This window comes from Mytilus galloprovincialis, chromosome 3, assembly GCF_965363235.1.
Source record: "Mytilus galloprovincialis chromosome 3, xbMytGall1.hap1.1, whole genome shotgun sequence".
In the NCBI taxonomy this organism is placed as follows: Eukaryota; Metazoa; Mollusca; class Bivalvia; order Mytilida; family Mytilidae; genus Mytilus; species Mytilus galloprovincialis.
In genome coordinates, this window is record NC_134840.1 from 54,025,659 (window position 1) to 54,079,583 (window position 53,925).

General features: G+C 31.4%; 2 protein-coding genes across 2 annotated transcripts; both read right to left on the bottom strand.

Annotated features, from left to right (window-relative positions):
• Positions 1 to 5,430: 5,430 nt before the first annotated feature.
• On the bottom strand, positions 5,431 to 30,040 carry LOC143068319 (pecanex-like protein 4). The gene is made up of 11 exons (XM_076242264.1): positions 29,981 to 30,040; positions 22,775 to 23,579; positions 22,033 to 22,206; positions 21,092 to 21,633; positions 20,619 to 20,755; positions 19,455 to 19,935; positions 17,629 to 18,855; positions 16,842 to 16,962; positions 15,754 to 15,940; positions 9,086 to 11,376; positions 5,431 to 8,489 (listed from the first exon to the last, which is right to left on the bottom strand). The coding sequence occupies exons 2-10, from the start codon at positions 23,467 to 23,469 to the stop codon at positions 11,125 to 11,127; spliced, it is 3,816 nt and encodes a 1,271-aa protein (XP_076098379.1). The 5' UTR covers positions 23,470 to 23,579; positions 29,981 to 30,040; the 3' UTR covers positions 5,431 to 8,489; positions 9,086 to 11,124.
• A 6,086-nt stretch (positions 30,041 to 36,126) lies between these two features.
• On the bottom strand, positions 36,127 to 53,466 carry LOC143068320 (mediator of RNA polymerase II transcription subunit 17-like). The gene is made up of 14 exons (XM_076242265.1): positions 53,308 to 53,466; positions 51,785 to 51,961; positions 50,960 to 51,095; positions 48,028 to 48,202; positions 47,523 to 47,687; positions 46,788 to 46,918; positions 44,542 to 44,613; positions 43,992 to 44,057; positions 43,307 to 43,506; positions 40,542 to 40,598; positions 39,109 to 39,240; positions 38,430 to 38,550; positions 37,373 to 37,521; positions 36,127 to 36,389 (listed from the first exon to the last, which is right to left on the bottom strand). Exons 1-14 carry the CDS (start codon positions 53,409 to 53,411, stop codon positions 36,176 to 36,178), a joined length of 1,899 nt encoding a protein of 632 aa, XP_076098380.1. The 5' UTR covers positions 53,412 to 53,466; the 3' UTR covers positions 36,127 to 36,175.
• Positions 53,467 to 53,925: the final 459 nt, after the last annotated feature.

Below are 53,925 nucleotides of genomic sequence, written 5' to 3' on the forward strand. Positions count from 1 at the left end.
ATATTTTATAACACTTGGTGAACTAATCTACAGTTATCAGTAAACTTGATGACAACCATGTGATACCTTTTTTACCTACTTACATTGAAGGAAGTTATTTGAATTTTCTAACAGAGACCGGTTTACAACGACACAAATTTTTTATGTTTTTTTTTTGTTTTTAATTATATACATTCCATTAAGTTTCTTCCTTAGAAGGTCCAACTGCTTTTAAAAACCTTTAATAACCTTAGCTTTAAGCTGTTTTACTTATTTATTTTCTTTTATATGTGCGACTCATGCAATTCGTGCTTAATAAAAAATAAAACGCATTAAACTTATGATACCAAGAAGCCCAATTATATATATATCTCCAAAATTTAAAAATAAACAAAATTGTATACCCTCCTGTGATATATTTGTAAGAGTGAAAATTGTTTTGAAAAAATTATGTTCAATCTGGAAAAAAACCATGATGTTATTTTACAAATCAAAAGATAAACAAACATCCTTAGAGCAACTGATGGTAAATTATGGTGAATTTTGTGTATTAATTGATTTGGATGGGGGTGTCATATATGATGATACTTTGAATTGAAAAACTCTGAAACTTTATTTATCTCCTGTAATGATAATAATATTTTGAATTCCAAATTTTCAAATGGGTAAAGTCCTGTAGTTTTTATTAGGTTATTGTAATGTCAGTTTGTTTGAGTCCTTTATTAACATATCTCTGCCAATAAGGCAATTTTAAGTTTCTGTATTTCTGGGGAAATATTTTGCTATTTCTTCAATCATTTGACAATTGTTTGCGTAGTCTTTTATGTACATGTTATTGAATACAACCTTCAGTATTTGAAGGCTAATTAGAATTGCCTAAAGAATGTAAAATATGTTCATCATTATTTCTACTTTTAATTCATCAGAAATATTTTTCTAGAATTTTGATAGAAAAAAACAAGCTTGAATTGTCATTGTACTTAAATGTTATATACCCTATACTTAACTGTCTTTAATTTATTTAAGTTTGTAATGTATAAAAAATATGTGATTTAGTATTATTAGTTTCAACAGATTCAATGAATTATTTAAAACAGCATTAAAAAAATGGCTTTAATTCAATATGCATGCTTCTAACATTTAAAAGTTTCATAAGTTTATATTTATCGATTTTATGTTTAACTGTTTGGTATTCTTGCATATAATAATATTGGCATCACAACAATGTTTTTTATTTTTATTCTCTGCTGAATAACAATGATAAATTTGTTATAGATATTCACTGCTGAATTAACCCACTTTTGGGTGATTGTTGCTCCTATCTAGTTAACATGATCTCCTTCCAACCGTAGCCAAGTTCTTGTTCAAACAAGTCTGCTTTATAGTTTCATAGAATAACAAATCTGGAGCTGTGTCATAAACTAATATGTCTTCCAGTGTGAGACAATCTTTATTTCTTTTGTGTGTCATTCATTATTAAAAAAAACCATAGCATGCCTTAAAATGTTGACACAAAATTATATGTTTGCTCAAATTAGTGATAACCCACCTCATATTATTTTGTATCTTTTTTTCTAGCGTTTTGTCTTGTTTATATGTCAATTTTATTCATAGTATATGTTAAAAAAAAAATCAATTATGGAAATCAAATCTAGTCCTTTTTATACAGGATTTTCATCCATTATAGTTAATTTATCAAATTTGTGTTCTTGTAAATAATTAAAATATTACAATTTATTATAGAATTTATAGGGGATTAAGAAACTTTATAAATCATATGACTTTTGATTCTATGTTTTATAAGTCATATTAACAGGTCTGCACACCCAAAATAATGAATAGAACCTGTGTCCTGTGTTATTTTATTCCAAATTTTCTAGGATTTTGAAAGTTCTATGATACTGCTGTTTGTCAAAGCAGATGGTTTACTATAAATATATTTTTATTGAGAACATCTTTTTACCACACATAAGACATCGAAAAAACAAAGGTGTATTATTATATTTTTTTGATTGATGTGTATTACCTAGGATATTTTTCTTTGAGTATCAACAGGTGCTACCCCTTACTGCCAAAATCTTTTTTTAAAATAGAGTATAATTTTTAAACGTTAACTTTAAAATGTTTAAAACATAAATAAATGATATTTAATACATGTATCAGATTCATTCAGTTGGACACAAATAGATTTTAATCATCAATCATTGCATTGTTATACTCTGAGCTTTCTAGTTGTCTTCACATTTTCAATGGCGTCCATATAGAATGGCATTTATAAAGGGAAAAGATAGGTAAAGATGATACAATTAAAAAAAAACTTTAATTTGAAGTAAGTTTGTTAGACATACCATGTTTAGGATATATAATGCTAAAATTTAGATTCACAACATTTTCATAAATGAAGCATTCTTAAAAAGAAAAAATTTAGCTTGTAAAATTATAGAATTATATAGATCCTTCTGAGTGAAGTCTCTTTTATATAAAAATAGTTGAATACTTAGATTTTTTGCCATGAATATGTAATAGAAATAACAATAGTTTAAAAAGTTTTGCAACAACCTTTTTTGAAATGAATATTCTTTTAAATAAAAAATGTTGAGAATGAAGATGTTGCTGGGCAATTTACATTAAGATATGGCCAATGATAAAACTAGCAGGATAACATAATATATATAGGAAATGTGGAAAATTTGAAAAAGTTTTAAATTATTGTTATACAATAAGAAAAATCATCTGTGATTGTTAAGGGCCTCAGTATTTTTGCAGTACATTAATATACTGATCATATTTGTAAAAATGATTATCAGAAAAAAAAATTCAAATAATGATTAAAAAATTGATTTTAGTATTATATGAAATTAACATTTTATTAACATGATGTATTGATATGCACTTAAATTTACTGTTGAATTTGTTATATTAATAACTATATGAAATAGTGTTAATCTTATGGGGGTACATGTATTAAACCAGCTGCACAGATCTAAATAATATCTGATGACATTAATCATGGTATTGCCTGGTAATATTTGTCGATACACAGTAACGAAAGTGCAGAATAGGTTAAAGGTTTAGGTTGTATGTGTGTTATTATTGTCCATGACAAATCCACAAAAAGTAGAATAGATAAGATATATTATATATTTTTCGGAAAAACATAGAAAAATTCATTATTATAGGGTTGAGGGTGTTATTCATTTGTTCATCAATATCAGAGTTTTAATATTGTTCATATTTTATTGTTTATTGAATAAACTTGTTTATTTTAAGAGTTTTTTTGTTGTTTTACTTTTTATTTAACTTGCTATCAGTACAGACCTTTATTATATGGAGCTGAGTTCTATATATGGTGGGTCTTTTTGGCGCACCAAATGTAGATCGAGAGCATGAACCTCGTTTCAAAATCTCTTCTGGGTCTTTCTACTCTGGGATTCTAACCCATAACCTCTGTGTTTCAGGAATTGTGCTAAAGAAGTATTTCCCAAGTTCAAGCACTTACAACTGGCTGAGTATCCAACACTCCAGGGAAGCAATCCAAACATAATGTAATGTGTCTACGTGATAACAACTATAAGTTCTCATTTGATTGTTGGTTTAGTGTTGCTCAAATTTTAGTTTTTATGGAGGTTGGTGAATATCTGCCTGCATTCAAAATCTAAATTGGATTTATTGAGCACTTTTCAAAATAGGTTATAATAATGATTAAAAAATAAAAAGAAGTAGCTGTGAACATCTATAACAAGTCATGATTGCGCGATTGTTTTTGTTTAACCACGCTTTCAGGATACTTGACTAAAATCATGGTACCAGTTTTTATCGACAAGGAAGCCAAAACATCCAATTAATTCATTGATTTTTAAATTAAAAAATAATCAGTTTTGGTGGAGACAAGTGTACATATATTTTCTTTGGAAGTGAAAGGAATAATGGCACGTAGAAGGTTGGGTTGGTTTGGTATGCTTTCATTGCAATTCAAGTCGTGATTTTATGTAACTCCATCCCCTTCAAAGCTATCAGTTCTTTGATTTTAACTAGCACAGTAACTTCCATATTCATGAATTTGGAATGCTGGCATCTATGAAACTAGATAGATTTTTTTTACACTAAAGAATGGGGGTATTAAATTTTATGGTTGACTGTCTATACTGTGAACATTCCCAAATTGGTTTCCATCCTGTAACTTAAGTTTACCTCAGCCAAATGTTATGAAACTTATACATAATGCTGATAACCACAAAACATGGATCAAGTTTAATCTGTAGCATTACTTATACTGTTTTAGAGTTATGCCCTTATTGCAAATGGAATAAAATGCTTCGCTAAGTGCGGCATGATACGACCGCAGAGATTGAATCCTGAACATTTGGGGCAAATTTGAAACCCACTTGGAGCAATAACCCCAAAACTCAATCCTAGCCTTTTCTTTCTAGTATGGAACCTTGAGGTACAATGTCGGAGAGATCCATACACTTACACACAAGTTATTGTGTGGAAACTCAAAAAAAGCTTGTTTTTTGCCCCTTAATTCCTAAACTGTTGACCCCATAACCCACTAAGATGAATGAATCCCAAACTTCTACCTGTGGTATCAAACATTATGGTACAATTTCAGAGCGATCAAAATATTTATACACAATTTATTATCCTGAAACTAGAAAAATGCTTGTTTTGGGCCCCTAATTCCTAAACGGTTTGGACCATCATCCCCAAAATCAATCCCCACTTTCCTTTTGTGGTAATGAACCTTCTTTAGAAATTTCATAGAAATCCATTCACTTCAACTAAAGTTATTGTCCTGAAACCAATGTGTCTTCGGACAACGACTCGGACACAGACGACGACATGATACCATTATATGATCCCAAATTTTTTTTTGTGGTCTTATAAAAACAGATTAATTTTATGTTTCCGTTCTCTATCTTTAGTTTGCATCAACCAAATGATATGAAACTTATACGCAATGCTTATTATCACAAAACTCAGATCACAAAGGAATTTGAACCTCTTGAGTTATGACATTGTATGCAAGTGGGGGCATCATCTGTGTCCCATGAACACATTCCCCCTTTTTTTTTAAACTGTGCAGTGTGATGCAGGTCTAGGCATAATGTTGGTCATATAGTGTAATCAAATAATGCTGAGTTCACACATAATTCGAATTCGATTCTCATTAACTCATTCGAATAAGTTTAATTCGCATTCAAAACGTTTTACGTCCTAACGTCAATTCCAATTCAAATTACAATGCACGTCAAATTTACTGTCCAATTTCATTAACTTTTACTTTGTATTAACAAAAACGTATTTTTAATTCGAATTTGGTAATTCAAATTAACCAATTCAAATCAATTCGAATTAAAAAAGAACAGTGTGTGGATACGATTAGCGAATTCGATTCTCATTCAATTCGAATTAAATGTCTGTGTGAAATAGGCATAAGTTTATAAAAAGTTTTCACAAAACAATATTTATTACAAAATGTCACATAATTCAGATCTGTGTAGAATACCACCATCACAATATAACAACAAATAGAAAATAATTAATACATCTATAACAATAGTAAGCCTTAAAACACACAAGCTTAGGACGGCATATATATATTATTAAATAAAGCTTGTGGTCAAAATGTTTATAAAAATTAAACTGGTTTACTTATTGGCAAATAAATATTTTGATAACTTTATAAACTGGTTTTGACTTTTAATACCTCAACTGGTAAAAAAAGTTGTAAAATGAATTTGTACACTCAAAAAAGGTCAAAGTACCTTTTTTTATATTCATAATTGTCAAAGGTTTGTGTATCTAAGCTGTATTATTTGGTTCCACTTATATTTGCCTTTTTACTCACATAAATACTTGTAATTTATTTATGCCATTTTGCTTTACAGAATAAACAATAAATGCCCATACAGAATTATTATTTGCAAAAATGCTAAGTATCTAGGAATCTTGCAAGATGTAAGACCTAATGTCAAGTTATAAGATGAGGAGTAGCAAATTCATGGTCATGAACAATTTTCCTAGATTGATTTTTTTCAGAAATTGATATGATGATTTATTGACATCCAAAGTAATTTTTGAATCAACACTCAATTGGTATATTGGCTGAGAAAGATATCAATTTCACAATAAAATGTTTTAAAATAAATTTAAAGAATAAAAAATTCAAAAGGACATACACTGGTAACGCAAGTATCTTGAGCAAAAAAGGAATAAAAAATAAACTGTTAACAAAAACTTAAAGTACAAAGTTTTGAGTATATTTTTAGCCTAGGAGTGCAAAACAAGGTCAGTTAAAATATAAATCAAAGTTATCTGAACTCAATATTTGTTTTATCCAGCACTGATATCTATCTCCTTACATATCACAGATAAAATCAATCAATAAATAATAAAATTAAAAACGACTGAACCTAAGCAGATATTGGCTGGAGCAATAAAAAGACAAGTATTTGTTATTGAAAAATAAATAATAAACAATAATAATATTATAAAATATACCCAATCAACTAGCAAATACTAAAAAGTTAAAGTAAGTATAATTGCTAAGTAGAGAATTCTGATATGATTTGTTAAAACTATAATTGAAACTCTAAAAACAGTTTACTAGTATACATATTTGTTTAGGGGCCAGCTGAAAGACACCTCTGGGTGCGGGAGTTTCTTGCTACATTGAAGACCCATTGGTGGCCTTCGGCTGTTGTCTGCTCTATGGTCTGGTTGTTGTCACTCTGACACAATCCCCATTTCCATTCTCAATTTAATCTGCTCTATATATACTCCCTAACAAAGTTAAGGACCATTTATTAATATTTTCCAATTGAATAGTCTTTAATATCCTGTTTGAAAATTTTCTGTAGTAGCCATGGACTCAAAAATGGCAGTGAAAAACATTTTTCTAATGATTATTTACAACTAATATTAACTCATTAATCAAAGTGCTAGTTAGCACAGAGGGTAGAGTTAAAGAATTCTTATCTATCTTTGTTGTTTCTGAAAACAGTACTTTAGCTCAAAGCCCTTGGTAAAAAGTTCAAAATGAAAATGGCTCTTAACTTCTTTTGTCATGTATAAATTACAGGAATATTAATCTCAGTACTTTTGAAAATATTTCCTACTATGGCACAGGCTTATCAGTTTGAAAAAAGAATTTGGCTGCAAGAAACTTAAAAGTAAATGTGAATACACATGTAGTTATTAATATGAAAATAAGGAAATATGGTATGATTGCAAAGAAGATAACCACACACTAAAGTTCAAATGACATGGATACATGTATAATCAATTATAGGTCACAGTTCAACCATCAACAATTGAGAAAAACCCATACAACCGAAATATTCACAAACAAGAATGTGTCCCAAGTACACGGATGCACCACTCGCACTATCATTTTCTATGTTCAGTGGACCATGAAATTGGGGTAAAAAAGTAGAAAGATCATATCATACGGAACATGTGTACTAAGTTTCAAGTTGATTGGACTTCAACTTCATCAAAAACTACCTTGACTAAAAACTTTAACCTGAAGCAGGACGGACGACTCTAATTTGGCATTAAAATTAGAAAGATCATATCATAGGGAACATGTGTACTAAGTTTCAAGTTGATTGCACTTAACTTAATCAAAAACTACCTTGACTGAAAACTTTAACCTGAAGCGGGACGGACGACTCTAATTTGGCATTAAAATTAGAAAGATCATATCATAGGGAACATGTGTACTAAGTTTCAAGTTGATTGGACTTCAACTTCATCAAAAACTACCTTGACTAAAAACTTTAACCTGAAGCGGGATGGACGAACGAACAGACGGACAAACGAACGAACAGACCCACAGACCAGAAAACATAATGCCCCTCTACTATTGTAGTTGGGGCATAAAAATATCCTACATCATCTGTCAAACAAGTGCAGTCCACTCATTAAACACACCATAGAGACATGGTCTGCAATTGAACAAAATTTAAAGGAAAATCAGTTAATAGTAAAGTGATATCTAATTGTGTTCATAAATAAATAGCAATAAAAAAGGGAATAACATTTTAAATTTTAAAGACCAAGTTACCTAATTGCACTCCGATTATAAATGTAACACTGGTTATGGAATAGGGATCATGAATTGTCATTTTATATGTTCTGCAATAACTTTCTTGTTGCTTCAGAATTGTGATTCAGCTGTTAACGTGAGACAGACATGTTTGTCTATGAGATGTTGCATTGAAACAAGTCATTTCTTAAGTATTTAATGAAATGTTTGTCTCATGTACTCACAGTCTGTATTCATTTTCCACTGTGTAATGATATGTACTCAGTGGTAGAGAGGCTAATACGGAATTTCTTTCAATTTTGGAATAAATATTTTGTAAACAGAAACAGCATTAAATTGTCATTAGTATTTGGAAAATGGTAAAACTACTTTTGAATTGAAAAAAATATAGATTTAAATTGTAAATTTAATCATGTACATTTTCAAAGTAATCATTAACATTTAGGTACAAGTAATACTTAAGGTAGATCATAAGTAAATGTTTTTTGAGACAGAATTTTCTTATAATTTGACAAAATGAAGATTTTCCTATGCTCTTTTCAAAAATATAATAAAAAGTATGGGTCACCGTGCTATTTTTCAAGCTATGAGTCGACGAAAATTGCCTAAATTTGGTTAGTTTGTTCATGAAAAAACACATAACAGTGCATAAAAAAAATTCTATGAGATAGAATTTTGAAATAAATTGTGAGAAGATAGGTTTTATAAAATGCTTTAAGAAAATAAAAAGAAAACATGGTGTCACCGAACTTGTTTTCTTACCACAAGTAAAAATAAAAAATTTCCCTATTAGCCAAGTATAAATTTTGTGCTAAAAGAGTTATCTCCCCTTAAATGGCTCATTTGAAAAAAATGATTTTAAAAACCAAAAAGGTTGATATTTGTTAAAATATTTTGAATAATACAAGAAATTAGCAAGTTTTCTTTATATAAATAAACAGTGTAACCATTAAATTGCAAATCTGTTTCCAAATTTGCTGATTTTGGCAAATAACTAGACCGATTTTGTACTGTGATTGTACAATCCAAGATGGCGGTATACAATGAATCTACCTTAAGTAAAAAAACTATAATTTGGCATTAAAATTAGAAAGATCATATCATGGGGAACAAGTGTACTAAGTTTCAAGTTGATTGGACTTCAACTTCTTCAAAAACTACCTTGACCAAAAACTTTAACCTGAAGCGGACGGACGAACGGAGGCACAGACGGACGGACGGACGAACGGAGGCACAGACCAGAAAACATATTGCCCCTCTACTATCGTAGGTGGGGCATAAAAAGGTATATTGTGTTCTCAAAATTATTGCTACTAATCAACAACAAAAAAGGCACCTATTCCAAACCATTATTTGAAACAGAAATGGAAATGTATACCTGAAAGTAAGGGTGATTGTTAGGGCAAAAAATATAATAAACAAGAATGTGTCCACAGTACACGGATGCCCCACTCACACTATCATTTTCTATGTTTAAAGGACTGTGAAATTGGAATAAATTCTCTAATTTGGCATTAAAATTAGAATGATCTTATCAAAGGGAACATGTATACTAAGTTTCAAGTTGATTGGACTTCTACTTTATCAAAAACTACCTTGACCAAAAACTTTAACCTGAAATTTGCACTATCATTTTCTATGTTCAGTGAACCGTAAAATTGGGGTCAAAACTCTAATTTGGCATTTAAATTAGAAAGATCATATCATAGGGCACATGTATACTAAGTTTCAAGTTGATTGGACTTAAACTTCATCAAAAACTACCTTGACCAAAAACTTTAACCTGAAGCCAAAAACTTTAACCTGAAATTTGCACTATCATTTTCTATGTTCAGTGAACCGTAAAATTGGGGTCAAAACTCTAATTTGGCATTTAAATTAGAAAGATCATATCATAGGGCACATGTATACTAAGTTTCAAGTTGATTGGACTTCAACTTCATCAAAAACTACCTTGACCAAAAACTTTAACCTGAAGCCAAAAACTTTAACCTGAAATTTGCACTATCATTTTCTATGTTCAGTGAACCGTAAAATTGGGGTCAAAACTCTAATTTGGCATTTAAATTAGAAAGATCATATCATAGGGCACATGTATACTAAGTTTCAAGTTGATTGGACTTCAACTTCATCAAAAACTACCTTGACCAAAAACTTTAACCTGAAGCCAAAAACTTTAACCTGAAATTTGCACTATCATTTTCTATCAGTGAACCGTAAAATTGGGTTAAAATCTCTAATTTGGCATTAAAATTAGAAAGATCATATCATAGGGAACATGTGTACCAAGTTTGAAGTCGATTGGACTTCAACTTCATCAAAAACTACCTCGACCAAAAACTTTAACCTGAAGCGGGACAGACGGACGAACGGACGAACGAACGGACGAACGAACGGACGAACGGACGCACAGACCAGAAAACATAATGCCCCTCTACTATCGTAGGTGGGGCATAAAAACAGTAATTGTACAGGCAGTTCATAAAAAACATACTCTAATACTAATATGCTTGTGGTTTTTGCACTAAGATTTCTCTACTGTGGGAAAAACAATGTTGACAAATCAAGTACAGTATTAATACCAGTTATAATTTACTTTAAAATATTACTACAATTTGGAAATTAGTTCTTTAAAATTATGTGGCATGAACATTGACAATCATTGGTTTATTTATAGTGGTTTAGATATAAGGCCAAAAACATTTCTATTTTGCTTTTCAGTCACCAAATAAACATTGTCTTATTGCTAAATAAAACATACAAAATTGTAACAATTGTATATCATAATCTGATGTATTTATAAATAAAACTTCTAGGTCAAAGTTTACGCATCATATGGTTGTAAATCAAAATAATAATAAAATGGTTGGTGCAAAGGACAACTTCATCACATATTTTAAATCTGATCTGTCTATAAAACTTATATAGCATGAGCAATATCAACTTCTAAGGATCTATTCCAAATTGATAAAACTACAAGAATAAATTCTTCAGTAATATCAAATGTCATCAAAGTTGCATTATCTTTCTTCAGAAATGAATTGGGATCACATTGGGGTGTATAAATATAAAAACATAAATCTCATTTAAGATCACAGTGTTGGAATGCTTATAGGTTCCGATGAAAAAATAGGATATCCAAGTGGTGGGTCAGCAGACTGTACAGTCAGATTTCTGAGAATCGTGGGATGTGCTTGTATACTGTAACGCTCCTCGTCATCATTGGTCAGGTATAACAGTTCCAGACTTAGGTTGGCCCACTGTCCCTTGACAACTTCTGGATTCATCCTCCCGATATGTGCCATCACTGGCTGAAGGGAAAGAACTCGACTGTTATAGGTTCCCTATAAAAGAATGGAATACATTTAATCTGATTTGCTAAAATTCCATATCTTCTCTAATGACAAATATAGTGATAAAGATATGCAGTTTGCCACTATTTCCTTTTCTAGCTTTAAGATTCATGTAGGAACCTGAAAATGAAATGAATGCTCTGAGAATGTGCAGTGTATATAGTAAATAATGGATTAAAGTAATTACTTGAGATATCAAGAATGCATAAGCAAAAGCATACATTTGAGAAGCTGCTATCTTAGATCAACCTTTCAACATAAATTATTAACTTATTTCAAATTTAAGATATATTGAATTTGCATTTAAATCAGAACAATGTCAAATAACATCACAATTTATATATTGCAGAAATCATAAATTTTGATGTTTCAAATTGACTGACCAACTTACTTTATCGGACCACAAAAGAATTATCACGTTGTGATTGGTTAAACGCCGTCACGTGGTGACCCCCTATGAGACCATATGGGGTTAGTAAGTTTCATATGGGGTTCATGACGCCGTAATGGCTACGTCATCTTTTAATGTTGTTGTGTTTCATTGTTTATTTTTCAACAAAACGCCGCAGAAAAAGTCCAGCGTCCGATAAATTCGTTATACGGTTAACTACCAACCCCCTACGGATCCATAGAGGGTGAATAAAATTCATAGGGGACTCGGCCTCCGGCCTCACCCCCTATGGATTTTACTAACCCTCTATGGATCTGTATGGGGTCAGTAGCGAACCATATAACTTATAGTTTATTACTAATATTTGGATGGTAACTTAATATACTTATTTTTTATTATTATTATGTGATTAACATTTCATTTGTGATAGAGGGATTGTATTTAAAAGAAAATCATGTTCTGTCTTACATATGGATGTGACTGAGTTTCCAAGTGACAACTGGAGATTTGATTATTATCAGCTGCATTTTAGCAGAGACATATACTGTATTTATATGTCTCTGAAGTCTCTGATTTTAGGTATCATAACTGGAGATTTTGATGAACATTTACAGTGTTCATTATAATGATAAAACTACATATATTTCCCATTACTTTTAGCTAAAAGTATTAAATGCTATTTTTTCATTATCGTAGCCAGATAAATGTAGATCTCATTTTTGCCTTTGCTTTGTACTGTTTTTGAAATACTGACGAAAAAAAAAGTTTTCAAGCATGTTTTCCTAAATTAGTAATAAACATTTAATAAGTTAACAACAATATAATGTATGTGCACTAGACTGATTTATCTGTTGTGTCACTTTTATAATTAGCTTTACTATTTGTGTGTGTTAAGTTTACTTTACTGTTCTTATTTCTCTTCCTAAATACATTCCTTATAAAGCTATTAAATTTTTCTTATTTTTTCTCTAAACTTTTCTTTAAAAAATCTTTTATCTTTTTATAATTATCACTTAAAAAAATTATTTATCTTTAATTATTGAAAACAAAGTTCTCTTCTAGTTTCAATAACTACATGACTAATTTCTTTCATGTTCAATTATTGCAAACCAATTTCTCCTAGTTTCAATTACTACTTGATTAATTTCTTTCATCTTCAATTATTAATTAATTAATTCCTTTCATCTTTAATCATTTATTGATGAATCCCTTTCATCTATAGTAATTAATTAAGCACTTTGTGTTAATCTTTTAATGTTACCTTAGAAGAAGTAACAAAAGTGAGAAGAATTAATCACACAAGCCAAACCCAAGCTAACTTTAATTTTGAGTAAGTTGTAAAGATATATATACAGGACCATAATTTGGGAAAGTTATTCAAACTATTGAACAAGTCCTCCTAACCAACACACTACCAGTACAATAATGGAATTCTCTACTGTCCAAGCCTATGCTCAGCAGCTGAAGACCTTACTCACTGCACATGACCAAACAGTTACTCAAATCAATCTACTTGAGGGTAAAATCCAGCAACTAGACCACTACTTGTTTACAGCAAACATCAATGGAAGTCATGGCTACAGTAAACATCTTCTAACTCAAAAGTCAACTACACTTGGTATCCGTAAGATGTACAACCAGTACAGAGAGAAGAAATGGAACCAAGTACAAGAGTTATCTACCCTCATCATGAAGTCTGCCAACTCCACTCCTACATCTCCTGATAGCACACCAGAGGGTTCAACAAGACGTACACAACAAGACAACGACACTACTGTACAGTCAGTGTCGGAAGATTTCTGTGTATTCTCCAGAGACTGTTAATTTGTTTGTGATTTGTTATCACTGTATTGTAACTTAGTGCTTTCTAGTGTGAATTGTTAATCAATTGTTATCTAATATAAATAAATATATAAAAAATATTATCCTTGTTTTAAGTTTTCATTTTATCAGTACAATTTACATACATTAATACACCCATCTCTTGAATAGAGTGATAAATGATTAAAAAAAAATGTGTTTATTACAGAAATGTAATGACCTTAGTAAACTTTTGCTTTATTTAACAAGATTGCTGCATCATAAGCAAAATGTCCCCACCACTGTATAAATGATGTATCAAACAGCGTGTCACAATGTGTAGTTATGGTACAATGAACACAATATGGTATACATAGCAGAACTCCGATAGAAATGGTCAAAGCAAATAACAATACAATTTGGTCAACTTCACACTACCAGGTATGAGAATTCTAAAAAAACAGTCTGTCTCTAGCTTCAAAGACAACAATCATGACAATGTTGTGGTCATACAACAATAGATTTCTAGAGCCAACAATGAGGAACTATCAAACAATGAACAAGAGTGCACACACTGAAATGTCTCACTTCTGTACTAATCATTGATAATATGTTGATAGTCCTAAATATAAAACTTTATTAAAACTGTCACATAAACTTAACATTAACCAAGAAAACTAAACATTGACCAATGAACCATGAAAATAAGATCAAGGCCAGATGTACCATGCCAGGCAGGCATGTACAGCTAACAATTCTTTCGTACAACACATATAGTTGACCTATTGCCTATAGTTTAAGAAAAACAGACAAAAATACAACAAGAGTGCACACGCTGAAATGTCTCGCCTTCTTTACTAATCATTGATATTATGTTGATAGTCCTAAGTATAAAGCTTTATTAAAAACTGTCACATAAACTTAACATTAACCAAGATAACTAAACAAAGACCAATGAACCATGAAAATGAGGTCAAGGTCAGATGAACCATGCCAGGCAGACATGTACAGCTAACAATGCTTCCATACAACAAATATAGTTGACCTATTACTTATAGTTTAAGAAAAATAGACCAAAACACAAAAACTTAACACTGAGCAATGAACCGTGAAAATGAGGTCGAGGTCAAATAAAACCTGCGGGACTGACATATAGATCATAAAATATTTCCATACACCAAATATAGTTGACCTATGGCGTATAGTATTAGATAAAAAGACCAAAACTCAAAAACTTAACTTTGACCACTCAACCATGAAAATGAGGTCAAGGTCAGATGACATCTGCCCGCTAGACATGTACACCTTACAATCATTCCACACAACAAATATAGTAGATCTATTGCATAAAGTATGAGAAAAACAGACCAAAACACAAAAACTTAACTATAACCACTGAGCCATGAAAATGAGGTCAAGGTCAGATGAGACCTGCTAGTTGGACATGTACACCTTACAGTCCTTCCATACACCGAATATACTAGACCTATTGCTTATAGTATCTGAGATATGGACTTGACCACCAAAACTTAACCTTGTTCACTGATCCATGAAATGAGGTCGAGGTCAAGTGAAAACTGTCTGACGGGCATGAGGACCTTGCAAGGTACGCATATACCAAATATAATTATCCTATTACTTATGATAAGAGAGAATTCAACATTACAAAAAATCTGAACTTTTTTTTCAAGTGGTCACTGAACCATGAAAATGAGGTCAAGGACATTTGACATGTGACTGACGGAAACTTCGTAACATGAGGCATCTATATACAAAGTATGAAGCATCCAGGTCTTCCACCCTCTAAAATATAAAGCTTTTAAAAAGTTAGCTAACGCCGCCGCCGTAGCCGCCGCCACCGGATCACTATCCCTATGTCGAGCTTTCTGCAACAGAAGTTGCAGGCTCGACAAAAAATCACAAGTCAGTGGCGGATCCAGAAATTTTCGTAAGTGGGGGCCCACTGACTGACCTAAGAGGGCCCGCTCCAGTCACGCTTCAGTGATTCCCTATATAAGCAACCAAATTTTTTCCCAAAAAATTGGGGGGCCCGGGCCGCCTGCCCCCCCCATAAATCCGCCTCTGCAAGTTGAAAATATAAGTGACTAGCACCATGATTCCTTGTGTAAACATTTTGAAAGCTATAAAAGAACTAACTGCACACATGGAATCTTTACCTGAGCTTTATTGTGGCCCATTGAGAATAACTGTTTCCTTGACGACAATACAGCAGCTTTCCAATCATCATCCTTTTCTAGTCCAATGTACCAGTCTTTGTCATACTCCTCAAAGTATTCCTGTGTCTCCTCTGGGGTGTTAGCTTCACCTATCAGTATCTGGTCCAGCATTAACTTAAAACCATACCTGTGATATTACATGTATATACAAAATTAAGCACTAGTCAAAAGAAATGAATGCCATTGTCAAAACTGAAAGTTCATGTTTTAAATTCTTTGGCTAATTAACCCTTTCTGGACCCTTTTTTTAAAAAAAAAAAATATTTATCAACTTGTTGCTGTCATTGCCATTGATCTCAATAGTTAATTAACTTAGTTGAAAGATGAATACCTTTATCACCCTCTGGATGAATCTAATGTGCTAACAGGTGTTAGAGAAATTGACAACTTTTTAATTTTATGATGTAGAAAATTTATGGAAGAAATAATTGATGCAAGCTATACTTTATTGTAGTTTTAACATGGGTAAGCATTATATTCGTGAATATTTTTGCCTGAGCGATAGTGAGGGCTAAAATAATACTAATATAATGCCTACCCATGTTAAAACTACAATAAAGTATAGCTTGCATCAATTATTTCGATTCTAATTAGGACAATTAAGATAATTTCTATGTCAAATGTGTATAAGGGTAAAGCAATTGTGTAGGCTCTTCCATGAACCTCCCTTTTTTATTTGTAAACAAGCAAACGGCTGGCAATGTGATTTTTCAGAGGGGGGGTTTTGAACAGTCAGCTTGAACGGTTATCATATCTAGGTCAAATATATCAATTTCAGAATTCAACACATTACAGTCATAGTAAATGTATTAGTAACTACATGTGCATCATTTAAGAGTTTGGAAGTGTTTTAAGTTAATGAAATATTAAAATTCATGCTAATTTGATAAAATTCATTGTTCTGCAGTAGTCAATATACGCATGTGCAAAATAAATTATTGGATTTAGAGCACAAGTTTATTCATAAAGTGAAAGAAGCACGTCATATTAGAATACAGAATCATTAGAGAAGCAGATTTTTAAATTACCTGTATGCTCTGAGAACTAAGTTATGCAACTGCTTGTCTTCTGACAACCAATCTAACATAGCATTCCAAGGTAAATCACCATTATAATACTTGTATAGCTGACTAGCACTTTTTACACTCCCTGAAATGTACAAAAATAGATGAAGAATTTAATCTAAATCTGTTAACAGACTGTGGATAATTACTAAAGATAATCGTTTTTGTGCTGCAGTGTTTGTTCCTTTCAAACATCTGTCTCTATATTGGTGATTGATTATTTCTTGCTTTATGTGCAGTGACAGCTATCTTACATGTATACATATACAGGAGAGAAGTAATGGAACTTAAGCTTATATTTACTTCACTCCAAAAAATGATTTCTTAGACATGTACAATAATAATACATATATTGTACATGTTATCAATCACTATCTACAAGGACTGGTACAATTAATCTAATAATGATCTATGTTGAAAGATCTAGCTACACAACATCATCGATAATTCATTAACATGAGTTTCTTTAGTATAAATGACTAAAAAAAACCTTATCAGGATGATCACTGATTGGTCACTTGTAAATGTAGCTGCTTAAGTCTATTTTTTATCCATATGTAGATTATCAAAAAAATAAGCAGACTGATACATTTATTGGTGGAAAATGTAATTAATCTCAGGTAAAACTTGAAAACATTTCTTCGTAGTTTCTTCAAGGCAGTTTTACAGTACCTTATTTTCTTTGTTCCTATTGTTCAAAATTAAAAAAAATATGTATGCGTTGAAAAAAGCCAACTATTTATTAACATACCATTTGATTCAAAAATGGAATAACAAGCCATAATAAGCTGTGAGTAACAATTAAGTAGAGCCTCATCCCCGGTAACTTCTCCTAGTACTTGTTGTGTAGATAGTCCAGTGTTTGACCAGTCCAATGTACCCAATACATGTTTGTACCAGTCTCGTGGAAATTTACTTAAGTATCGAGACAGCTGTGAATATTCTAATGGCAGTTCTCTCCACCTAGATGGTAAACTTATCTGAGTGGAATGTGAACATTTAAAGTCAGGTGACCCTGCTAGATTAGTGACAGGTTTATAAATTGTGTTACCATAAGAAAACTGGTTCTTTTTTATTGGAGCCTTTGATGTATTGTTGACAGGTTTTGATCTTTGGTTAATATCCATAGCTGGTAACCCAAAGTCAAGGTCATCTAACATCTCATCAAGGACGTCAATATCGTCATCAGATTTCATTGGTTTATTTGATACTATTGGTTTTTTTATTTCTTTTTTGGGTGGTTTCTTATCATTGAATATACCATCTTCAGAAAATATACTGTCAGTAAAACTATTGAGTGAAGACCATGATGACTTCCTTTTTACAGACCTTGATGATGGTGGACGGACAGTTGTTCTGTTATCTTTATCTATCACAACTTCCACTGTTGTTTTATGAACTGGTGGAAAGTTACCTTTCCTTGTATTTTCTGTATTTGTAACATTATTGGAATGCCTTAAGTTACCATTGAGACCATTGGAAAAATTATTATTAGATTCCTTTTTGAATTCTGTCAATTCAACTTTTTCAACAGGTTTTTGTTTAGCCTTTGTCAGACTCTCATCTCCTTTCTTCTTCCCTTCCTTTAATTTGATCTGATTAACATGTCTTATAAGAACCCACACTAAAGCTTTGATGAAAGAGTCCATGACAATATCATAATTAGCTGGATAATCTATAATTCCCGTCAGAACATTTCTAGCATCAGAATATGCCTCTACATTAGCAGAATCCATTGGTGTCAATGTGTGCATTGGATACTCATTAATATAACCAATACAAGAAGCATCTTCCTTTTCAAATGCTGATTCAAATATTTCATCAATCCTTGCTGCTTCAGCAGTGTGACAAGATGTTTCCTGTAATTCCAATCCTTTGATATTTAAGGAACAGAATCCATAACCTCTCTCAAGAACCATAACCCAAACAAGTCTGTCTTGAAATCTGACAAGGTAATGGAAACCTGGTACTGGTTCACCTATAAAAAATTCAAATATGTAAACTATAACTAAAGTGTAAAATCAAAGAATATCTCATTATATTTCGTATGTAAAAATAACAGAAAATTAATCTCAATGTATGTATGTTTATGTGTTTCATTTAAATTTGGCGATTAATTGGTAGTACTTTTATAAACACCTCTTCTTTAGTTGGAATATGTACCTGTGGCGTACATACAAAATCGTATTCATGATTTTCTCTTTTTTTTTAAGGTAATCTGGCCATTTGGCAAAAATATGAATCTTTACAAACTCTTTTTATTCAGCAAAACTTGCTTGTATATTTTTTTTATTTTTCTTTTCCTTTTTTAACATTTTTTAAACACTGAAACACTTTTTTTCTTCAAAATGAATTTAAACAATTCATGTATATTGTATTTAAAAAGTATATATATGAAACCCAATTTTGATTGTGATATTGATATCATTATGTAGATTTGTTTGTACATGTACTAAAAAGCTTTTATATGAGTTATCTCCCAGTATCTAACCTATATAAGAGGAAAAAAATCACATAACTGTTTCAAACCTATTTTTTTTTAGTTTTTGTCAACCAAAACATTATAATGAAACCTACCAAGACTTCCATCTGCAAATGCTGCCCTTAAAGTTTGGGATAACTTTGGAGCCACTTGCATATAAAACATAGTATCTGGATTACTGTTAGCCGATGCTCCTACTGCCTCTGGCCAGAACTTGTTTGGACGTGGAAATCCAATGAAGAACAAAGGCAAGGTAAAGAGCGACAGTAGTGGTGCAGATAGAACTGTTGCTGCTCCAATGATTCCCAGTACCACAGGGAAAAACAATATTGATAGGACAAATATTGGAATTGTTGACTTCCTCCGCTGTTTCTTGTCTGATACAGATGTGATAAGAAGAGTAAAGACAAAATATAATTTGTTGATAAACTGGAAAAATCTGTCTCTTGAAAGTCCAATGAGAAGTGACAGTATTGGTACTCCATAACTTATAACAGTGGTATTGTTTGGAATGGCCACCAGTATTATGTGTACAATTGAAAGTTCTAACAGACTACTAACTGTTCCTTGCCAAATCTGCAAGATAAAAGATACATGTATTCCTAGAATATCAGCTAATTTGGACCATATCTATTAAATGTAAACTTAGAACTTAATCATGCATTCATTATTGCAAACCTTGACAACAGCAAGATAAATCAATGCAATTATGTATACAAGTACACTGTAGTAGAATATTACTATCAAGATTTAAAATGCATGTTTTAATAATTGCAAATGTTATTTTTTAAAATGGGACATATTTTTACACACCCATTCATTAAACAATTTCTTCAGAACAAAAAAATGATTGCGCTAATATAATTTGAAACAAGTTTGAGTTAATAAGTCAAAATTTAAAACAATTCATTAGTTTCCTTATTACTTTTAAAGGCACTACAATTAAATGTGACCAAAACTGGTAACCAATAGTGCAGCTGTGAGACTGAAAGTCTTACCTAAATTTTGTTTTCTATGCTAAAGTTGGACATGAAAATACAAGATAATCTTTAAAATTCAACTCACTAGCAAAAAGCTTTCAATAACAAAAAAATCATATCATAAACATGATAAATATAACATTAAGACATGACTGTGTTTGTTGAATATATCTTTCAATTTGCTTACCCATCTAAATACTCTGACGGTACCAAATATGTACCACACAGCTTTTGTAGTGTCCATTGCTAATGTCAAAGACACAGAATCAATTGACTTACCCATCTAAATACTCTGACAGTACCAAATGTGTACCACACAGCTATTGTGGTGTCCATTCCTGATGTCAAAGACACAGAATCTGGATCTGTACTAGTGATGAGGATTGATATATAAGCCAGCATCAGGAAAGGACTCACTGAAAAGACAATTAGGATGTTACATGTAATTATCATCAGTGAAACATGTCTATAATGCCTTGAAAGACAATCACCTTTCAAATAAATATTAATTTTTAAATTGGCTTTTTTACTTTGATAATACTGTCTGGTTTTAACTAATCTTCATGTATCATATTTATTAGAAAATTAATCATGTAATTAAACTAGTTTCCAGTATACTTTTTTAATAATTATATATACCATTGTAAAATGAATACAGCCATGAATATGAAAAATATCTTATCCAAATCCTTCCTTCCTTGAGCTAATGAAATAAGGTTTTGTTCTTCAAATTTATAAATGTAAGATCTTACCCCAGTTTACTATAAATCTCCTTATTACACCTAGTATTCTAAGTCTCCACCTTCTTTTGTCATATGATCTTCCTCTGCTATTTGGATATATACACGGTAAGTTTCTCCACAATCCAAAAAAGATATAAACATTCTGTAAGTCCCTAAAAATTTTCTCTGCCACACAACATCCTATTATAACATATCCTATTGTTTTCCATGCATTTGAATCTATGGAACCGGTAGTGCCTGTGTTAGAATTTAACATTCCTGACATGACCCCCACAATTACTATCATGACAAAATGGTAAAGACATTGTAATAATCCAAATTTCCATAAAAAGCCATATTTTGAAGTTTGACTTGTGACATCCATTGAACTGGTACCAGATGTCACTTTATTCCTAAACAATAAATAATGATAAATGTTATTGGCTGCTGCACCAAGGTCAAGGCTAAGTAAGTATCCCATCAAAGCACATATAACAACTGTTGCTATACTTTTCTTTATAAAATAAGCAGCTAGAAATACTGTTAGAGAAATCACCAACAAAACAAGTAATCTGAAAAATAAATTAAGATTAATTAGTTTTATAGACGTCTTAGTGTCTTTATTGTAGAGGGCATCTCTTAACTTTTTTAATCTCAATTTTTTTAAATTGCCGCAAAACCAAAAGTATTTTTGCCTAATCTTTTATAATCCCAAAATTACTACATTCTTTTTGTTGTATAGTACCACTTTGAAAATAATCTTGCCTTGTACTTAAAATGTACTTCATTGCTACAAAAGTATAATTGTCTTTCATAGACCTCTTAAAATATGATGGAACTACACAGGTAACTTAATTTTTCTTCAGAAAAACATAACTACAGAGAAATGCTGGGCCACTTTATTTAAGTAAAATTACAACAGAGTCTTATTAGTTTCTGTTTCAGTACAAGGTAAACATTTGAATATATACCTGATATCAGAGGACACAGGAGATCCTCCTAACATAAATACATGAATCTGTTCAAATAACCATAGAATGAAAGCATCTAAAGGAGGTAATAAGCCTGTTATCCAAGCCAGAGGTAAACAGGCAAAAACTATGTGAAGTGTTTGGTCAGCTGTATTAAAAACTGTTGAGTAATACCTGCATTTGGGAAATAAAATATACCATGAATTTGACAATAAATTAATGTACATTTTGTATGAAAATAAATCTCAATTATATATCTGTTCACATGTTAATTTTCATTGAGCATGCTACATGTATACATGTAATTATACTTAAAATTGCTGTTTGGTGTAAGTCATGGCTCCGTGTTGAAGATTGTACTTTACCTATAATCATGATAATTGTTTACTTTTTATACATTGTGACTTGGATGAAGAGTTGTCTCATTGGCACTCATACCCCATCTTTTTATTCATACACAATGTAATTATAATGTTGCATGTCTTATAAATGTTAAAAGTTGAATAGTTATAAGAAGAAGTGTTACATATACATTGTATCATTAATTTTCTTATCTGTGCAACCTAAGATTGAAAAAAATCTGCAGAGAATATTTTTTTTTATTTAATCATTTTCAGATTTTATCAAATATGGACATGATGGATTCTAAATGCATGTTCAATGTATTGGTCTATATAATTTATATTTATCATTTACATATATGTGAAAACTAAAATGACATACTTCAATATACAGTACATACCTATTCATCAGATAAATTGATACACAAATGACAACATACAGTGACCTCATTAAGGGAGCTATTTCCCAGCTATCTTGTGTTTTGTAAGTGTTTGGTTCTGGTGGTGACCCAACAGATAAGGAGTACTGAGCTATGCATAATGTCAACCAACCAAAAATGTACAATACTACTGTTGCCCCAGTGTTGTGACTATAAAGTGAATTCAGTGTCATTGGCAACAAGTACATGAAGGTCAACCCACACACAAATCCTGACAATACTGCATGGATAACAATATTAAATTTGAATCTCTTCTTTGGTACAACAAATTCCAAAGTTTCAACACCACAGCATGAGAAGAAGTCAATTTCATCTTCCTCTGCTAGTAGATTTTTCTTCGTAGGATATGGAAGGTCTGATGAATTTTGAGCTTGAACTATTGTTGATGTCAACTGCACAATCAACACACATGTAAAAATCAAACTTCCAGTTATAACACTGCCTACATAATCATCTATGGTTTTAAGTTCTACTAATAATGTGAATATTCCTCCAATTAGAAATGGAAACAGAAATAATAACAGCTGTTGGAAATATACATAAACAGGTGCTTCATATCCAAGTCGTAATTTTGGTCCTCCAAGCAGTGTCTGAGGAAATCTTTTAGAAAGGAATTCTCGTTTATATTCATTCAGAAGAGGAATTCCAGTTCCCATTATGAATTTTCTTAAACCTTGAATTTATTTCGAAGGTTGAATATAGTGTCTTTAATCATCATCCTTTCTCGAACTCCATTGTTGATTTTTATATTTGTTTGTAGATTCACCTGAAAGACTAAAAAAAAATAATATAATTGTAAAACAATAGTTACATTGTATATTCATGATATTAGTTTTTCTTTAACATGTTAAACCAGATGGTCTGCAGGGCGCAGCTTTATATGACCGCAGAGGTTGAACCCTGAACGGTTAGGGCAAGTATGGACACAACATTCAAGCTGGATTCAGCTCTAAATTTGGATTGTGATAAAATAGTTGACACAGCATAGGTTTCTGACACAGAATGAATGTGGTCTAATGAACTTAAAATACTTTTTTTTCCTTTGAGCAATTCTCTATGCGGTTGAATATTAATCCTCTCAAAAAATGTTTGAAGAAATTTTCTTTTTATTTATGAAATCTGAAATGAGAAAAATTTAACCCCCCCTCCATTTTTTTTTTCACATCCCCCTTTCCCTTTTTCCAAAACTGATCTCAATTCAAATTTCTAATGGAGTTTGCAACAATAACTACTCATTTAAATACATCATAAAATATTAAAATGTAACAAAAGGTGCTTGTTATCACTGAATGGTAAAGATTGTTTTAATCTATCGGTTGGTAGTAAAAGTGAATATACATTGTATATTGTATAAAACAATGATTTAAGTTGATTCAACTACTATTCTGGACAAAGAAAGATAACTTCAATCAATTGAAAATTTCTTGCTATTGCACAATATTGTGCAATTAGATATTTCTTGCTATTGTGCAATACTGTGCAATTGAAAATATTTGCTATTGCACAATACTGTGCAATTGAAGATTTCTTGCTATTGCGCAATACTGTGCCATTGAAAATTTCTTGCTATTGCACAATACTGTGCAATTGAAGATTTCATGCTATTGCTGAATACTGTGCAATTGAAAATTTCTTGCTATTGCACAATACTTAATATAATAATTTTGGATCCTGATTTGAACCAACTTGAAAACTGGGCCCATAATCAAAAATCTAAGTACATGTTTAGATTCAGCATATCAAAAAAGTTCAAGAATTCAATTTTTGTTAAAATCAAACTTAGTTTAATTTTGGACCCTTTGGACTTTAATGTAGACCAATTTGAAAACGGGACTAAAAATTAAGAATCTACATACACAGTAAGATTTGGCATATCAAAGAACCCCAATTATTCAATTTTTAATGAAATCAAACAAAGTTTAATTTGGACCCGATTTGGACCAACTTGAAAACTGGGCCAATAATCAAAAATCTAAGTACATTTTTAGATTCAGCAAATCAAAGAACCCCAAGGATTCAATTTTTGTCAAAATCAAACTAAGTTTAATTTTGGACCCTTTGGACCTTAATGTAAACCAATTTGAAAACGGGACCAAAAATTAAGAATCTACATACACAGTTAGATTCGGCATATCAAAGAACCCCAATTATTCAATTTTTGATGAAATCAAACAAAGTTCAATTTTGGACCCTTTGGGCCCCTTATTCCTAAACTGTTGGGACCAAAACTCCCAAAATCAAACCCAACCTTCCTTTAGTGGTCATAAACCTTGTGTTTAAATTTCATAGATTTCTATTTACTTAAACTAAAGTTATGGTGCGAAAACCAAGAATAATGCTTACTTGGGCCCCTTTTTGGCCCCTAATTCCTAAACTGTTCAGACCTCAACTCCCAAAATCAATACCAACCTTCCTTTTGTGGTCATAAACCTTGTGTTTAAATTTCATTGATTTCTATTTACTTAAACTAAAGTTATTGTGCGAAAACCAAGAATAATGCTTATTTGGGCCCTTTTTTGGCCCCTAATTCCTAAAGTGTTAGAACCAAAACTCCCAAAATCAATCCCAACCTTCCTTTTGTGGTCATAAACCTTGTGTCAAAATTTCATAGATTTCTATTTACTTAAACTTAAGTTATTGTGCGAAAACCAAGAAAATGCTTATTTGGGCCCTTTTTGGTCCCTAATTCCTAAAATGTTGGGATCAAAACTCCCAAAATCAATCCCAACCTTCCTTTTGTGGTCATAAACCTTGTGTTAAAATTTCATAGATTTCTATTCACTTTTACTAAAGTTAGAGTGCGAAAACTAAAAGTATTCGGACGACGACGCAGACGACGACGCCAACGTGATAGCAATATACGACGAAAAATTAAAATTTTTGCGGTCGTATAAAAAGTGTACATGTAAGTACAAAATGTAGACATTTAGCTAGTAAGTTAACTGGTCAATATATGTCAGTAGTTTTTTAAGACTGAAAATATTTAGTCTCATTATGAACAGAATGACAATGATCTTATAAAACTTCACGGATTATGCACAGAAAACAAAAAATAGATATTTAGTAATTGCACTGCACATTACTAATAAACATGATTTTTAATACATGATATTTTCAAGAAACAGCTCACTTACATGTATATGCCCATTTCCATTCTCAATTTTATGCTTTTCTTCAGCACTATTGTTTCATTCCATAAATTCTTTTCAATCATAAAATTGTTTATTACATTGCACTATAATATTATTTTTTATTTAAATTGAGGTAAAATGTATTAAGTCCCCTTAGTACATGTATTCAATAGTACATTGTACATGCATGTAACCACCAAATGTCAGCGGTATAAGGTATAACCAAAAAGAGAAAGCATTATACCCCAAATTGTGTATCAATTTACAGTTTTGGCATCATTTACATAAGTGTATCCCAAACTCTGCCTGACCAACAAAATGTCAGACAAAAAAACATTCGCTTAGACCTAACTTTTAGGATTTTTTGGTTGAATATATAGTACAAAAATTCAAATTTATTTTTGGTCAGACAAACCCTAAATCAGTTTGGCACAGACTGTTATGTGTGTACTTCGGGGACAGCTCCCGTGAAAGCAATTATAATGAAATCTATTTTTTTTTAAATATTTCACTGAAAATTACATGATTAATGAGACTGAGTTTTTTTGTGGACTCAACTCAATGGTTTACCCAGCCGGCCTTATTTCACTTTGAATGACAATCTATTCCTTTTAATAGCTGAATACGGATTCAATGAAGTTGAATATTTTTCACCTGCACTGTTTCCCGGCTCATTCTATTTTGACAAAATTGCAAATTATTATTTCACTTTCATAAAATTATTGAACAAAATAAATCATATTTTATTTTTCTTTATACATAGGCCCAAGACCACAATTAATGACCCCGCTTTTTGTTGTCCACGAATATAGTTCCTTTTAATTAGAGTGTATTTTTCCTTAATTTTTTTTCTTTCCCTTCCTCAATTAATTTCTTAGATTTTTTTGGGTGGAAATGAAAGAAGAGAGGTGAAATAAATTTTTGGATGTTGTATTTAAACTGATTTTGATATGGAAGGAGTGATTAGGCCAAGTGCAGAAAAGTCATATTTACAGTTTTCGGAACATCTCTTGACTTGTCAATAGGGGTATGGATGTGTATTGGCTAAATTTATAAGTGATTGCTTCAATCTTTCTGAATTTTGGATATATATTTGGACTAGGGCTATACATTACACACACAAAAAATTTGACAAAAGTACATGATGCAATTTTTGTAATGATACAAAACGTTATAAAGAACTGATAGAGGAATTAATTGTGGTCTGTGGCCTAAGAGGTGCATTTCAGCAAATTTTGGATTTTTACTTTGACATCTTCTCTGAATGATCAATTGGTATTAATTTGTCAAATTACATGAGAAGAAATGATTTTCACTTTCATTTGATAGAAATTTTGTGAAAAAGTCACTTTTCAGGTTAAATGCCCAAAATGTAGCTATTTCACTTTTTTCAATATTTTTGCAAAAACAGCATGCTTAATTTCTCTCCGACAGATTTTTTCTAATATCTATTTGTGTTTGTGGTATTTATTTCAGTTGTTTTACTCATTTGTGAACTCTGAACACAAAAAAAGTAGATATAAACATAAAAAGAGTGCAAAATGTGCTGTTTTAATAGTCCAAGTCTAACGGTCAGTATACGCAGCAGGTGAAATGCGAAGTTCTATGCACTTAAAAGTTGTATTCCTAAACAGATTGCACTGAATCTATATCAAAAACACTTATTACTGGTTGTTTAACCATTTCTGTTTCACAGACTACCTTCATTTTCTTCAGTTGGATAGCTAGTGGTTAAAATATTGGCCTTTTGAGGCTAAAATTTCATTCAGGTTTTAAACAGTAAAGTTAAAAACTTTGCATCAGACCATACTGTCTACATATATAGTTGAAAGTGAGACTCTTGTTACATCCAGACTCCATGTTTTATCATATCTAAGCACAGATTTAAGCAAAAAGAAGCATATCTCCATCTCCCATATCATTTATATGCTTTTTAATATGCAAATGTGGGGAACGGCCTAAATTGACAACCTGTTTTTTTTAAGCTTGACATTGCAAAAGACCATTTTATCCACATGTGTTATGCTATTTGAAACTTATATTTCCATTTAAAGTACATTTATAACATGTTTTAGTTTTTTTGATAACTTAACAACTTCAAAAATTTGTGGTAAGTGAAAAATATTACATTTGATATAAGGCCTCACATTATTTGAAAACCTCTATTTTTTGGCACAGGCTCATGTAAAATTTACTTCTGGCCATTTTTCATAATCCTGATACATGAAGTATGCTATCTGTTGCTTTAAATAGATGATAACTTATACATAGAGACATTAAAAAGTGTTAGTTTTGGTACCTTTTGGTTTTTAGAAGCTCAAATTTGATAGTTGAAATTGTTCTAATTCAATGCCACAATTCAGCCCCCAAAGTTCAGATATAAAAAATGCCACATTTTTTTTATTTGGTATCATATGGCTTTGAAACTTTGTAAACTGAACTGTATTATAATATACTAAGCTTAAATCATGCAAAGTTTTATTAGAATTGGTAAAGCTTTAGGCCCCTAATAGGCCCAAGACCACAATTAATGACCCCGCTTTTCGTTGTCCAAGAATATAGTTCCTTTTAATTAGAGTGTATTTTTCCTTAATTTTTTTTCTTTCCCTTCCTCACTCATTTCTTAGATTTTTTTGGGTGGAAATGAAAGAAGAGAGGTGAAATAAATTTTTGGATGTTGTATTTAAACTGATTTTGATATGGAATAAGTGATTACGCCAAGTGCAGAAAGGTCATAATTACAGTTTTCGGAACATCTCTTGACTTGTCAATAAGGGTATGGATGTGTATTGGCTAAATTTGTAAAAGCGATTGCTTCAATCTTTCTGAATTTTGGATATATATTTGGACTAGGACTATACATTACACACACAAAAAATTTGACAAAAGTGCATGGTGCAATTTTTTTAATGATACAAAACGTTATAAAGAACTGATAGAGGAATTAATTGTGGTCTGTGGCGAGTATTTATATCTCGTGATATTTCCAATTTCATATAAATTACATATTCTGTACGGAATTCTCTGACATTGGTATCCATTTAAAAAACTTCCTGTTTACCGGTAGACTTGCTGTTTGACGATTTTGGGGCTGTAACTTTTCTGAAAATGTCTATTATTAATATACGAACAATAAACCTTTTTCTCTCATTCTGGACCACAAAGGAGGTGCGCACTATACACCACAAAAGATGTGTGAATATTAAAGGAGGGTGGTAAAGGGGGGGTGCTTGCACGAAAAAAACATGAAATAAGACATAATTTCACGTTGAACGTGAAATAATTTCTGTAATGAACGTTGCACGAAAAATAAATACTTTTATTTGAACCTTTTGTGACTGAGTCACTGTCTTCTTGTATATATTAACTCTTTGTTTTACTTGATATTCCCGATTTAGTATACACATTTATGATATAATTGGTTTACGGCTTTTAAAAAAGTATTTCTTGACGATCACTGCCAAGTGTTTGAATTTTATTTGAAAAATACCGAGCACGCAAAATAAGACTTTGAAAATCACGATGCACGTAAAATTAAATAAGCAGAACACGCTGAACGAGGCACCCGTCTTGCACGACTGAACGTCAAATAAAAAAGTAAAAACACGTTGAACTTGGAATAAAAAACGGCGATCACGTTGCACGAAAATAACCCTTTACCACCCTCTTAAAGGGGAGTGACGGCAGGGAGTGACCAGACCCAAAACCAATGGAGATATTGACAATTTTGCCCATGGGCAAAACAGCTGTTAAACGTCAGAGTAATCTCGGACCAGAAAGAATTAAGAATCTTCAACATCTACAAAATCATTTAATCTCATAAGTCTGAACCTCAATTTTTGGGTTTTCATTGTTGTGGAACGATTTTTTGTGATGTTGATTTTCCTTAGAAACAAACTTCAAAAATACAGACACAACAGCGATTGAACGTTGCTGAATAAAGGATAAACGGGGTATATGGGTTCTGGTTATATCAAATTTACTTAATTAAAAAACAATCACTTATTAAATTAGAATGAACAAAGGCTCAATATACTTATGTCAAAACATTGGCATCGAAAAATTCCTTTCCCAAAATTGGAACACCAAAATAAATGACGGAACGGATAGTACGTATCAGTACTGTAGAGGGTGAATAACTGCGTTTGTTTAATTAAAAAAAAAAGCAATACGTGTACCCAATATACCTACAGGTCAGCAACAAAGTGTTGGCTTGCTGAATTGTTTGCTTTAGATATGAAAATAACTTACTATTAATGATCTACTATGGTTTTATAGCACCTGTATTGAAATATTTAATTGGATGCATTATTGTTGGATTTAAACTCATCAAACTGTGTAGATCATAAAGCTCATCATATAAAAGTCTTGCACAAGTCAATGAAAAGTTGGATCTTTAATTTAGTTGTAAATGAAAAAAGTGTATAAAGCTTCAGTTGTATTTTGCATTTCAAGAGTTGACTTATTTACTTTTTTATTACTTGGAAGTATTCATCATTTTCCATCTCCTATAGCTAGTATACAAAGTCCTATAAATAATGTTGCCATTTCCAGTTTCTGCAAATAGGATGATGTCTGAATAAACATACATTTGTATATCTATTGCAAGGACCATATTGCACTCAATTTGCTTTATTACCGGAATGCATTTATTTTATCTTTATACTTCATATCATGTTCCCTGAATGCCTTCACTAATGTGAATTGTCCCTGTTGATCTGTCGGTGACATCCCATTAGTCCGACAACCATTATTCCGACATCCCATTACTCCGACAGCCCATTATTCCGACAGCCCAATACTTCGACAGCTCATTATTCCGACAGCCCAATACTCCGACAGCTCATTATTCCGACAGCCCATTACACCGACAATGCATCGGCAATAGTTGTGTCGATTAATTATTCTTTAAAAGAGCAACTACGTTCTCGATAATATTGGTTGTTGTCCGTTTAGACTCATTTATTCTTCTCTTACAGGATATTTGTAACAGTGCCTTGGATTAATACACATGCTAATTGCAAATCTTAACCCTCGTTATCCTTTTAATGCCTCAAAAATTTTATTCATGTCCTTCTGTACGTCCGTTCGTTCGTCCAAAAGTTGGGTTCTGTTCTCTAACTTTAGTTTGTCTACACCAAATGTTATGAAATATATAAACAATGCTTATTACCACACAACACTTATCAAGTTTGATTTATTTCGCCTATGTATTCGTTCTAGAGTTATGCCCCTTTACAAATGAAAAAAATGCTAGTTAATAATGTTAGTATAACTTTATAAGGTAGGCAAGCAGGGACATTTCTGACCATACCAAACTTGAACTAGTGCAAACTCTTAATGTATCACTATGAGTTTTTTTTTCATTATGTATATTTTGGTTAAAAACAATCACGACAGAAAAAGATCCAAATTGAAGGTTAATACATATGATATGTTGGTTTTACTAATTTTACTGTCATTTGTTTGTTCTTGTGTAATATAAAAATGATGGGATGCTGTAATTGCTTGTCATTGAGGCAACTATCCACCAAAGTTTAACTGAAGTGGATGCAAGATATATAGGAAACCATACGGCCTTAATCGATGAGAAAAATCCATACCTTAGGTAGCAACCATTTGATTTTCTGGGGGGGCTATGTTTATTTTTTTCTGGACAAACTTTTTTATTCGCCTGCGGCGAAAAACAATCTATTTTTTTCGCGACAAGTCGAAAACAATTTTTTTCTTTCAATTTTAGCATTACATATAGTGGCAGCTGGGGGAAACAAACAATTTTTTTTTTTCTCAGAATCAAAAACAAAAACTGGAAACAAACTTTTTTTTCCAAAAAAATCCATGACCGTGTAAGATTTAATAACAACAACTGCCGTAAAACAAATATAACATACATGGATCAAAAACCACCACTTATCTACAGGCTCTTGATTTGGGACAGGCACATACAGAATGTGTCGGGATTAAACATGTCTAAAGGAGCCAACACTCCCAAACCTGGACTTGCATGCAGTTGTGATATAGTACAAATATAAGAACAAACTATAAAATACAGTATACCTAATTCCATTTCTGCACATACAAACAAGAAGAGGTGGTATGATTGCCAATTGTCTGTATTTAAGTTAGCAAGGAACTGTTGCGTCATATTTCGTATATACGGAATTCGAAGTCAATCCATACAGATATAATTCTATACATTAACATTGGTAAATACATACACGATTTCTGTATATAACATAAACGTTTGAAATAGACCTTAAGACAGACATATATTCTACACTGATACCGCCCAATATTTATTTCTAAAGTGTCGGACAAATGGGTTGTCGGATTAATGGGCTGTCGAATTAATAGGCTGTCAGACTATTGGGTTGTCAGACTAATGGATTGGCGGAGCAATTGGCTATCGGAACAATGGGTTGTTGGATAAATGAGCTGTCGGACAAATGGGCTGCCGGAATAACGGCGTGTAATCGATCTGTCACAACCATACAGAATATAACTTTTAATGTAATATTTTATAGAAGTATAGGCTATCAGGATAGTATTAAAGTCTGCACAACTCATGTTGGACATTTAATGTAAATGTTCACTCACTAAAGTAAGAGCTTGACATCATTTTGAAACATGGTCATCATTAAAGTATATCGACCTCTTAGTTGTTTCCTTTTTTGTTTTTGTGTTATGTTATTATCCTATTGAATTTACCCAACATATCATTTTTTAAAGTGAAGGCAAGTTTCTTAGATACTGTAATCAATAGGCCAAATACATTTGTTGTATGGAACCATTTTAGTTGTACAAAGTCATGTCTGGATGACAGATAATTTATGACCTTGACCTCATTTTCACGATAAATTTGACTATGTCAAGTTTGGGTGGTTTGGTTGGTTTCTATAGGGAATATGTCAACTATTTTTGGTGTCAAACTATAGTAAAGTGTCATTGTTGGTCTGGTAGGGTTTGTCAGACCTTAACCTGATCACATAAATCATTGATATATAATGATAGTTTGTGTGCAATTTTAGTAGAACCTCAATCTTAATTACAAAATCAATTGTAATCAGTAAAGTAGACAAGACATTTCAGTGTGTGCACTCTTGTATTGATAAATTAATATACTGGAGTTTAGGGTTATAAGTTCACTTGTGATGTCACTATGATGTCAAAAACATATGGAGATTTGGGTATTTATTAACCTAAAATAGATTTATGAAGATGAGGTGTGAGTGCCAATGAGACAACTCTCAATCCAAATAACAATTTAGAAAAGTAAACCATTATAGGTCAATGTACGACCTTCAACACAGAGCCTTGGCTCACACTGGACAATAAGCTATAAAGGGCCCCAAAATTACTAGTGTAAAACCATTTAAATGGGAAAACCAACGGTCTAATCTATATAAAAAATGAGAAACGAGAAACACATATAAATTACATAAACAAACAACAACTACTGTACATCAGATTCCTGACTAAGGACAGGTGCAAACATTTGAAGCGGGATTAAAGGTTTTAATGGTACCAAACCTTCTCCCTTTTTCTGAAACAATAGTATAACATCAAATATCAGTTGGAAGGCTTAACTCAATCAAAAAAAGTAAATTAACACGCTATGAACAAATAAATTTGATCTGCAATACCTGAATGCAAATATATAGATAATAAAATATTAGGGACAAACATTCAAGGCCAATAAGCAAACAAACAAGTCCAAACAAAGCCATGGCAAGACACCACCGTGAAATATTTAATAACCCTTAGAAAAAAATGACTTTAGAAAAAAAGGCGTTTTCATGATATACACAGGTAAATGAAAAATAACTTTGTCGTTTAAGGTATACATGTACTACTTCTGTGTACATAAAATTTTCCAATAATTAGGAATTCATAGAAAGTTCTGTCAAATAAATACCTAATTTAACACTAGATACATATGGGGTGAATATCAACAATAAAACTATACAATTAGAGCTAGATAAAACTTCAAATGTCCATTTCTCAGTTAAGTCTGTCACATATCTTTACTAACATTGTAGAAATTGACAATGAGGTTCCCTGATAATTAAGCTTCTTAATTGCTAGCTTCTTTTGATTTTTGTATAGCAAAAATACAGCAACACTTCCATATTGAGTTAAAAAAGTCTCTCTGTTGATATTCAAGATATTGCTTTTCCTATCAGGGTTTCTTTTGATAGATGGTTGCTTCTTACAAGGAAGCTTCTAAGCCAACAATTCATAGCTGTGAATTGAAATTATCCCTCGAAAATTTTACAGACACCATCAGGAATTGGTTGAATTTTATTGAATGTCTGTTTCATAGATAATAACAGATATGTTCCAATTGTTATAACCACAAAACATCCATTTTACTCGAATGTGACATGCTAAATAAATTTTATCCAAGGGTTTGTATTTACATTAGCAACAATAAAAATATCACAGTGAATCAGGATCTGTTTACCTTCCAGGACCGCATGCTATCACCCCTTGATTTTTGTTGTATTCCTGTTGCTCAGTCTCGAGTTTTCTATTTTGTATTTTGTAAACAGTTGTTAGTCCTTAGGTCATTTCTCAATTATGTCATGGGATTGTTAGTCTGTTTCCCGGCCGTTATTGAAATTCTTGACAATACCGTCGTTAATATTTGTATATTCCGAAGGCATACTGAATGTTTTACGGAGGGGACCAACCTATGGGATTGTCAGTTTGTTTTCCACTTGAGTTTGAATATCCCATTGATATCTTTCACCTCTTTCACATAGTTTTGGTTAAAATATATATGATCAAAAGCTTTAACCAAAAAGATATATCACAGACTTTTTACAACTTTGTAAAATACATTATGTAGGGAAATATCTTTTGTTTTTTTCTAAACAGTAAACAGTTTTAAGTACTAATGACAATTTGTTGAACAAAATTTAAACATATAAATACCATTGGAATAATATGCATACACATTAATTTGGTAGATCAATAATACTCTTGGAACAACATTATCCTGGGAATATACAATCAATTAAATTGGTTTCCCTTGGCCAGATGTACTGCTTCCAATCATGTCAGGAATGCTGTGAACTGTTGAACCATTGCAATACGTCTCTTATCAAACATCATGTTTGGAAGGGTTTAAATTATTTACATTACTAATTTTACATTTATTTGAAGTAGATTCTTATAATTATGTGATTGAACCTGGATTTATTTTTGTCTTCTTGATTTGCTCCTTGAAGGTCCTTGGTATATTTCAATTTCCCTGGTTGTATATCAATCCTGTTTGATGATTGAGAGGGGTATTCTGTCATCTCTATAAGTTCTATTTTCTCATAGGATATTTATTTTGTCAACAGCATTTTTAGGACAAGATTTGTGGTATATTTTCTTTGGAGTTATTACATCTTTATATGCTTTTTGTAAATTGTTACCTTTCCATCAATGGATTGACAAAATAATGGCTTGACAGTAGTTTACCAGTAATTAAAGATAATATGATTATTCAAATCAATGGAGAACACCAAATTTGGCAATGTCTCAGAATGGAAACAGAATACAGATGAAAAAGGGTCAAGATATTGAAAGCCAAGGTTAATTGATGACTGCTTGGGTTCATTCAAAAATCTCAGATCAGTTGGTGAAGTCACATTTCTGAAATGAGTACCTGCATGTCCAATATAAAAATTTCAATCTTTTGAAGTACTGGTATGAGAAATAATGACAACCATTTCCTTTTCTGTATAAATAGGGTACTACCAGTACTAGGTTGTTTTTTTTCTGCAGTTACCATTTTATATTCAGAAGAAACCAAACAAGAGTTGCATGGAGAACTCTGTGTCATTATTTTTGGTGTGAATGAGTTTCATTATAAATACTTTTTTTGCAATGACATATACATGTACATGTAATACCCATGTTTGGAACAACTGCCCATTTTTTTCAAAGGGGTTTTCTTTAATTGTTTAATTGTATTGAATGCCAAAGCACCATGCTCTTTTAATAACTACTGCTTACATGAGAATCACTAGAGGATATTATTCACTGATATCAGAATTACTGAGATAAGCTGTGGTGCCTCTTGACTAGTATATGAAGTAAAATTCTTACATTCAACCATGTCAATGTCAAACTGAAGATTATACTGCACTCAGAAAAGATGGTACTGTGTTGTATAATTATCAACTTCACTTGAATTTTATATTTATTTACAAGAAAGTCTTTTATATAAAAAAAAATATCATGTAGCTGTCCTTGTCAAAACTGCCATTAAAGTTTCTAGTTTTGAGGGAAAATTACGACCCTCAAATTTATTCATGTCAACTTCCTGAAATTCACATCCCACAAATGACCATTTTTCATCCTTTGTCACAATCCTGGATTGATTTTCTTTAGGACAAGACTGTATGAACACCTTGGTTCCAGTTGAAGGACCACTTTTAATTGCTAGAGCCCTATAAATAAAAAAAAAGATGAATTAAATAGAATAAAACAAAAAACTTGACATCATTATTTCAAACAGTTTTCAATTAAAAATGTTAACAAATGGTGTGTATTACATTAATGAGTGACATGTTGAGTCAAACTCAATGTAATGTATCAGAGCGCATATGTCATTATACTTTCATTCACATAGACTCATAAAATATCCTGGAAAGCATTGTGTTATTTCATAATTTTTTTTGCTTGGTTGCTGTCTCATTGACATACTTTTTGCATTCCATTTATTCACATTTAATGTATATATCATATAACACACTATTTCATATTTGTCTTCAATTCAATTCAATTCTGAAAATTCAACTTTAGTCTTTGTTTAACCATCCAGATGCCACTCTTAATTATCACAAGCAGATAATCAAAGATAAATGATTCGATCAAATCTGTATCAAAACATCTATGAAAAAACTAGCTTATCTTTGTACAAAGATGCAGATGTTATTTTCCAAGGCTTGTGAAAGTTATTGCAATTTTACAAAAGCTAAATAAATCCAATAGGTTTTGAAATCACAGGTTGGACCTAAATTGGAATTATACTAATTCAACTTTCATTAATATAATTTCAACCATACCAGTGCTTAAGAGCTCTTGACGAAATGTCACTCAATTTATTAAGCTACAAGTAATGCATTTTTCATTTAAAAATGTATATATATGTAGGTAGTTTGTTCAATGGGATAGATTCGTTCAACATATATACCAAATTTTGTATTATTTAGTGAGAGAACATCATCTATATAGCGGAAAGTAAAGTTAAAGGATATTGCTAACTTCTTATCTTTCTTTCTAAGAAGTTCCTGTATGAAGTCAGCCTCATAATAATAAAGAAACAAGTCGGCAAGAAGAGGGACACAATTGGTTCCCATTGGAGTTCCAACAGTCTGTTGAAAAACATGTCCTCCAAACATAACAAATATCTTTTTAATGTTTAACTTACTTGTTATGATTAGGTGAAGCCATGACAAGTGCTGATGCTGTTGCTGATGATTCTAGGTCTGACACACCAAGAGCACCAGTAGTATTTAACATATGCCATCCCATTAGACGACACAAATTTTGTGATACACTTATCTGATGCTGTGATATCTATGGAATATAAATTATATAAATAATGTAAATGCTTATTTCACATCAATACTAGAATTTGTCAAATCACTACTAGCTATAGTCTTTTTTTAATGAAGCCAAGTTGGAATTTCGGAATAATCTGCCTTATCTAGTTCTAAATCATAACAATTGATAATCTGTATTTCTTATTATCAATCTCTCATTGTTTAGTCAGTTGTAAGTTTACTTTAAGGTGGTACCTAACACCTGAACTAAAATTAATTTGGCTCGTTTAATTTTCATAAAATTTTGACAAAGTATTTACTTTGACCCTTTGACAAAAATATAAAAATTTCAAAAAATTTGAACCAACCATTTTATCAGAAAAATTACACTGGTTATATAGCAGTTTGACAAACACTAGTTTTGATCATTGAGAAGCTTAATATTCCCTTTACAACACAATGTAATTAAAACGTTCAGCTGATTTTACAGAGTTATCTCCCTGTAGTGTTAGGTACCACCTTAAATTCACTGTGCATGCTATAAATTAAAATAATATTTAAGATTTCTAAAATGATTACTTCAAATGACATTCTTCTAGATGACAAAATCTATGATGATGAAGATTGAATGCTTCAACACTTGATTCTTCTTGTGTGAATATTTACTATTTAAACTCATCCAAATCTAAGTGTACATTAGCTTTCATTAATATTCTTCAATGACCATTTTTATATTGGTATTTTTCATTGGTTCTCATTTATTATCATTCAACTGCACAAGTATATTGTTTAATATGTACTTTGTGACTGTCTTCTTCATCAATATTTCTTATCTTTAGCATATAGGTTCATCAATATTTTACATACCAGTAAAACATGAAATCATTCTCAGTGCCTGATGGACTTAAAGTAAGTTACAATTTGTCTTAAGGAACTACTTACTTGCCACAAAATAAAGTCTTCTAATTCTTTTTCTTCATAGGACAGAATTAATACTCGTCCCTCTCTCGTTATAACTTTGATTTTATCCACATAAATGTGTACCATAAAACTGTGCCATATTCTGAAATTAATCAAGATAACTTTATTACATCAAATACATGTGTATCCATAAACTGTTCTGCATTTTGAAAACATCTTTCTGTCATTATTTATATGTTATTCTATTATTTGTTTTACAGGTAAACACATTACCTTTAACTTGTAAATAAGGTCTATATAATGTATGGTCTAACATCATAAGCATATTTGACTGGCTGATTATTGTGTAATTTAAAACATGCTTTTATTGGTTTATTCAGGTTGCACTATAATAAGTAATTCTTCTTTTTCTTCTTTTAACAGTCAAGTCAATATTGGAGATTAAATTTTATTGAAAACAATTTTCCTTATTTAAATTTGATTAGCATGAGTGTTTCAAATCAACACTTTTGATTGGCTATATTCCTATTGGCTATATGTTATATATATGTAAGCCTTAAGTCTAAGCAATGTACATCAATTCTTCTTCTTAATCATCTTTGAGCAAACTAGCACATGAGGCCAAAATGTACATCACTTACTTTATAATAAAATTTAAAAAGATGGATATATGGGTCTTGATTTATAGAAGAAAACTTACCTGAGATCATAGCCCTGTGAAGTGATGAGTACCCTACAACTAGATTCTAGACTAGAGTTGACACAATTCCAGTGGTTAGCTAACTGTGGATCTGACAAAGTTATAGCATATCTATCTAATACTCCCATGGTTCTGAAGAAGAAAAAAGATTATGAATTGTGTAATATGAACATACTGTATTTGTATTTTTGTCCATCTGATGAGTTAAGCCTTTTTCACTGATTTTTAAAGTTCTTTCTTATGTTGTACTGTTATACCACTGTCCCAGGTTAGGGGAGGGTTGGGATCCTGCTAACATAGATTTAGGAAGATGTGGTGTGTGTGCCAATGAGACAACTCTCCATCCAAATAACAATTTATAAAAGTAAACCATTATAGGTTAATGTACGGCCTTCAACATGGAGCCTTGGCTCACACCGAACAACAAGCTATAAAGGGCCCCAAAATTACAAGTGTAAAACAATTCAAACGGGAAAACCAACGGTCTAACCTATATAAAAAACGAGAAATGAGAAACATGTATAAATTACATAAACAAACGACAACTACTGTACATCAGATGACTTAGGACAGGTGCAAACAATTGCAGCGGGATTAAACATTTTAATGGTACCAAACCTTCTCCCTTTTTCTGAAACAATAGCATAACATCACAACATAGAAAAACACACAATAAAATATGTTTAACCCCGCCACATTATGTATGTATGTGCCTGTCCCAAGTCAGGAGCCTGTAATTCAGTGGTTGTTGTTAGTTTATGTGTTACATATTTGTTTTTTTCGTTCATTTTTTATATAAATAAGGCCATTAGTTTTCTCGTTTGAATTGTTTTACATTGTCATTTCAGGGGTTTTTTTGCTGACTATGCGGTATGGGCTTTGCTCATTGTTGAAGGCTGTATGGTGACCTATAGTTGTTAATTTCTGTGTCATTTTGGTCTCTTGTGGACAGTTGTCTCATTGGCAATCATACCACATCTTCCTTTTTATATACATTTACAAAAAGTTTTTCAAACACGTTATCCTCATTCACATTGAAATTAGCATACAGTCAATATATTACATTCAATGGCTGGTATTTTAAGTAAGAGCTTGTCTAAAAAGGCAAAATACAAAAAAAATGTTATTTTGCTTGCCAAATATGTAAGAAATTTGTGTTAGAAATATGGTTAAAACAGGAACAATTGCAGATATGAAAATGACATAATTCGTTTATTTATAGTATGAAACAATTTCAAATGTTTCTTTTCTGTTTTATTTGTACATACTTGTAGACTAAGAATGAGTGTGCCACTTTGTAAGGACACTTGTCTATTGTTGAGGACTGCATAACCTTGTCCAAATTAAGCAACCCCTGAAATATGATCATATCAAACAAAGATTATTAGCTTAGTCGCTAACATTTCTGTAATAAAACTACACATGACACTTACTTTTGTCTTAAAACATGATGTTTTGTCTGTTTAATAACTTGTTCCAGTAAAGATTCACTGAAAACAGAAAATGTGTTTAGGTAAGTACTTTAGTTAAATAATAATGATCAAGTAATACTGATTGCTACAGTAAAATCATAAAATCAAGTTCCAAAGGTAAACAAAAAACAATCTCAAATTTATAAATATTTCATGCTGTACAAACATTTAGTACACTGAAATGCAGTCGACTTTAGCGTTTGATAGTTCATTGATAACATTCTGGCGTATCACAAACAAACAACTTGTTACGTCTCATTTCATTGGCCGAAAGATTTAAATACAACAACAATGTAGTCAGTGTGCACGTGAATTGACACAGGTGACCAACAATGGAATTTACTATGTTACTACGAACGTAAAAACAATGATTTGTATAGCTTACAAACCTTTGGTCAAAAGAATTAAATAAATGTTTTGTTAACTTCAAATAGTGGGGTCGAAATATTATACTGATATTTTGTTTCAAGTAATATTCTAAGTTCTTTATGCATGCAGCAACTCAATTATCTTGTACCCGGCATGATGAGAAATATAAGGATAAAATAAAATACATGTGCCGCTTTTATACGGATGAATATATGAACCACTTTTAATTTCTTTCATACTGACGATAGGTTATAGTCCTAACAATGTCGTAGTCACTTATAGTAAGTATCTCATAATACTGATCCATTACAATAATTTATGAGGGGTTGTACTGACATTCCTCTTTTATTATTTTCATGCTATAAAACATACACACAGTACAAAAATGTAGCTATAAGCGTACCATAAACGGAGGATATTGTCCCCCAAAGATAGAAACAAAATTATTTAAATCGTATCATGGTGCACCTGAATGAATTCATTGAAGGCAGGTTGTTGTAATAAATTGAAATGTTACATCGGCGAAGATTATTTCTTTTGCATGTGTGGAACTAAATAATAAATTAATACTTGTGAGAAATCGTAGTTTATAAGGAACAATTCTTGTTTGAATTCGGGGCCTTTTATAGCTGACTATGCGGTATGGGCTTTGCTCGTTATTGAAAGCCGTACGGTGACCTATAGTTGTTAATTTCTGTGTCATTTTGGTCTCTTGTGGAGAGTTGTCTCATAGGCAATCATACCACATCTTCTTTTTTAAATATATAAATGTACTGTTTTTGATTTTAAATGAATGAACATTTATCTTTTAATTTTATACTGTAAGAATAAAGCTGCATAACATTGTTGAACTATCCGCTAAAGTATATATAGTATGTATTCGTATTTAAAATGAAATACAAAACGAAACGTGTATGATAAACTGATAAACAAAATATCAAGAAATTAAGGATGACTAAATGCATGTACAAGAAGAAACTCACCTTTTTATCGATACATTTAAATGATTTAATGAATAAACACTTTTTTAAAAACTGTTTGTTTCTATTTACATAGATATAGGAAGATGTGGTGTGAGTGCCAATGAGACAACTCCCCATCCAAAAAACAATTTATAAAAGTAAACCATCATAGGTCAATGTACGGCCTTCAACACGGAGCCTTTGCTCACACCGAACAACAAGCTATAAAAAGGACCCCAAAATTACTAGTGTAAAAATATCCAAACGGGAAAACCAACGGTCTATAAATATTTACAATATACAATGTATAATTTACGTTCGTTTTTCAACCGAGAATAGCAAAACCTAATGAAGTATATCGTTGGAGTTTATAAACTACATTTAATCATCCCCTGTGCCATGATTGGCCATCTCCGTTTTTTCTTAACAAAGCATGGTTGGTTACATGTTATAAATTTACTTACAATTTCTGGATTTTTTTTCTCAAGTAAACGGAATCAGAAAAAAATCACTATCCTATGTCGAATACATAAAACTTGGCAAAGAATGTGAAAAGTGTTTGTAGTAACGTACGGTTTCATTTTTCAAGTACAACGTTAATTCATCGGGTCCATTGAGTAAATGCCTGAAAAGGCAGGATAAGCAGCTTGGGGGAGTCAATGAAAAAAAATGAGTTTTTTTTTATCCTACATTGAACTTTTGATGTCGTCCCTTGATCTAGAGGAGACATTTAAATTGAATATTTAGATATGAAAACTGTTAAGATTTTAAAGTTTAAACTTTACTGCCAATTGCAGAAAATTATAAAACTTATGAATTTCACATGCACATTTATAAAAGCTAGAATTGTGATTGGAATCATGTATGCGAATACGACGATGGAAGCTTTAAACGACCTTGACCAGCTACGTGAATATTGATCAGTCCATTCAACGTTATGGTACGTGTGTTCTATTTTCGCAGTTTTGAGGTCGAAGGTTTGAATTGACCAATGAAAACATTCGTTCCTTAGAGAGTTAATCTAATAAAGTTTGTTTGACTGATTATGTCGCACGACCTTTCGCTAAGCTTGGCCGCAGTTAGGTGTATTTGTCAATAAAAAAATCATAGTTAATTGTTTTATCATTATTATTATTACAACTTCCCAAATATTTGCCATTTGAAAATTTATCTTAATATAGTTTACTAGTACATTGTATTAATAAAAAGATATATATGGCCTTTTACCGACAAATTCACATACAAATGTGGGACTTATAATTATAAACCCACACATTATCTGAACATGAATGAACAAAAAAGAAGATGTTTATCGCTAGTCAAACTATTTCTGTACTTATTGTTGGTAAATTAACATGTTTTCCAGCTGGTCAACCTAACTGTACGTCTACTTACTTGTCTGCCATTTCCAGCAGATCTTGTCGACACATGGCTAAAGGCCCAGCCATTCTCCGTTTCTTACTAACACCAATCATTGCTGTGACTGGATGTGGAGGTGGATAATGAATGTTTTTATAATGTAATTCTCTCAGAAGTTGATGAAGTGAATGTTCTAACACATGATTATGATCAAGTTTAGGTGGAGCTGGAGGTGGCTGTAAATGAAAACCATGATTAAGTTGAAAAACATCTCAAGACCAGGTTTTTATTTAATGCTAGTATTTGAATAAGCTTACAGGCACAATAACTATCCCTAGGAACAAGTTTGTCAACCTGTAGTACATGTTTTTTTTTCTCTCTCTTCAAACTGGTACAAATTTAAGTAGGCAGCTATGAACACAGTTTCGGTGCAAATCATTGGAAACTAGACATGGTATTTACAATTGATCAATACCAATTTCCCTATAGAGAAGATAATGGATTCTTTCAGAAAATAGGTTAACAAAACGTATGAGGTGACAAAGTAAGTCTATTATGATTCCAAAGAAATGCCTCCTTTTGGTGTCTTTTTGGTTATTTGTGTCAATGGGTTGTTTTCTAAATGACATACCCAGCATACCTTTTTTATTCATATTTATATGTACAAAATCTTGCATGAACATCAAAACTTCTTCCTATTTTACTAAACATTAATAATCACCCTTTTGTTTTTTTCTTTCCCTGTTGAGTGACAGAGTATTATTGACAACTGTATTCCTGGAAACACCTACAAGTAAACATTTAATAATTCTTATAACGTCATGCCATCAAAATATATCATAAGTTTAAAACAAGAAATCTACAACTTGTGAATATGATATTCAATAAACGAACTAAGTTCCAAGGTCCCCCGCTTTGCACATATTTTATCTATGCCAGGTACAAGGGTGGTAACAAAAAAAAAACACTTCTATTTTGTTCTTTAAAACTTTATAGAAATATCTCGAGGCAAATACAATGCAACTTTCGATATAATTATATTACCAAAGGGCATAACTTGTTAAAAATATTTTATCAGCACTTTATTTTCAAAAGTGTCATATAAGAAATTTTCATGAAGTAAAAACATTATCATTTGTTCTACAAAGATCTTCAGTTTTCGAGCCATATTTAGTTGAGATTGGTTCATCCTCTCAAATGAGACACTAAATGCACTGAACCAAAAATTGTAACAAAAGGCTAGCATGTCATGCATGTTACAAAAGACTTACATTTGTGATAATTTGGTTTCCTACAACAAGATGTGGTACTGATGAGTTTGTTTGAACTGCTTCTCTTGCTAACTACAATAAAAACATATATTTATATTATTTACCATACTTAAGTCAGGGGCTGCTCTGGCTCCCAAAAAGTTGGGGCCACAAAAATCGCCAGCTCCTATATTTTGACGCCAGTTTTGAAAACTCGGAGCAAACTTTAGAACAGCTAGAGTCTTTATTTCTTCTACCAAAATTTAAACTATGTTCAATTTAAATTTCTTATGCACTCAGCCTGCACTTAACATCATTTAACATGTAATACTAAGTAAGTTATTGCATAGGGTTTATATACATACAATGTACAACAAAACAACATGTGTACTTTCTTTTCTTTTGTCAGTATTTCATATGTAGAAGAATATAAATTAGCTTATGGACTGTATATGCTATTGAATAGAGAAAATGTCTTTAAATTAAAATATAAAGAATAGAAAAAAATGGGTAATTGAATGAAGAAAACAAAATATAAAGGTGTTTAAATTTACAAAATAGTGAAAATTTGTATTAAAAATAAAGAATACAGAAAAAGATGACAAAAGGCACCCTACCCATACTGCTACTAAGACCCTCTTTAACGCTTTCCAATTCAAAAGATCTAAGCGTATAAATTCTAAAGTCAGAATTATGCAGACATATCTTAGACATGTCTTAAGTATGAATCTCAATGATAGGAAAAGGTAAAATTGAGTTATCTTTCTTTATTTGGGTGTTTTCTTCTTTGGAAGATTATACACAGTATGTAGAACAAGTAAATATAATCAACAATATGGGGGCCATTTTTGTCATTTTTGTATCATGACTGAGGGCAGTCAAAGACAAATTTCGTCTGAATTTTCTATTTTTTAACGGAAAACTAGAAAAACAATGTTTTTTAACAAGTTGATTATGGTTTTCGACTTCCTATCAGTTACGCATTTTTCATACAACTACGGTAAACATTGCATAGTGTGTTGTCGTATGAACATTTCTTCAAATGAAATAAAGACAAAATGTTGACTGACCAATACTATTTGAATTAATTAAGGTTGATGATCATTAATGGCCCATCGGATAAATGGATTACCTGTAACAACAGATTATGACACCTGTTAATAAACTATTGAATCTGTAACTGTTGATTAGCTTGGGGTTGTAAACAAAGTCATAAACTTGTCGCCATGTAAAATTTTGTACAATTTTTTTTTTTAACTTTTACCAAATTTAATGAAGATAGTTATGGTCAAGAAATGAAAATTTTAACTTAGGAAAATGTTGGCACCAGAAATATCGCCAGCAGCTGTATTTTGATGAAATAAAAAATCACAAATTGCAACATTAGTGGTGCACAGTGAAGTCCCTGCGTAAGTTTAAGATCAACATTAAAAAGATTTGCAAGATACAAACTTTTAAATGGAAAGGTCAAATCTTCTTGTACCAATGAATCACACCAGTATAAAATATATTGCTTACTTGCAATTCTGTTTGAAATAATAAAAACATATTATTCACTGTTTGTTGATTACATTTGTAAATTTACCACAATAATTACATTAGATGTATGTTTTTCATTATAATACGTTATTCTGATTGGCTAACTAGCAATCTCGTGATATTCCTTAATCAATTGCATTACACAATGCAACTTTTCATTCATGATGACACGAGGTCCAACAATAAAGTGCACAGGTAAATGAAATAAAAACTTGATAAAAGGCGTGTTTTCATGATCTTACAGGTAAAAATGTAATTATAAGTATTGAATGCTTTTTTTTGTAACTTTATAGGGTTGTAAAAGCGTTGACCGTGCGCACATTTTTAGTATGAAACGCTTCTGCGCTTCATACAAAATGTACTTCGGTCAACCCTTTTACACCCCAATAAATTTACAAAAAAGAGCATTCAATTCTTAAATGTCTTCATTAAAGACATTCCTTGATAGTCAACAATGTGTTAGTGTCAAACACAATATCAAGACTTTTCTTCATATCAAATCACTGTTTTGTTCACAAGAATACTGCTCCAGAAACCAGAGATGAAACAAAAATTGTTTCTTGGATACATATCATTAAAACAATAATACAATAATCAATTTACAGGTGTCAATTAAATCTTGGGTGAGTTTAACTTCATATTTTACTTCAACAGACATTTTTGCAACCAAATCCAGTTTTTTATGTCACACATATTTAATATGAATGTTGAAGCAATCATTTTTTAACCTGAGAAAATATTTCTTTACAAAAGAGAACATTTTGTGCTGCCTGTAGTTTTTGTTGCCAGTATGTTCCTGTGTGTACTGTACCAAGTTCTGATGGTAATCTCATAATGGCACTTGTTAGATCCATTTTCTCTGAAAGGGAATAAGATGACATGCTAAACAAATGGTTTTATTTGAAAAATTTATCAAAAGTGGTTCTTTTTAAATTGACAAACATATAAACTTGATTTATGACCCCATCCATGACAATCTAAATACAATAACTATCACTTCCTTTATCATGTTTATCACATTTATACAGCTCCCAAGTCAATATTTTTTACTTATTTATTAAAGATGAATGACAAATACCATAACTTATAAGTGACAGATAACATTTTAATCATCTGGTAAAAAGGTGACTTCCACCTTCTTGTAGATAGATGAATCTCTTATCTAATGCACAGCTCATGAGTAGATCATTTGTAATGAGAACCTTTGACTCTCCATTAATATCATGTTGCTAGTTAACAAATGTATATATCTGACAGTTACACATGTACGGTACATGATGATATACCTTGTATTTCTTGTAATATTCTGACTTAACCCTGAATGCAAGACCTTTCCTGTGAATCCATATGATGTAAAATGTTGGATATTACTATCAATGATTGTAATAAGCCTTCTATGATTTGTTAGCCACACCCAAAAACTGAAGGGAATTAAAGCCTTTAACCATAAACTTCACATTTACCTGGTACAGATTTGACTTCCACCTGTATGTATGCCACACCCCTCAGATCATTAGGAATAACAACCTCTAAACCTCCCTTAGTGACAGATCCTTCAGGTTCTGTAGATGTACTAGTGGTGGTCTTTAAAACTTCAAAGGTTCCTCCCTGCCAAAACCTTGAACCAGCTACAAAATCACAAATTTATCAATCTCATTTAAGTATGCTTTATTATATCAATCAATTCATAATATTTTTTTTAAGTAAACATAACTGACCTTTTTCACAATCATTAGTTTCAATTTAGTTTTACTTTAAATTGATTACAAGTACATTTGACTCTATCTCTCAGAATGCAAATATCTTATCCATCCAATCTAAGTACTACAATCTACTTCTATCTACTAAAATAATTAGTTTTGTCAACAAAAAAAAGTTATAATTTCTATAAATAATTATATATAACCCATTTTTTACCTGTTTTATAACTTAGATCTCCTAGAATTGTATGTAAAACCCATTGTTTACCTGTTTTATAACTTAGATCTCCTAGAATTGTATTTCCCACTTTTTTAAGTCTCCAGTTTTGTCTTAGTTTTAGCAGCTCTATGTGAAAATCATTATGCTTAGATGTACCTTCTGCCTGGGATTTTTTTAATCTTTCAGCACTATTCATTAAAATATTTGCTGATGTGGTTAATGCCTGAAAATAAATTTTTATACAAATTATTCTTTAATTTCCAATCTTCTCAAGTTTATATTTTTACATAGACTAAAACACAAAACCTCAAAATTATTCCAACAATAATTGATAGATTGATTTTGATGTTTCCATGCTCTTATCCAAGGATGATTATGATTTTTCCATACTCTAATCCAACTGTGTTATCTTAATATATTTATATTTTCTCTAGCACAAAACAAGAAGATAACACCAAACTTACCATTTAAAGTTATCAATGATAGTGTCAGAAGTTGAGAACAAGAAATTAACTGTGATGGCATGCAAAGTATACCTACCCCACTCAATATCAGACATTTGACCCAAAATGTCATGCTCAATGAGTATAATAAAATTCAAAGTCTCCTAAAACAAGATGAACCAGGTGCTCCGCAGGGCGCAGCTTTATATGACCGCAGAGGTCGAACCCTGAACAGTTGGGGCAAGTATGGACAAAACATTCAAGCCTGATACAGCTCTGAATTTGGATTGTGATCAAATTTTTGACATTACATGGGTTTTTTTTACACAAAACAAATGTCAAGATTTTACAAATCAATTAAAGATTTCTTCTCCAAACTTTTTAAATCTAAAATTAAATAGTTGACACAGCATAGGTTTCTGACACAGAATGAATGTGGTCTAATGAACTTAAAAGTTTTTTTTTGCCTTTGAGCAATTCACTATGCTGTTGAATATTAATCCTCTCAAAAAAATGTTTGAAGAAATTTTCTTTTTATTTATGAAATCTGAAATGAGAAAAATTTAACCCCCCCCCCCCTTTTTTTCACATCCCCGTTTCCCTTTTTCCAAATCTGATATCAATTCAAATTTCTAATGGAGTTTGCAACAATAACTACTCTTTTAAATACATCATAAAATATTAAAATGTAAAATAAAGTGCTTGTTATCACTGAATGGTAAAGATTGGTTGGTAGTAAAAGTGAATATACATTGTTTATTGTATAAAACAATAAAAAAACTTCATCAGCAACATTTTATATTGGCAAATTTCCAATGAAGTTATTTACATAAAGTTATTGGCAAATAAAAATAGAAAATGACATCATAGTCATGTCTGGCAAATGTCCAACATACATTATCTAAAAACATTTTAGATAAGATAAGGAAAAAAAGCTTCATCAGCAACATTTTATATTGGCAAATTTCCAATGAAGTTATTTACATAAAGTTGTTGGCAAATAAAAATAGAAAATGACATCATAGTCATGTCTGGCAAATTTCCAACATATATTATCAACTACTATTCTATACAAAGAAAGATAACTCCAATTGAAAATTAATTGCTATTGCACAATATTGTGCAATTAGATATTTCTTGCTATTGTGCAATACTGTGCAATTGAAAATTTCTTGCTATTGCACAATACTTGATATGGAATCCTGATTTGGACCAACTTGAAAACTGGGCCCATAATAAAAATCAAAGTACATATTTAGATAAAGCATATCAAATAAGCCCAAGAATTTAATTTTTGTTAAAATCAAACTTAGTTTAATTTTGGACCCTTTGGACCTAAATGTAGACCAATTTGAAAACTGGACCAAAAATTAAGAATCTACATACACAGTTAGATTTGGCATATCAAAGAACCCATTTATTCAATTTTTGATGAATTCAAACAAAGTTTAATTTTAGACCCCCATTTGGACCAACTTGAAAACTAGGCCAATAATGAAAAATCTAAGTACATTTCTAAATTCAGCATATCAAAGAACCCCAAGGATTCAATTTTTGTTAAAATCAAACTAAGTTTAATTTTGGACCCTTTGGACCTTAATGTAGACCAATTTGAAAACGGGACCAAAAATTAAGAATCTACATACATAGTTAGATTCGGCATATCAAAGAACCCCAATTATTCAATTTTTGATGAAATCACACAAAGTTCAATTTTGGACCCTTTGGGCCCCTTATTCCTAAACTGTTAGGACCAAAACTCCCAAAATCAAACCCAACCTTCCTTTTATGGTCATAAACCTTGTGTTTAAATTTCATAGATTTCTATTTACTTATACTAAAGTTATGGTGCAAAAACAAAAAATAATGCTTATTTGGGTCCCTTTTTGGCCCCTAATTCATAAACTGTAGTGACCTCAACTCCAAAAATCAATCCCAACCTTCCTTTTGTGGTCATAAACCTTGTGTTAAAATTTCATTGATTTCTATTTACTTATACTAAAGTTATTGTGCGAAAACCAAGAATAATGCTTATTTGGGCCCTTTTTTGGCCCTTAATTCCTAAACTGTTGGAACCAAAACTCCCAAAATCAATCCCAACCTTCCTTTTGTGGTCATAAACCTTGTGTCAAAATTTCATAGATTTCTATTCACTTAAACTAAAGTTATAGTGCGAAAACCAAGAAAATGCTTATTTGGGCCCTTTTTGGCCCCTAATTCCTAAAATGTTGGGACCAAAACTCCCAAAATCAATCCCAACCTTCCTTTTGTGGTCATAAACCTTGTGTTAAAATTTCATTGATTTCTATTCACTTTTACTAAAGTTAGAGTGCGAAAACTAAAAGTATTCGGACGACGACGACGCCAACGTGATAGCAATATACGACCAAAAAATTAAAATTTTTGCGGTCGTATAAAAAGCCCTGCAAATTTGAAATCTCCTTACATCATAAAACTTATTAAAATAAAATCAGATAAATTAAAATAAAATCAGATAAAGTAAAAAAAATCTAGATGTGTCAGAATAAGACTTTTACCTGCTTTTTAGAAGCTAATTGTAAAGCAGTCTTTGGATCTGGGGCTGGTTGAGATACTTGATCTAACACCATATAATTCTTTCTCTTGGCAATGTTTAAAACATCTAGCAGGACACTCATCTCTGTCAGGGAAGCCCTTTAATACAAATAATTCAGTTAAAATTATCTACAAGTCAAAAGAAATATGAAAACATTGGAATTATTTCAAGTAGTGACAGGTCATGAGAAAAATGAAAATCAATGTTTTGTACATGGCCATCACGTGTAAGAATATATAAATATTTAGTAAAAAGGGAGTGGGCATGTGATTTTAAATCTGAAATTTTATAACACATTAAAGCATGCATACATGTGACTAAATATTTTGAGGAGAGATAGACAGTATACCCTCCTTTTAGAGATCAGTTATGACGAATGAAAAGAAATCACAGTATTAAAGATCCTGTTTGAAAAATATTAATACATGTATAAACAATTATGACTCAATGAAATTAAATTTTCAAAAAAAAATTAATTTAAATATAAAAAAGGTTAAAAAAATGTTTCAAAAAAATGACTTTCCAAGGATCCTGGGATCCTCAGTAATTAGTACACTAAGATGCTGTTATAGATCTCATTGCAGTCAACTTAGGACAGTATTTTATACATTGAATCTTCTTAATATCGTTCTGAAGAAAAAATTGTCTAAGAATTATACAAATGTGCAGGAAAAAAAGAAAGAAAGAAATTGAGCATATTTCCCATCAAAAGGTTCAAATTAGAACTTTAATGTCAGTTACTGTACATGTTATATACTATACTTGTTTATGATTTTTTAAGTTTTACTTGAGTTTATTTCTAACTGAATCCCATGGCCATAATGATGGTTGAAATGTTGTCGCTTTTTCTTCTTCTGATTCTTTTTCTCCTTCTGATGTGGGTTTTCCCTTTTCTTCACATTCATCTTTATAAAAATCTATTTTGTTGGCTAACTTGGCCAAATTCTCTGACATAGACAGTTGTCTGTAACAAAAAAAGTCAGATAAAATAATTCAATGGCAAGAAACCATAAAAATGCACATATATAGATGAAACTTACATAAAAGAAGAGATAAATGACAAATGAACAAATTGAGGCAGGATCAATCATTTATATGGATCCAAGCGGTCAGTCTGCTCCAGAAGCAATGAAGCAGGGCAATCATTTTGGACAGGCAAATATCCACTTTCTGATATGTGAGGAACTCTGATGTCCCATGGCCCTAGCTTGTCTAGCAAAATAGTCATTGGACGTCAGATTTATCTCGGACTCATATGGGAACGAAGTAGATGGTAGAAAAATCAATTAAAAAAAAAAAAAAAATCGGGAAAACTTTCATTCTACTAATGAACTCAAAATCGTTAACTTTTTTTTTCAGACTTTTTTAAATCCCTGCATTTGCGCAGAAATCTACTTCCTTTTGAGGTCTTGTTTGCATGAGACTTTGAATAAAATATATATATTTATCATGTTTATCAGTCTAGTGAAAATATAGGATTGGAACTCAATACCACTTCATTTTTAATAATTGTTTGATATGAAAAAAAAACTGATGAAAGCCTTTCTTTGTTTACATTGAATATAATATGATGTCATAACTTTAATAACGTCACAACTAAATCCCTAACAACAGAACCAAAATCGGAAATTTTACGATATTTCCGTTTCTTTTATAAACATGTTTGAATTAAAAAAAAATACTTCATACAGACTTCATCCCCATTTACAGGTAATGCTAGTCCGAGATTACTCTGATGTCTAACAGCTGTTTTGCCAGACAAGCTGGGGCTGTGGGACATCAGAGCTCGTCCCATATCAAAAAGTGGATATTTGACCGTCCATAATAGATGCGCTGCTTTGTCCCTTCTGGTGCCAAAGGACGGCCTTGGAATTATAAAAATCGGGTATCTATTTGTTCATTTTTCATTTATCTCTACATTTATGTAAGTTTCACCTACCTGCCACCCTTTATTTTTCATATTTCTGACGTCCCACGGCCCCAGCTTGTCTGGCAAAACAGCCGTTGGACGTCAGAGTAATCTCTGACTAAGGTAATGCCCGACTCATTTTATCATCTACATCACAGATCACATGCAACTCACAGTGCTGTTCTTTGCATATTTCAAAGGAAAATACATGCCAGGACTTAGTGGGACATATTCCTTGTACTTTATCTATGGCTTTCATAATCATATTTACGACTTATAGCCTATGCTATAACATAAAACACTTAAAATAGTAAATTATTCATGTAATAATAATAGTGAAAATAATAGTCTATAGAGCTTCTGACACAGGTCAGGGCTGCTTTATTGATAAGTATTCTTACGGGGCATAAACCTCTTGAATATCTTGTCCATCGCCTTCTACTCGGACTTCTTGTATTTGACTTTCTAAAACTGCTTCAACACAAACTGGAACTGGAGTAGTCATCTTTTGTCAAAAGACAAACTCCAATTTTTGTAATCTGGTACCCTAAATTTATGAAAATAATCGAACCAGTGCAAATCTAATATTAGTATGAATACGGACAAACATTCACTTTCCGGAAAAAAATTCACACTATTTCTGTTTTTACCTTTTCCAGTGAATATTCATTCATATTTTAACTTGTTTTGACTTTTCACTTAGGATACTTACTCTTATATGCTCTTGCATATTGATTAATGTTATGAACATGTTTAGATTAAACATGAATTTTACATTATTAATGTATAAGTGTGTAAATAGCATAAAGCCATTGCACTTGATTATCTTTGTCAGAGACATATATATACCAGTGTATACGTCTCTGTCTTTGTCAATTATTTAAAGGGGCAATAGCTGTCAAATTCATGTTCACCGATTTTAATCTAATTCTCATATTTGATACTTTTAAAAGTCTAAAATAAACAATAAACAGATAACTGGCATGCAAATACGTATAGCTTCGTTTCGTGCGTATTTT

Bases quoted from the DNA above. Each gene is read 5' to 3' on its own strand.
- LOC143068319 (XM_076242264.1), bottom strand. From the start codon at position 23,469: ATGGGAACTGGAATTCCTCTTCTGAATGAATATAAACGAGAATTCCTT. The intron at 21,634-22,032 runs GTATATATTCAA...TTTATTTTTCAG, and splicing joins CCTGTGTCCTCTGATATCAG to ATTACTTGTTTTGTTGGTGA. The intron at 16,963-17,628 runs GTATGTTAATAA...TGTACATTTCAG, and splicing joins TTCCATTTTTGAATCAAATG to GGAGTGTAAAAAGTGCTAGT.
- LOC143068320 (XM_076242265.1), bottom strand. From the start codon at position 53,411: ATGACTACTCCAGTTCCAGTTTGTGTTGAAGCAGTTTTAGAAAGTCAA. The intron at 48,203-50,959 runs GTAAAAGTCTTA...ATTTATTTTCAG, and splicing joins AATTAGCTTCTAAAAAGCAG to GCATTAACCACATCAGCAAA. The intron at 39,241-40,541 runs GTAAGTGTCATG...TTTCTTCTTCAG, and splicing joins CATCATGTTTTAAGACAAAA to AACCATGGGAGTATTAGATA.